The following is a 72,089-nucleotide window of genomic DNA, read 5'->3' as shown; positions in this document are numbered from 1 at the left end:
CAGTATGTAAGCGGCCAAAGCCTCCTGAAAGGCTGTTACGAGGGCGTCATTGTTCCAAACCACTTCAGCTGCTAGAGTGCGGAATTCGATAGTGTAATCCGCTACAGATCTATTACCCTGTCGTACCCTAAGCAGAGCTTTGCCAGCAGAAGCAACCCTACCGGGTTGATCAAATGTGCGTTTGAAAGCGGTCAAAAAGTCTGCAAAGGACATTGGGGAAGCATTCTCCCACATGGGATTAGCCCATGCTAAAGCTCTCCCTGACAAGTGGTTTATCAAAAAGGCTATTTTAGATCTGTCAGTGGGATAGGAACGTGGATTCATCACCAAATGGATGTCAGTTTGGTTGAGGAAACCACGACACAATGCCGGGTCACCGCTGTAGCGCTGTGGCGGCGTCATATGCACTACATGGGCAGGAACGGGTACCGGAGTGGGAATGGGCTCGGGCACAGCAGCAGCAGCCTCCTGAACGGCAGGCTGCAAGTGTGCGGTACGAGCCAGTATGGTTTGCAAAGCTTGAGCAAACTGATCCATACGGTGGTCCAAGCCATCCATTCTAGCCTCCTGATTAACTAGGAGCTGTGGTATGTCAGCAGGTTCCATTAAGGCCCTGTTGTAATGTCACGATTCGGGGAACCCAACACGCTAACACACACACAGACACACACACAGAAAGTGTGCAGTACCGGTCCTTAGAGTGGCCGGGCTAAGCACACACAGAATAGTCAGGAGACAAGCCGAGTAAGGGGAACCAGAAAACAGAATAACGAGAAACAAGCCGAGGTCAAAGGGTAGGAGAAAGTCACAAAGTCAGTATAACAAGCCAGAGAGTACGTAACCAGAAATCACACGTTCAGAATCAATACTATACAGCAAAGACCACAACAGGGCAGGGAGGAACAGGAAAGGTAAGTATTTAAACCAGAAGGTTAATTCTGATTGGCTAATTTCCAATCAGAATTAACAATCACACGTGGGAGATATCTAAACCTCCCACTGTGATTGAGGCACTGTGCCTTTAACGCCGGGTCAGGTGACTGACCCCGGCGTGTAACAAATTGGCCGGTCTCCCAGCGTGCAGCGTCATGCATGCTGCCGCCGGGGGACCCGGAAGAAGACGCGGGCGGCACCCGTGGCTGGGAGGATGCCGCCCGCCGAACACATGGCAGGAAGGGGACCGCGGACGGCTGGAGGGTGAGTGCCGTGAGCGGACTGCAGCCTCCCCTCGCAGCCGCCCGCGGGTTCCTGACAGTTACCTTATGTAGGAGTGGAGGCAGTGCAGCTCCTGGAGACTGGTTGTTGGGGAAGCAGGGACTCCTTCCTACTTCCACTGCAGCAGTTACCCAGCACTTTTAGGTCCACCCCCGCCGCACGGTAAGCTCTGCCCCCACCGCAAATGTATTTGTATTTTTTATCCCGGCCGGCCATGTGTGAGCTGTGTCGGCCGCACGGCGCCCCCCTGCTGCCATGGCACCCTGTGTGGCCGCACAGCTCTCACACCCCTAAGGCCGGCCCTGGGTCCAGGTGACCAGTAAACTTAACTGAGGGAGCAGAAAAGAAAGAGGAAGTGGTGACAGAGTTTTATACCTTGTGGTGTAACCTGATTAGTGGCCCTTGTATATTATTTATTTATTTATAAAATATTTTACCAGGAAAGATACATTGAGATTTCTCTCGTTTTCAAGTATGTCCTGGGTCCACAAATCATTGCATTGTTACAGTTAGTGTACAATAAAATACAAAATTAATATACAATATATACAACATTTAACATAGAACAGGTAGGAAAAATATAATCAACCATGACAGGTACATTCTGTTTTGAGGTATGTAGAGATGGATCTCTTAAAGGACTTTAAACTTAGGGAAGATTTTAATTTGTGCGGGAGGTCGTTCCACAAATGCGGTGCTCTGTAGGAGAAGGAGGATCGGGCTGCTTTCTTTTTATATTGAGGTAGACTAAGTAAAGTGTTGGTACTGGATCGGAGGTTGTAGGAAGTGGGAACAGCCGGGGAAAGCATTGCGTTCAGGTAGGGTGGGAGTTTCCCAGAAAAGGTCTTAAACACAAGGCTAGAAAGATGAAGGGTGCGTCTGGATTCCAGCGACAGCCAGTTTAGTTCTTTTAGCATGTCACAATGGTGGGTCCTGTAATTACATTGTAGCACAAATCGGCAGAACGAGTTATACAATGTGTTGAGTTTATTAATGTGGGATTGCGATGCAGATGCATATACTACATCCCCATAATCAATGATTGGCATCAGCATTTGCTGTACAATCTTTTCCTTTACTGAAGGGCTTAGGCAGGATTTGTTTCTGTACAGGGCACCTAGTTTTGGATAAAGTTTAGATGCAAGCTTTTCTATGTGCAGGCCAAAAGATAGATTGGGGTCTAACATCATACCCAAGTATTTGAAAGAGTGGACTGCGGTCAGTGTGCCATTTGAAATTGTTTTGATGGATAGGTGAGAATTGTGTAATTTGTGTAATTTAGGTACTGTTCCAAAGATCATTGTGACAGTTTTGTCAGTGTTCAGGAACAGTTTGTTTTTTGCGATCCACTTTTCAACCTCTGTAAACTGGTCTTGGAGCACAGCCTCAAGCTGCGGTAGATCGGAATTGCTCGCATAGATATAGGTCACATTATATCTTTACCGTTTTGTTCATTATATTGTGCTTTCTCCTAATATGTTTTCTCTGCTAATGAGGGAATTAAATAAAGAGTGCAGCTTTAATACTCGACTCCGTGTCATTAATAAAATCAGATTTTATCAGTCCATTTTCAGAACCCTTTAATAATTATCCAACATTGTATCTATTTATTCTCCTTATTTGCAATAATTGCCTGGCTTTGCCTGGACTGAATGTTTCTGTAATGTCATTTTGTTCATTCTGTCTCGTAAATGTAAAGGAAAATGCAGCATCTCGTGATAAAGGTAGTTTGTGATGTTTAATTTAATGCTGTATTTTCCAGAATAAAGTGACAGTTTCCCCCCAATGTTTACTCCAACAAAAAATCAAATAAAACTGAAACTTACCTTTTTAGGGCAATTTCTACTCTCAGCATGATCCTCATCTGTAACTCAATGAGATGAAGTGGTCTGGGTGCCTGTAGTGTCTCTTTAATCAATATTAATTAATTCATTCATTCGCATTGTATTATACCCATGTTTCTCGCAGTTGGCACTTTGCCATTATTTCATTAAGGATTTTTGGCAGCTTCCCAAATATTCGCTCCATATGGGGAACTGACAAGATTTACATAATTCCTTCTCTCCAATAATTTATTCCCCAAACTCTAAACACGAGGAGGAGAGAGGCGCAGGACGCGCACTGTGAATAATTAGTGAGGGCGAGTCTGGCAGAGGTAAAATGTTCCTTACTAATAATTAATATCCGAGTTATAAAAATCAGGACATAACAGATAGTAAGAGTACAATCATCTGAAATATCCCAAATATCTGGAAGGTGACAGATTGGAAGCCCTTCAAAGCTGATATGCATTTAAAAATAATTATGTTACAAACTGTACAACGTGATAAATATTTGGATTTATTTTTTGTTTTTTGCACAGTGTGGTCCCAGGAGATTTGATGTCATGATTAGATACTGTACATGCATAAGAGAAAATTAGGTTGAGGGTATTACCAGCTACATGGGTGGGAGAATTAGCCCACTGCAATAGCCCGAGGGAGCAGTGGCGGATCCGGGGGGGGGGGGGGGAGGGCAACGGTCTCCCTCTCCCCTGCCAGCACATGCAGGCACTAGCCCTGTAATGTGCCTGTGGACCAGGGAGGGAAATCAGAGATCTCCCTCCCCGGTCCGCAGGCACTATGCTGACAGCCGGCAGGGGAGGGAGAGGGAGGAGAGAGGACCCGGGAGCTCTGTCGGTTACCACGGCAACACTCCAAATCTCGCGAGAGTGAACTCTAACCCAGGAGCTACGGTACACACACACTGGCCCCCATACACACACACTGCCCCCGTACACACACACTACCCCCATTCACACATACTGCCCCCTTACACACATAATGCCCCCATACACACACTGCCCCCCATACACACACATTGCCCCCATACACACACACTGCCCCCATACCGCACCCCATACACACACACTGTCCACCATATACACATACTGCCCCCCATACACATACACTGCCCCCCATACACACACTGCCCCCATACACACACACTGCCCCCCATACACATACTGCCCCCATACACACATACTGCCCCCATTCACACATACTGCCCCCATACACACATAATGCCCCCATACACACACTGCCCCCCATACACACACATTACCCCCCATACTGCCCACGATACACACACACTGGCCCCCATACACACACTGCCCCCATACACACACACTACCCCATTCACACATACTGCCCCCATACACACATAATGCCCCCATACATACACTGCCCCCCATACACACACATTGCCCCCCATACACACACACTGCCCCCATACCGCACCCCATACACACACACTGTCCACCATATACACATACTGCCCCCCATACACATACACTGCCCCCATACACACACTGCCCCCATACACACACACTGCCCCCCATACACATACTGCCCCCATACACACGTACTGCCCCCATACACACGTACTGCCCCCCATACACACGTACTGCCCCCATACACACATACTGCTCCCCCATACACACATACTGCTCCCCCATACACACATTCTGACCCCATACACACACATACTCTACACACATACACTACCCCCATACACACACACTGCTCCCCATACACACACACTGCCACCATACACACACACTACCCCCATTCACACATACTGCCCCCATACACACATACTGCCCCCATACACACATACTGCCCCAATACACACATACTGCCCCCTATACACACACATTGCCCTCCATACACACACACACTGCCCCCCATACACACACACTGCCCCCCATACACACACACTGCCCCCCATACACACACACTACCCCCATTCACACATACTGTGCCCATACACACATACTGCCCCCCATACACACACATTGCCCCCACACACACACACTGTCCCCATACCGTCCCCCATACATACACACTGCCCCCCATACACACATACTGTCCCCCATACACATACACTGCCCCCCATACACACACTGCTCCCATACACACACACTGCCCCCATACACATACTGCCCCATACACTGCCCCCCATACACACACTGCTCCCATACACACACACTGCCCCCCATACACATACTGCCCCCATACACACACTGCTCCCATACACACACACTGCCCCCATACACATACTGCCCCCATACACACATACTGCCCCCATACATACATACTGCCCCCCATACACACATACTGTCCCCCATACACATACACTGCCCCCCATACACACACTGCTCCCATACACACACACACTGCCCCCATACACATACTGCCCCCATACACACACTGCTCCCATACACACACACTGCCCCCCATACACATACTGCCCCATACACACATACTGCCCCCATACATACATACTGCTCCCCCATACACACATACTGCTCCCCCATACACACATTCTGCCCCCATACACACACATACTCTACACACATACACTACCACCATACACACACACACACTGCTCCCCATACACACACACTGCCACCATACACTGCCGCCCCATACACACACATTGACCACACTCACACATACACTGCAATACTCACACACACACACTGCAACTGTTACACACACATACTGTCCCACACATACACTGCATCCCTGACATACACTGCCGCCCTCACACACACTACAACCTTCACACACACACACTGCTCACACACTGTCCCCCTCACACACACACACACACACACACTGCACCCCTTACACATTGCACTACTCACACACCCCACTGCTCCTATGCCCTACTACAGCCCCATTTCCCAGCAGACCTCAGGTAAATTGTCAAACTGTTCTTAAACGGTTTGACTACTTACTCTGGGAGGGGGTCCCGGCACTATTGACACCATAACCACTACACTGAGCTGTAGTGGTTATTGTGTCTGGATTATTTCTTTAAATAATCTACAAGTGCCCCTCCCGAGATCAGGCTCTGGATCCGCCACTGCGAGGGAGGAAGTGATTGAAAGTAGTTTTGAGGCTGCTGAGGTCAAAGGTGGCTTAATGGGAATATTGAAGTCTCCAAGAATTAGGGATGGAATGTTGGAAGAGAGGAAGTAGGGTAGCCAGGCAGCAAAGTGGTCAAGGAAGAGGAAATGGGGACCAGGGGGACGATAGATAACGGCAATGTTAGCAGAGAAGGATTTCAAAAGGCAAATTGAATGAATTTCAAATGATGGAAAAGAGAGGGAAGGGGCAGTGGGGGGAAAGGAGGAACCCTACACCGCCACCTTTATTCTCAGCTTGTCTTGGGTTGTGGGTAAAGTGAAGACCACCAAAGGTTAGTGAGGCAGGGGTAGCAGTATCAGAAGGAGACAGCAATGTTTCCATAAGTGCAAGTAGGTTTAGGGAGTGTGAGATAAATCAACCATCCATGACCTATTTAACAGTGCTGCACACAGAGCGCGCATTCCAGCGGGCAGCTTTAAAGGAGGAATTATAGTGAGAGTTACAGGGAATGGGTATCAGATTGTTGTGGTTTTTTGTGTTAGCACCAGGTGGCTTAGTAGAGGATGGACCAGGGTTTGGAGAGACATCACCAGCTGCCAGGAGCAGTAGGATGGAAAGGAAGAGTAGGTGGGAGTAATATTTTGGGATGTGTATTTAGGGGATTTAGGGAGGGTTTGTGGAGAAAGGCTGGATAAATATGACTAAAGTGCATGTGATGAATACAGAGATGAGAGAAGTAGAGGGAGCAATGAAGATGGTGTCAGCAGGAACAGGTAAGTAAAAGGATAGAGATATTTTAATATTGAGGGAAGTGAGAGAGAGAGTGAAAAATAGAAGGGAGAACATGAGTGGGAGAATAGGTGCTGTGTTTTTAAGATCTGGAGAATTGAGCTGTAAAGATTGTAGGTGAGATTGTGAGGGTTAAGGGTTAAGGGTTAAAAAGGGTATTCACTGTGTGAATTAAGCTATTTTAGGTGTGGAGGGCTTGGTGGACATGATTGGTTTGTCAGCAAATCCAGTTAATTTTCTCTGTCTTTTGTAACAGGCTAATACAGAGAGAGCATATATAGAGAGAGGAGGAGAAACGGACACAGTGAGGTTATGTAGAAAGAGTAATTCTGGAATAAAATGTTAAAGTTTAGCAATCATAATGGAAACCAATGGAATAGCCCCGTTGATTACTTTTTTAGAAACCTGCCCCTAAATTACTCTTAGATAACTCCATAGTTGCTGTCTCCTCCTTATTTGCATTGTGTGCCATGGATATGCCAGCACTAAGCTGGATTAAGATACAAAAACGTACAGACTTTTTTTTTTCAAAAAGTTTAGCTTATATTAACAAATGTCAAACTAAGTGCACTGTGTCAACTGTTAAGACTTTAACAAACATTAAAAACATGAGAACAAATATTAACCAAAATGATTAAGACAAGTTATGTGTGATTTTAATGGTTTGCAGACTGGTGTATGTGACAATTTCCCTTTAGTTGTTTAGAATCACAGTCAATAATCACCTCCTCGTTCCCTTCACATGTTACTGTGATGATTAAACTAATAATTCTCTCTGCCATCACTTCCAAATTTCTCATCTCCCTATTTTAACCTTTAGATTGTAAGCTCACAGGCAGGGCCCTCTACATTTTATATCGGTGTGTTTATATTGTGTTGTCATTTTCCCAGTTGTAAAGCGCTGCGGAATATGTTGGCGCTTTACAAATACCAGCAATATATAAAAAATAATTAGGTTATTTGTATTCACATTATCCCATTGCCTAATGCAGCCATGCCAATACTTTCTTTACATATGTATGCTGTATTCCTATCGGCTGTTCCTGTAATGTAACTGCTTATTCTGTCTCACCAGATGTATGCAAATGGCACAGACTTATGCCAGACTGCCTGGGGAGCATCGTTTGAGGTCAGCTCTTCTGCCTGCCACTGCCTTGACATGACCGAGACAGACAGGAATGTGATAAAGTACATTCTGGGTCAGGAGAACTCGGAGGAGAGCGATGAACAGGAGGCTTGTAAACCCAGGCTGCAGAAACTGCAAGAACAAGACGAGAAAGAGGAGGCTGAGAATGACTGAGTCTCAGTGAGTATGAGTGAAGATAACCCATCAATGAGACAGAATATGGCTGAGTCTCAGATAGTGTTAAAGGGACACTATACGCACCAAGACTACTTTAGCTTGGTGAAGCAGTTTTGGTGTATAGATCATGCCCCTGCAGTCTCACTGCTCAATTCTCTGCCATTCAGGTGTTAAATCACTTTGTTTATGCACACTAGCCACACCTCCCGTGGCTAAGACTCACACAGATTCCCCGTGCATTTCCTGTAAAGAGAGATCTAATTTTTACACTTCACAGTCTGTTTAATTTATTTTCTTATCTCCTGCTCTGTTAATTGCTAGAGCTTGCAACATCCGTCTGTGTGTGATTAATAAGGAAAATTAAATTACATACTTACCTATTAATTTTCTTTTCCTGGTTATTTTTCATGGCAGCATCACTTATGGTTAGTTCCGCCCCTAACCAGATCATGACAGGATCAATCAATCAATAAAAAAGAGAGAGAGAGAGACTGAATGCATAAAAGGTCCCTCCTCCTTTCATACCTCAGTCTAGTTAAAAAGAAAAGACGGGTGGGAGACTGATGCTACCATGATAAATAGCCAGGATAATAAAATTACTAGGTAAGTATGTAATTTAATTTTCCTTATTCCTGGCTAATCATGGCAGCATCACTTATGGGTAATACCAAAAATGATCATTGAAAGGGAGGGAGGCGTCATGACGTGCTGACGACGGACGTGACGGAAGAGGAGGGGCGGTCTCTGCGGAGTACTATGGCGATCTCACCATGCTGATTTGAACACCACAGCTCCCCCGGGAAACACTCTGACCGTAGTAGAAGCATACTCCTATCCGAATAAAGGACGTGTCTGCAGATCTGCTCTCCGGTCCGTGTATTTGACGAGGGTGCATCGTCTTGCTGCCTCATTCTTTGCGAGGGTCGATAATACGCGCACCATCTCTCTCGGACTGGGAAAAAAATTCAAGCTAAATACCCTGTCGGGGCCTAAGTATTCCATCGCTAGTATCTGCTAAAATACTTTTCTCCAGGAACAGGAGGCGGATACTTAAGATAAGTCTTCTCTCTTTTAAATTTGTTTGTTACAATACGTATTTTTTTTTTCTTGACATATAATAGCCTAAATAATATACTGGAGTTCAAAACTGCGACACAGCCATATATAATTAGTGGGAGAGCGCACTTAACATTTTGAAATTGAATGAATGGGGCCAATTAACTAAGTACCGTATATACTCGAGTATAAGCCGAGTTTTTCAGCCCGTTTTTTGGGCTGAAAAACCCCAACTCGGCTTATACTCGAGTCAAGGTCTTTATTATGGCAATTTGCATTGCCATAATACAGACAGGGGGAGAGGGGGGCTGGCAGAGCTGTAACTTACCTGTTCTGCAGCTCCTGTCAGCTCTCTCCTCCTCTGCGCCGTCCGGTCAGCACCTCGGTCAGCTCCCAGTGTAAATCTCGCGAGAGCCGCGGCTCTCGCGAGACTTACAGTGTAAGCTGACAGAAGAGCAGAACGGACGGCGCAGAGGAGGAGAGAGCTGACAGGAGCTGCAGAACAGGTAAGTTACAGCTCTGCCAGCCCCCCTCTCCCCCCCACTGAACTGCCACTGGACCACCAGGGAAGGAGAGCCCCCCTCCCTGCCATATATCAAGCAGGGAGGGGGGACGAAAAAAAAATATATAAATAAAAAGAAATAATAATAAAAAAATAATAATAATAAAAAAAAATTAATAATAACAAAAAAAAAAGGGGTATAAGGACCACTATGGGAGGGGGGGGGGGTATAAGGACCACTATGGGAGGGAGGGGGTGGGTTAAGGACCACTATGGGAGGGAGGGGGGTATAAGGACCGCTATGGGAGGGAGGGGGGGGTATAAGGACCACTATGGGAGGGAGGGGGGGGATAAGGACCACTATGGGAGGGAGGGGGGGATAAGGACCACTATGGGAGGGAGGGGGGTATAAGGACCACTATGGGAGGGAGGGGGGGATAAGGACCACTATGGGAGGGAGGGGGGGATAAGGACCACTATGGGAGGGAGGGGGGATAAGGACCACTATGGGAGGGAGGGGGGGGGATAAGGACCACTATTGGAGGGAGGGGGGGGGGATAAGGACCACTATGGGAGGGAGGGGGGTATAAGGACCACTATGGGAGGGAGGGGGTGGGATAAGGACCACTATGGGAGGGAGGGGGGGTATAAGGACCACTATGGGAGGGAGGGGGGGTATATGGACCACTATGGGAGGGATGGGGGGGGATAAGGAACACTATGGGAGGGAGAAGGGGGATAAGGACCACTATGAGAGGGAGGGGGTGGGATAAGGACCACTATGGGAGGGGAGGGGGAAGTAAGGACCACTAGGGGAGGGGAGGGTAAGGACCACTAGGGGAGGGGTGAGTCAGGACCACTGGGGGGGGGATGAAGGAACACGGGGGTGGGGAGGTAAGGACCACTAAGGGAGGAGGAGGGGAAGTCAGGACATATGGGGGGGGGAGGGGGCGGCAAAAATTTTTTTGCCTACGGCGGCAAATATCCTTGCACCGGCCCTGCACACACTGCATTCACACACTGCATTCATACACACACACACTGCATTCATGCACACACACACTGCATTCATGCACACACACACTGCACTCATACACACACTGCACTCACACACACTGCACTCATACACACACGCTGCACTCATACACACACACATACGCACACACTGCATTCATTATACACACACTGTAAATAAATATTCAATTAATATATTTTTTTTAGGATCTAATTTTATTTAGAAATTTACCAGTAGCTGCTGCATTTCCCACCCTAGTCTTATACTCGAGTCAATAAGTTTTCCCAGTTTTTTGGGATAAAATTAGGGGCCTCGGCTTATATTCGGGTCGGCTTATACTCGAGTATATACGGTAAGTAACTTCAACATGGCTACAAGAAAGAACCAGGATACTAAATCCTCCGGAAAGAAGGATAAAAAGGACTTAGCCCAAGACAAATCAATGTCTATATATTTCTCTCCACAACAACAGAAAGACAAGATTAAAAATAACAAACAAAATATGGAAGAGTCACTGGTCACTTTGGGAAGTACTCTTAATGAAGAAAGTAATAAAGACCTGATTACTGTCTGCCAATTACAGGACAGTTTGAGTGAAAACCTGTCCGAAATTAAGAATATTCTGAGGATAAATACTGTTGAAATTAAATCCGAAATTAAACAAGAAATACATCAACCCTGCTGTGATAATGTCTATGTACATGTATTCGGGTAGACTTTGACATGTTTCCAGGATTTACTAATCTCTCACTCTGAAAGTGTGAATGTCAGTATGTTTGCTATGTATATGGAGTGTAAGGCAGGATATTGGTTGATATATTTTGATATAATGTAGCTATACTTACCTCGTATATCATGTGAAAACAATCATTGATTATACATATTGTTAACCAGAAGTAAGTTTTACTAATTTTCTAATGTCCTACATGATGTTTGTTTGTTTGTAAATATGAAAAACGTTTTGAATAAAGATTATTATTATAAAAAAAAAAGAAAGGGAGGGAAATTTCAAAAATTAATTGATACAAAACTCCAATGGCTGCAAATGATATCTAATTTTTATGATGCATAGTAAATGCTGACAAGACTCTTTTTCCAGAGGAAATAGTCGAAGAATAAAGATCCAGTTTGTAGTGCTTAATGAAGGTAGTTGGAGTAGACCAAGTAGCTGCCCTATAGATGTCATCTGGAGAAACCTCTGCCCAGTTAGCCCAGGATGTAGCCAGGGATCTGGTGGAGTGAGCTCTAATCTTGGCTGGAGGAGTTAGTTTGTTCCGTAGGTAGGAGTCTGTTATAACGGAAGCTACCCATTTCCTTAAGGTAGAGGATGAGGCTGCTTCTCTCTATGAAGTCCGGAAGGGAGTACATACAATTTCTTGTTTTTTCTGAAGTCAAAGGTTAAAGATAGGTACTTAATTATATGTTCTCTCACATCGAGTTTCCGGTATTTCTCATCTTCTGGAGTAGATGAGGAAAAACAGAAGGAAGGGAGAACCACTTCTTGAAACAGATGAGACCTAGAAACTACTTTTGGAAGGAAGTCTTCTCTAGGTTTTAGGATCACTCTATCATGAAAAATAAGAGCATGAGAGCCTGGAGGCACCGGGAATACTGTTTTATAAGTGAGGCGTTGTATGGAGATATCCCGTAGTGGTGCAAAGGGATTAGTGGTGCAAAGGGATATTCTGTTAAGGCATTCAGTACCATTGGTAAATCCCATGGAGGAGCAGTGTTTCTGGCTGGAGGGCGTAGACTCATTGCAGCCTTAAAGAATCTCGAGATGAGAGGGTGAGATGCCCATGAAGTATTACAAAGGGCAGATAGAGCTGAGGACTGTACCTTCAAAGTACTTAGGCTTAGACCTTTGTCTAGGCCTGCCTGTAGGAATTCCAAAATATGGAGGTGAGAAGGGTGTTGAAATTCTAAGGATTTCGTTTTTGCCCATTGTTTAAAGGTTTCCAAAATTCTGTAGTAGCAAGAAGAAGTAGACTGTTTCCTTGCTTTCAGAAGTGTATCAATTACTGCTTCAGGTAGGCCTTGGTTAAGGAGGGAGCTCCTTTCAACAGCTAGGCCCCCAGGTTCCAACTGGATGGGTTGGGGTGAGTTGCTGGTCCCTGGATTAGAAGGTCCGAGGAGATCGGAAGTACCCACGGATGGGTTATGGATATTCTCAAAAGAAGGGGATAACAAGGTTTCCTGGGCAAGAACGAGATAATGGCTATCAGGTTCTTCCCTTCCTTCCAAATTTTCTTTAGTTCCCTGGGAATCAGAGGCAGGGGAACACATACCCCAGATCGAAATTCCAAGGTTAAGAAAGGGTGTCTTGACCCATGGAATGAGGGTCTTTGAAGAGGGAAAAGTAGTTTGCCACTTGAGCATTCTTTTTGTTGGCCATTAGGTCTATATAGGGTATGCCCCACCTCTTTGTGAGAGCTTGAAACACCTTGGGATTCAGGTTTCCTGATGAAGCCACCATTCTAAATGATCTTTTACTTGGTGAGGAATTGTAATTATGTGTTTCCAGTTGTTGAGTTTGTGGTTGAACTGTTTCAGGAAATTCAATTGGATTATTCTCGAGTTCCATTGAACCCAGCAGACTAATCCTATAGTCGAGGTTAGTGAGCCCAGAATACTCATTTATTCTTTAGCTGTGGTGGAAGGCTTGGGAAGGACTGAATGAATCTTGTTTTCCAGTCTCTTTATTCTTTTTTTTGATAGGTAGATCTTTGCTTCTATGGTGTTGATATATGCACTCAGGAATATTGCTTGTTGTGATGGCATTAGAGCACTTTTCTCCTTGTTGACAATCCATCCGTATTCTTGTAGACAGTTCAGAGCCCATGTGGTGTGGTGAGAGGCTTCTTGAAGAGATGGAGTAACTATTAAAATGCCATCTAGGTAATGGAAGATGTTTAGACCTTGTTTCCTCAGATGTGCTATAAGGACTACCAAGATTTTTGAGAAGGTCCTTGGTGTAAGGCTTAAGCCGAAAGGAAGGCCTTTGAACTGAAAGTGTCTTCCTGTAATATGAAATCGGAGAAACTTAAGATGAAGTGGGTAGATTGGACTGTGGTAATATGCCTCCCTCAGGTCTATTGATGTTAGCCAATCCCCTCTATTGATGTTAGGAATACTAGTGGATTTGGATTCCATCTTGAATGATAGGTGTTTTAGGGACTTGTTGGTTTTCTTCAAATCTATTATTAGTCTCCATTTCCCATTGGGTTTTGGGGCCAAAAATACTGTTGAATAGATACCTTTGTATCTCTCAGAATGAGGAACATCTTCTATGACTGCTTGGTGAAGTAGCTTTGAGATGCAGGATATCATAGCTTCCCCTTTTTCCCCTAAATGTTTGCCTGACTTTTTGAAGGAGTTGCTTGGAGGAAAGGAATCAAATTCTATTCTGTAGCCCTGATCGAGGATAGACATGACCCAGGAGTCTGTTATATTTTCGGCCCAGACAGAGAAGAAATGATGTAGACTTCCTACTAAGCAGTCTGCATGGCCCTGTAAACCTTCAGAAGGTTTTCATAGGAACACAAGATCCCCTTCATCTATTGTTTTTTGCTGATGATGAAGAAGGCTGATAGCTTCTCCAAGATGCATTTCTGCTATATTCCTTCCTTGGTCGGTAAGATCTGTTCTCTCGAAAAGACCTGTCTCACAACCTCTTGTCTCTCCATGAGGCTGTGTATGGGGTTCTCTTCCCTTGAGGCAGAAATGCTGTTTTGCTGTCTGTTGCTTTTTGGATAGCTTGATCGAGGATCTTTCCAAAGAGGAGATCGCCCTGACAAGGAAGAGAGCAAAGGGACGATTTTGAAGAGTAGTCAGCTCCCCAAGAGTGTAACCACAGAGCCCTTCTGGCTGAGACAGATAATGCCATGCTTTTTGCAATCATCTTGGAGATATCCAGGGATGCTTCTGAGCTGAAGTCTGCTGCAAGTCTGAAGTCCCTGAGGTTGTCAAGAAGGTGTTCTCTTCTAACTCCCCTTTGGATATCTTCTTCCTGGTTGTCTATCCAAACTTTAATAGCTCTGGATAAGGTGGTAAGGGCTATGGCTGGGTGTCAAGCTGAGCCAAGAGCCAAATAAGCTTTTATTAGGTTAGCATCCAGTCTTTTCTCCATTGGTTGTCTCAAATAGGCCAAGGAGTCAATGGGAAGTGTGGTACGTTGGCTATTTTAATTACTGCAGCATCAATTTTTGGAATTGCAGTCCAAGTCTCGCAATCTTTGGAGGCAAATGGATAGATTCTGGGATTCTTGTTTTTGAGTGTTACTTTTTTCCTCTGGTTTTACCCATTCATTAAGGATCATTTCCTTTATAGCTGGATGTACCACAAATGAGGGTTTTGATGATCTTAGATCTTCAAAGAATGTGTCAGATTCTAAGCATTCTGACTTTTCCTCTTGGAATTTTAGAGTATTAGAAAGATAAGTTTCTCTACTGATTCTGAGTCCAAGGATTTAGGGCCATACTGCGTATCTTCCTCCTCTTCGTCAGTGATATACTCCAAGCATTCCAGCTCAGACTCAGATGAGGGAGAAGAGGTTTCAGTTCTTTTACATTTTGTGGAGGAGATATTTTTGGTAGTAGCCGTGAAGCCTTCAGCTATGGCTTGAGATATCCAGTTTTTTAGTTCTTCTTGAGGAGAACTTTTGCTGGGCTGGCTATCTGCCACTTCTGTCATACAGGCTAGACATAGATTTTTACCCTCTGAAACTGTATTATTGTAGGCCAAGCAGCAATTCGATTTATCCTTGTATTTTCGTGGGGATATATCCCGGCTCACGCTGGGGCTGCAAATTGAAAAAGGCCATGTAAGCAACTATGGAGCCCATTTGGCACTCTTTTATTCCCCTTACATATATACCAACTACGGTTCACCTAGGTTTCTTTGAACCCGAATGGCGGGAGGCATAGGGAGAAGACATCTATAAAATGAATAGAATAAAGTGTAACATTGGAAAAAAAAAACTCAAATCATTTTTTTTTCCTTTTTAAAATCTAAGAGGATATAAATACATTTGTACCTTGAAGCGATAAGAGACAGATTACGGGCAGTACCGAAAAGAATACCAAATCTTTTAAGTTGCAACTTGCCTCTTCAAGAACTGAAAGGAACAATTGTATCTTTAAGTAAGGAATGTTCGCGCATGCGCAGACTGTTCGGTAGAACACTGAAACATTTTCTCTGATTTGTTCGCGCCAAATTATGAGAACAAGGCTATAAGCGAACTGATGCTAAGCCGGGAATCCCTTCGAAAGAACCGAACGCTGCTGAAAGAAACAAATGAACAAGGGAATACTTACCAATAAGTGAGGCTTACCTATATGCAAGCATGTTCAAATTCCGAATGAAAGATTTTCACCGAACCAGTAAGTAAAAGAAAGATATGAAAAAGGAGGATAGAAAAACTCATGAATAAAATAGAGTAAATAGTCTTTCTCCCAGGTTACCTCTAGGTTCTGTTCGGGGAAATATAAGGCTTCTAATGTTTCTATGGAGCCGAAGTCCTCAGATCTTAATATTATGACACAGAAGATTCAAACTAAGTTTGAATCTGACCCAGTTAGTCCTGCTCATGCAGGCTGTTTACTGGGTCCTTCAGGCACAGAGAGGCTGAACTGGGCCTGGGAGACCCATGGTACACATGAGAAGGTGGCCAATGAAATTAAAGAGGTTGTAAATTATACCTGTCTGGACAGGAAAAAAGACTGAGGTATGAAAGGAGGAGGGACCTTTTATGTATTCAGTCTCTCTCTTTTTCTCTTTTTTTTTTTGGTTGATCCTCTCCTGATCTGGTTAGGGACGGAGCTACCCATAAGTGATGCTGCCATAATTAGCCAGGAACGTTTATTTACCATACAAGATAAACTAACTTCAAGGGAAGTGTGGCTAGGGCTGCATAAACAGAAACAAAAGTGGTTTAACTCCTAAATGGCAGAGAATTGAGACGTGAGACTGCAGGGACATGATATATACACCCAAACTGCTCCGTTAAGCTAAAGTTGTTTTGGTGCAGAGAGTGTCCCTTCAATGAAAATAAACCCGATGAGGCTGAGCAGTCAATGCAGTGGAGACCCGTCTGATGGTGGGAAAAGACTAATAAAGGGTTTATCCAGAGTTTATTTGCAGAATATTACAATGAAAGAACGGGTCACTGAACTAATTTTACAGCTGTGGAGCCCCCGGTGGAACATTTTCTGTGGACATTCCAATGAAAAATGGTTGTGGAGGCCCTAACCAAAGGGTCTCCCATCCTTGACACCCATTATAAAGGAATAGATCTAAAGACTCCTTAACGACTTAGAGGCTCTGTCACTTTACAGGTTTTTTAATTAATCCTTTTTGTCACTCGATTTCTTCTCGTTTTATTTTTAATTTAGCGTAGTTTTTTTTAGTTCAAAATAGGATAATGTAGGGACTACTTTTTCTCACGTGATCTTTGGCACATTTTGGCAATGGGCGGGGCTTAAACAAAGTTCCATTTCAGTTGCTGAGCTAATTTACCCACAATCCATCAGTCAAAAGAATCCCACCGAGGGCAAACTGCAAACATCATGGAAAGTGTAAAACAAAATGGAGGCGCCCGGTTATTAAAGGGATCCTACAGTGTCAGAAAAACAAACCCGTTTTTCTGGCACTATAGGCTGCTGGAGTGCCCCCCTCCCGCAGGGCTGAAGGGGTTAAAATCCCTTTAGCCACTTACCTGAATAAGACCTAATACGCATGTGCGCCAATGGCTACATGCGCATTCTACCTCCCCATAGGAAAGCATTATTCAATGGTTTCCTATGGGGAACATCTGACGCTGGAGGTCTGTTAGGACGTCCAGCTTCAGATAACGGACAAATTGTCCATTTGGATTCCGGAAGCCCTCTAGTGGCTGTCTCTTAGACAGCCACAGAGGGCAGACTTAGAGCTGGAACTCTGGAACTGCAATGTTTTACATTGCAGCACTAAGTGCAAAAGGGTCACAGCACCCAGACCTTTTCAACGAGCTGAAGTGGTCTGGGTGCCTACAGTGTCCCTTTAAGATTAGATGGAAAGAAAGTTATAATGTAACGTTACCTCTCCGCGGCGATGTGCAATTCCAGAGGTGATGTCACTTACGCGTTCGGCTCCACAACATTCCCCGCACACCACAACGTTGCGGTGCGTCTCTCTGACATCAATGTTAAAGCTACATGGCGCCTGTTTATGAAGTCTGCACACATTGATGACATCACATTGTCCTGTATCCAATGAATACCCAGTATAGCATATAAAATACTTTCTAGCTATCACTATGATTTCTGTATACCGGTTTGTTCCTCGAGTCTGTCTGCCTTTGTTATCCTTGACCTCAGCCTGCTCACGTTTACTCGGTGTCCGCTTGCAGACGTTCGTTTTTATTTACTCTGTGCTAGTCCGGCCGCTCTGCGGTCCGATACGCACTACTGTCCTGTCTCTACCAAGGTTTACGAGTTAGCGTCAGGTCAGACAGGTTGGCAAATAAATATAAATAAATACAAGTAGTGAAGAGGGGAGTATAATCATTAAATTCCAGCGTCGTTAGGAAAGGAAAACTGAAAGATATAAAAAAATAGGACAGAGCCACTTTAATAGCACACCATTATTATGTGGAGCCTGTAATGAGTTTAATAGCAGGGCAGTGACAGACTAAACCATACAGCTCCCAGCTCTGTCTCCGCGATGAGTTTTCGTTATTCTTTGTTAACTGACTCGTATTTTACTGGCTCTGACTCTGTTAAACTCTCTATATTGCTCTGATAATAAGTCGCAGCCTAGGGCCACGGAGTTACTGTGTGACGGGCGGGCAGGCTAAACCAGATTGTACGCTTTTATATGATTATTGCCGGAAGTGCTAAACCACAGTTTATTTTCTTTAGAGAGGAGTGACTAGCCCAGATTACTCACTAAGGACTGAACTTTATTTAACATTTCGTGGAGATAAAGAAACAATCGGCTAATCTGGACGCGGTGCGCGCAGGGTGATTGCTTGAGGCCATCTATGTATCAGCTGACAAAACAGAACTGTCAGCAGAAACTCTCATCACGCGATATCGTACAAACACGTTAAAAAAGCATTTCAAACCCTCCGACACTGCGTGGGTTAAAGGATTGGTTTAGTTAGAGTTCAATGCAGTAGGAAGCAAAGCCCAACATGTAAAATATGTTACTTAGAATAGCTATATTAACCCCTTAAGGACCAAACTTCTGGAATAAAAGGGAATCATGACATGTCAGACATGTCATGTGTCCTTAAGGGGTTAAAGAAATTACTGAAAATGAGAATATTGCTGACAACAGACGAACAATGGCGGCACGCTGCTGCCCATGTCCTCTGCCTCAGCCCGCACTCCCTGACATACCTCCCCCTCTAGCAAGGGGGAATGACATCAGTGGAGAAGGACCAGTCTAACAGTAGAACGTGGCCTGGGTGCTGGACTGTAGCTTTATTTAATTTTTAATTATTTAATTGGGAAGGGGAGCAGACAGGCATAGCGAGGATTATTTTATATTCTTTATTTTTGTAGTGCAGGTCAAGAGTAACATACCAGCCTGAGGTACCCCAAAGGCAATCCTCAAGCAAATTCGTGTCATGTATAACAACGGGGTAAACCAATATGCATGCACAATTTTTTAAATGTTAATGTTACAAGCTATCACTTGAGGGTCTTATACCATAACTAGGCGCCTGGTCTCGCAAATGTCAAGAGAAATATCAAGATAAATATACCTGTTCCGGTAGGATTTATCGGTGATAAAAATAAAAATAAAAGAGAAAACCCTGAGTAGCAAGCAAAGCTGGAGATAGGGACCGATATTTTCGATGGGATAGGGTTATCATGCACATTATGTTCAAGGCAGGCTTGTTATGCCCCGGCAGTGGCTCAAACCCAGACTATAAACTATATGTTAAAGCAGTGTCATGGTTTAGCTTCCTTGCATTGTTTTTCAGTAAATACATTGGAATACATACTGGTCGGTTATGGCTCTGGCTATTGGGCATAAAGCGGTGCTTAGTCTTGCGAGGCTGGCAATGCTAAAAGATTAGTTGTTGACCTACGCTTTACCATCCATATAATAAATTAGTTTAGGTTTATTACTGCCATTTTATATAGCAATGATGGGGAGCATGCTGTTAACAATAACTTGTGTCATGGCTGATGGAACAAAGGAAACTAGGGTAAATAGATTAAACAAATAAGAAAGGAAAAAAACATATAGTCCGTGTGTTCCCGGTGTGTGCTGGGGTCATCTCGATCACAGGTCTGTCGTGTGCGTCCATATGCAAAGTGGGGCGACAAACCCCTGGTGGCAGCATTCCGCAGAGTGTCTATTAAACATTTAGAACCAAGAGCTCAAGAGCAAAAATGTAGGTAAAAGTTCAGGCAAAAGTACCTTTGGATTTGGGCAAGAACCCTGAGCTATGGGGTCTCCGGTCGTAGTTGGAGTTCAGGTAGTGTTAGCGTCGGTCGGTACCTTTGCGGGTCGCCTGGGGACAAACTCTGCATTGGCAGTGGCCCAGTTTGAGGGGTGTGTGGGGCTCGCTGGAGGCTTAGACAAGTTAGGCATGTCCAGGGGGAGGCCTAGCTGCCTCAGGGCCATCGTTGCCTCCTGTAGGGACCGAATGGTGTGCATGGTGTCGCCTTTGGTGTGTTCGCAGATGGGCGGTAAATGGCTGCAAAGCTCTCCTCCACACCAGGGTGGCTCCAGAGGGATCCGAATAGAACTCAAGGGGCATTTCTTCGAAAAGGTAGGTTGGGTGTTCTCTGGCAGCTGTCTGGACTGCAGTCCTGTCCCTCTGGGTCTGAAACTGTAATATCACGTCCCTTGTAGCCGTGGCTGGGGCTGTTGTCGGCTTTGGAACGCGGAATATGCCCTCCAGCGCCACTGTCTTGGCAGACTTCGGGGTCAACAGTGCTGTGAGGAGCCTACGTGCAAAGTAAGGCAATTCTGCATCAGGTATATCTTCCTTAATGCCCCTGATCTTTAGGTGTGTCCGGCGGCGTTTGTCTTCCATCGTGGCGAGCTTCAGCTCAGTCATTTCGTTCAGTTGTTTGAGCTCTTTGATTGCATGCTGCAGCTCCTTTATTTGGCTGCCGTGGGTTTCTATGGTGGTCTCCACGACTCCGAGCCTGCCACCTAGGCCCTGTAAGGCCCTGTGAGGCCACGTCGGCCGAGATTTTTTTGTGGTGCTCACCGGCGTGGATTTTACCGCGGCTGGCTGGGGCGGTTTCCGATTCGGTGGCTGCTGTGGCTGGGCCGGAGGGGTCATTTCCTCCGCCTCATCTGACGTATCCTCATAAAAGTCTGAGCATCCTCCATGTATGGACGCAATTTTGGAGCTAGTTGCGCCCTGGGCCTGTCGCCAGAGTTCATCGATGTGTAAGTCCATTCTGGGCTTATCAGGTTTGAGCTTCTTAGTTTTTAGCCCTAAGTTGGTGCTAGTGTGCTTTGGGGTCCCCACGGGGAGGTTTTAACCTGTTTGTATGGGCTGAGAATGTTGTTTTTGGGTAGTAGTGACCCGGAGCTCCTCAGCCATGCGATCATTCGCTTCAGTAGTCAAGCGCTGCAGCGACGATTATTTGAACCAAAAACAGTGTTTTATGAAAACATAATTTTTTTTGGTTCGAGTAACTCTTTGATATATGGAAGGCAGAGTTAAAATAAAAGAGTAAAACAAATATTGCAAAATGATTTAATATGTAATTTTGCTTATTTGACACAAATGTCCTTCAGTTTTAGAAAATGTCTTGTCTGTCTGTTTTATATTATTTGATGCATTTAGTTTTTTTGTATATCGTCTGCCCTTAACCTGTTCCATTGTCAATGTTTTTGGGAAATTAATAATTCCCAAATACCGGGGTCATTTTTAACAGGCTGATGATGGTATTTGGGATGTAAAAGCTCCTCTGTGTACAACTCGGACCCGTACAAATCAAAGCATGGAGCCTGCGCATATAAGGAGGTTGGGAGGAAGAAGGGATTATTAATTAATGTGAAAATTGCAGAGCATGCCAAATATCCGAGTTTTAACCACACTATTTGGGCCCAATATGAGTATGAGTTATGGGCTTTATATGCGACAACAAGCTGGGGGAAGATTACATTTCTTTTTTAACGTTTATGCTCACTTTGTGACGTTTTATCATCATTCTAAGGATTGCTCAGTATTCCATGACAATTCTGACCTTCGCCTTGTAAGATCATTGCTCTTGCAGCATGTCAGAGAAATGTATGAAATACAAGGGATAAAGGCACAGTGTAAGGTAGTGTATATATATATATATATATTCTCTAAGACCCAAAATTCTGCTTCAGTAGTGTAAATGCTGCCTTTTCTAGTAACGTTTACACTACTGCCTAAGGCCACCTCGGACAAGCACTAGTGGATCTTCTTGGGTTTAGTCCTGCAAAGACCTGCATTGATTGGAAGACCAATGTTCACTATCTCCACGCTCTTCATGGAGACGCTGAACGCTCCCCATAGACATGCATTGAGTCAATGAATCTCTATAAGGAGATGCTGATTGGTCCACTGCATATGAGCTAGCGTTTCAATGCATCCCTATGGGGAAGCATTGGATTGGCTGAGATCATCAGAATGGATGATCTTAGCCGGGGAGGCAGGGCAGCCGCCAGGGGAAATAGGGTAAGTAAAAGATTTTTTTTTTTTTCATACTACGTTTGTGGACGTGGATATCTAAGTAGGTAGTATAACACAACACTAGTAAGAATATATATCTGTTAGCCTAAAGCTTAAGTGTTCCTTTAAGAAGAGAAGCACTTCTGTGAAAGTTGAGTAAAGTACAAATATCTCAATCCACAAGTAAGGAGAAAAAAGGGGAACCTTTATTACAGGGAACCTTTATTGTAGCAATCTCATGGTTAAGATTTACGAGGGGAAGGAATTAATCAACCTGACGCATTTTGTGCCCACTTTGACACTTCCTCAGAGTCTGCCTTTTCTTTCTGCTTGCTTCTTGTGGATTGAGACATTATTTTATCTCTTGAGACCGAACTTGTCGCGCAAATATATATTCCATCCATTCTAAGAATATTAGTGGTCATGGTGATTGGACTGACGTTGGAACTTTATATATAGGTACAGATAGCAATTGTTTTACATTAGTGATATTTGTTCTCTTTTGACACAGCTAACATAGCAGGAAAATGTTTGGCACAATGCTACATGCTTACCTCTTACGTTTCTCTCCCCAGGATCCACCTGACTGAAGCATTCGATGAAGGAACATGGAGACGCCTGTAGACAATTTAGTAAATTCTTTATGTGAACAATATGAGGAGTTAACATATAAATACAGAATCACTCACAGAGTGTCGTATTTTACTTCTTCGCTATAAATCCAATAAAAAAAAACCCAAAGATTATTCACGAGAGCGAGTTGGTTTGTGAAGAACAGACAACCAACATTCAGGATTAAATAGCACATCGTGGAAAATAAAACCAACCCAATTTGACTTTTATTATTTATCATAATCACAACCTAAATGGGAGGTTAAGGCTGATCATTCTGTCCCTTTAGTGAATCAATGTATCAGGCTTGTAACAGGACAGCCTTATTTCTAGAGTTCCCAGATATTAAACAATGTAAAGTAAAAGCAGTTTAATTGTCTGAAAGTATTGAGACTTCACTACGAAGCGATCTGGACCAGGAATGGGATTTTAATTGTGTTTTGGAAAGTGATAGTACAAACAAGATGTTATTCTCCTTGAATGAGCAAGTCTGAAAAAGGCATTAAAGGGACACTATAGGCTGCTTAATGTAGTTGTTCTGGTGAGTATAGTCAGTCCCTGCAGGCATTTTCAGAGAAAAGGCAGTGTTTACATTGCTTGCCTGGGACACCTCCAGTGGAAACCAATCAGCTGTCCACTAGAGGTGCTTCCTAGTCCAGTGCTGCACAATGTGCAGCACTGACTTTCACATTGGAGACACTCAACGCTCCTCATAAAGTTGCATTGACTCAATGCATCTCTATGAGGAGATGCTGATTGGCCATACTGGCTGAGATTGTCAATTCTGATGATGTCAGCCAAGGAGATGGATCGGGGGCAGGGCAAGTGCTGGAATAAAGGTTAGTTTTTATCTTATTTAAGGAGGCAAGAGTGGTTGGCTACCTACATAGTTAGTTTAACACTATAGGGTCAGGAATACACGTTCGTGTTCCTGACCCTATAGTGTTCCTTTAAAGTCAATATTTTCGTGGCTTTCCTATTTGGGTGTTTATACTCCTGCCAGCCAGTGTTCGTACTTCTGACGCTCGGCAAACCGTAGCTGCTCTGCTCCTGTCTCTTGACAGTTATTGATTTATGTTCAGAATCCTCTTGATGGCTGGCGAGAGTATAATTAACACGTACTTCTCTTTGTATTAATCCCCAAATAATCCCTGATTTCCATGAAAGCTATTGACGATTTGCTTAAAGGGCGAGTAAATTACACCATTAACTTTTATATGGAAATAGTACGCCCATATCTTTCATCATCCGGGCCTAAAAATGTGGCTGTTGTGACAACATCTCCGATGAAATTCTGGAATAAAATGCGAAAGCTGGGTCATGTCCTTCATCAGCAAGCAACATGCGTGAGGACAATGCAGGGGGCCACATATTTTACACTGCCATACCACCAGGGTGGTCTTTTCTCCATTTTTATGTAAGATACAGTCTGGGAACAAGAGAGAACAATATATTTAACTTGGAAAATAAATCGCTTAATGCTTACAATAAAGGGTGGCAGGTCAGGTGAATGTGGTCCTGGAGATTAAAATGATGAGTATCATTACTGCGCCAGATACTGTAATGATGTGAGGTACTCTCTGATGGAGCTTCAGTGTTAGGTGGGCTGAACGTTAGGGGGCTTTCTGGAGGGATGCTGTGGATTGTAACTCGGTTACAATCCACTTGGTTTGACTGAGAATCATAGGTTGTACATTCTAAATATGGCTGTGGCGATGTATTTATAAATATAGCAATATTAGGGATGGTTACATTTAACACTCATTGATTCAGCTGCAGTATTTTAGATTTATTTCTCTGTCTGTGGGAAGGAGTTGGGAGTAGATTAACGCAGCACAGGGTTAGGACTGCAGCGATGAGAGACAGTTGACAGAAGATATTAGCTGCGATTGTTCTCAGCCTGTTTCCAATGAAAGAATAAAATGTTTCGCTGACAATGTAAGAAATTATGGCGCAGCTCGATGTTTACAGAATGACACAAGTGAGAATAATCAGACACTGAAATTCCCTTCACGCCGTCAGAGAACTTGTCACGCAAATATATATTCCATCCATGTGTGTTCTGAAAACAGCGAGATGTAATTACAACCAGCTAGCAGCGAATCGGCGTACACAGACAGCGCCTAAACCAACGCTTTCACTCACTAAATGCTGAACTGTGGGGAAATGAGAACATAATAGGAACATTTAGGCTAATAGTGCAACTCAGTTACTGTCACCAAATGTAAATATCTGGGGTGCCAATGTTGAAGAGGAGCTGTCCCTCCCCAGGATTTGTTTTAATAAACATGTATTTGCAAGATGTTAGAAATAAAATTAATGAAATGCAGAAACCCACCCCTCTTTATCCTGTAACTGGGCGCCTCCATCTTGGCTCCCTCGTAATCATTGTTATAAACTCCGCCATTAACACCTGGCAGTCAGCATTGAGAGAGCATACGGAGAAGACGAGAAATTAAACAACGAGGGTCACGTGTTATTATTATTATCATTTATATAGTGCCAACACATACCGCAGCGCTTTACAATTATACATTGGGGATATAAAAAAACATGTAGATAAACTGACTCATTGGCTTCCATGTTTGTGATCATTTTGTGTGCATGCACCAATTTCTCACGTATAAACACATTACTCAGTACTTACCTCCCAACTGCGGTGTCCTGTGAAGTGGGAAGCCGGTGGGAAGGGTTAAAGAGGGCAGGCCAATGAAATGATTGTGTCACTGACTCCACCCATAGCGGCAGACCCCCCCCCCCGGAAGGGACCATGCAGGGAACACTGTTTCAATGCTATCTGCAGGCTCCTAATACGATGAGCATAGCGCAAGTGGGTCTAGAGCAGGCATAGACAACCTTCGGCACTCCAGATGTTTTGAACTACACTTCCCATGATGCTTTGCCAGCCTTCTGGGTGTAAGCAGTGGCGGATCAGGGGGGGGGCAACGGGGCAATTGCCCCCCCCCCGAGATTCCCCCCCGGCCGGATAGTGCAGGGCTGGCATTGCCCAAGTGCCAGCCCTGCAATGTGCCTGCGGACCGGGGAGGGAGATCTCTGATCTCACTCCCCGGTCCGCAGGCACTGTGCTGACAGCCGGCAGGGGAGGGAGTGAGAGAGGACCCGGGAGCTGTTACCTGCAGCTCCTCCGGGTCCTACTCTCGCGAGCATGGAGCGTTGCCGCGGTAACCACGGCAAAGCTCCAAATCTCGCGAGAGTGAACTCTAGCCCTGGAGCGCGGGCTAGAGTTCACCTCACCTCCACCGGACCACCAGGGAATCCCACTGGACCACCAGGGAACGAAATATGTCCCCCCTCCTCATCAATAAAGGTAAGAAGGGAGGGGGGACATAAATATATCAATTTTAATTAAATGTTTTAAAAAAAAAGCGTCCCTAGCCTCCTTACCCCCCATACACACACTATACACACTGCCACCCATACACACACTACACACACTGTCCCCATACACACACTACACACACTGCCCCCATACACATACTGCAAACACTGCCCCCATACACACACTATACACACTGCCCCCCATACACACACTACACACACTGCCCCCATACATACACTGCAAACACTGCCCCCATACACACACTATACACATTGCCCCCATACACACACTGCAAACACTGCCCCCATACACACACTATACACACTGCCCCCATACACACACTACAAACACTGCCCCCATACACACACTACAAACACTGCCCCCATACACGCACTACACACACTGCCCCACAAACACTGCCCCCCATACACACACTACAAACACTGCCCCCATACACACACTACACACAATGCCCCACAAACACTGCCCCCATACACACACTACAAACACTGCCCCCATACACACACTACACACACTGCCCCACAAACATTGCCCCCATACACACACTGCAAACACTGCCCCCCATACACACACTGCCCCAGAAACACTTCCCCCCATACACACTACACACACTGCTCCATACACACACTTCCCCATGCACACTACACACACTGCCCCCATACACACACTACACACACTGCCCCACAAACACTGCCCCTATACACACACTACACACACTGCCCCCATGCACACACTACACACACTGCCCCCATGCACACACTACACACAAACACACACTGCCCCACAAACACTGCCCTCATACACACACTGCCCCACAAACACTGCCCCCATACTGACCTACAAACACTGCCCCATACACACACTGTCCCACATACACTGCCCCCATACACACACTACACACACTGCCCCACAAACACTGCCCCCATACACACACTGCCCCCCATACACACACTGCCACCCTCACACACACACACACACTGCAGCTCTCTCACAAACACACTGCCCCACACATACACTGCCCCCTAACACACACACTGCAACCCTGACATACACTGCCGCCCTCACGCACTCGCACTTCACCACTCACACACACACACTGCACCTTTCACACACACTTCACCCCTAACACATACCACTGCTCCTATGCCCAATATCCCAGCAGACCCCAGGTAAGTTGGCAAACTGTTCTTAAACGGTTTGAATACTTACTCTGAGATGGGATCCTGGCACTACTGGCGCCATAACTACTACACTGAGCTGTAGTGGTTATTGTGCCTGGATTATTTCTTTAAATAATCTACAAGTGCCCCTCCCGAGATCAGGTTCTGGATCCGCCACTGGGTGTAAGAGCATTATGGGGGAGGTAGTCCACAACATCTGGAGTGCCGAAGGTTGCCTACCCCTGGTCTGGAGTTACCAGCTTGTTTTGCACAACTAAGTCTGCACGGTGGGACAGGGCCTAAAAGCCGGGACTGTCCCACCGAAATCAGGCTGCTTAGGAGTTCATAGGAAGTGGCCCACTTCTATATAAAGGACTATAGAGTCATTGCGCCAACAGGCGTAGAGTGATCTGCAAAAAAAAACTGCTAAGCCTTGAAGAAAGACTAAAGCATAATTGATTTCTAATTATTAGTTAGCTATTGGTTTATAGAGATAGATTGTAATAACCGCTCAGTTAAACTAGCATGGCTACAGAAATGATCCAGTAAACACGAGGGTTGGAGTTCTCAGAACCTGTCCCTGGCACACATCTCATTCCATTTATTGTTATGATTGCACATAGCTGACGAGAAGGTTCGAATCTTGGTTTGTTTATATTCCTTAGAATCATTGTGATTCTTTTACTTGGGTTTCTAATGATTCACTTGGGTTTCTCCTGTATTGGTTTGATGCAGTTCTAGCTCCCTCTGCTGGAGGTAAAAGCCATCAACATACAGTATATGCTTTATTTAGATAGAAAGTAACTGGCAACACTGCACAAGGTGATCATTTAGAATGACTTTAACTTTATCAGGGTCATAGGCAGAGAGATTTCAGAAGGACCTCTCTGTAATACAAATAATAGATTTACTAAGATGAAAGATTAAGAATAGAAAATATATGCCCTTTTTTAGTTTGTTAAATACCCTTTGAAGTGATGATGTGTCTCCCTTTCCCCTTCATCCTGTGTTAGGGCTGAGACAGCTGAGCACGTTCACAAATGAATTTACTGTAAATATTTCCAATATCTGTAGTATGATTACAGGGCACAGCATGCACAGTTAGTCCTGTAGTACCTTAGTCGTCTACTTTTGTAGGACTGGACAGATCTAAGGGAGAGAGCAGGACAGAGTGTTTTGGAGTCTGGGACATTCAATTATACAATTAAATACAATTATAAACGAGCATTTGTTCCTCTGTAAGGCGTCCGATAGATAAATGTCTGCTCCTATGGCAGCTTCACCTCCCATTAAACTGCTAAAATGAAACCAGCTTGGCCACAAAACATCACGTACAAACTGGTGATTACACTGCATAAAATAAAGGAATTTAATTTTCCTATTTACATCTCAGTTAAAGAGAACTCTTAGCACCGTGACCATTCTAAGGCAATGAAGTGCTTATAGTACTAACAGTACTGGCTGGTGCTGTCTCCCTGGTTCTATGTCAAACCTGCAATATGACACAAACTGGGGATTCCTGACACACCCCTCCCATACCATATTACCAATTACTGTACACCTCTGCATTTCTTTTTTTTTTTAATTCTTTATTTAAGGCGTGCATGAGTATAACAGACATATGTACGCAACCACAACAGTTGTCATATACAGAGCATAGTACAAAGGCGTACAAACATGTGGTATTAGAGGCTAGGCACATTTTGTGTTTTATATTAAGCAGACTAATAAGTATATTCTAGTCTAGACACGCATTTTCACATACATTTGTCAGAGGAGTGACCTGCTAGAGTGCTCATAGGGAACGTTTAAGGCTATAGTCTGTACAATAGTGCGCTAAGATACAGGTGTTTATATATGTAAATTTTACGAACGCTGGTATTGTTCCCTGGTAAATTAAGAAAAACATAGAGGAACATGGCGGTGTTTAGTAAAACGATGAGGTTTCAAGGCCCTACTGGGGGTAAATACACAGTCTAATTCTCCATCTGGTTAGTGTAGTTATTTCTATGGGTGTTACTGGCGTTTATTCGCCGTTGGGATGCTACCAGTAGATTCTTGTACGGGCCATTATATCTTTCTCTTGTGGGAGTTACGTCTGTCTGTGGTAGATGCGTGGTCTGTGGGAATGCTAGGTTATTGACGGGCGGGGGGGGGGGGGAAACAAAGTGGTCGTTGGATCTTCTTATGAGAAGGAGTGTGGCTAACATGCCATTATCTGTAGCAGTCTATTAACTTAACTGCGGCTGTAAACTATGAACATATACGTAATAATAAAACAGTTTAGTCCCGCATATCTCTGTTCAGGTAGTCACAGTCCCGATCAGGCCAGTCGTGGGGTCCCGAGGGACGAAGAGTGTCACATTGTCAGGGTTCCACCTGTGTGCCGGTTTGGAGGCAGCTTGAGCCATAGCATCAGTCAGAGCGTCCCGATGGAGTCCCAGTGTTGGGAGTAGCGCTGCGGCTGCGCATTGTGTGTGGTATCTTCGTGCAGTATTATCAATTTGCGGGTCTGGTGCCATTTATATTTTAATCCACGGTTCTGCAGAAGTGTCGTGAGTGGTCTGAGCAGTCTTCTTCATGCCAAGGTGCCCCCTGTAAGGTCTGCATAAAAAGATAGTTCCATAGTTTCAAATTTGTAGGGGGAGTGATTTCTAGCCGCTGCCAGGATTGCAGTTTTGGCTGAGCCTTGCTGGAACCGGACAATCAGGTCCCGTGGTGCTGCCGCCGGAGCCGAAGCCGGCTTTGGTGCTCGAAAGAAGCCGTCCACGGTGAGTGCTTTCGCTTGCCGTTGTGACAGTAGGGCTACCAGCAGGCGCCTCAGGAGGTGCGGCAGTTCAGCCTGTGGGGTATTCTCCGGGATGCCCCGTATCTTAATATTATTAGCCCGGCGTGCATCCTCTAACGACGAGAATCGTTGTTCATGTTCGGCGTTCTTTCTCTGCAGACCGAGAACCTCCTGTTGTAGTGAGGCGAGTTGGTCCGAGCAGACCTTGGAGGCAGTCTCTACTGTTCCCATGCGGCCTGTCAGGCCGAGTATGTCGGTGCGGAGTGAGGCAACGTCCGCATGGATGTGCTCTTGGAGGTCCGCGAGAAGCGCCTTCATTACTTCTGTTGTTATTGGTGAGGAATCTGCCTTTTGGACGGCTGGGGTAGGTTTCGGCATGGTTTTAATGTTTGCCGCATCGTCTCCTGAGGAGAAGTCATCGGATAAGTCGGAATAGTTTTCCGGGTAGGCGGCCATCTTGGGCCTAGAGGCCTTGCGCGACTGTTGCAGGAGATCCGCGATGTTAGGTCCCTGCCTCGGGTTTTCGGGTTTTAATTTCTTACCCTTGCGCCCCATCTTGTTGTGTTGTCACCCCTGGACCTCGAGAGGAACCCAGAACGGGTGCAATTGTCTGGAAATAATGATTTTCGGCCCGAAAATGCGGGAGCTCTCTAATCATGCGACTGTTTAGCTCGGCTGCTTGGCTCCGCCCCCCACACCTCTGCATTTCAATGTCACTATGACCCATGATTAAATAGAAACATGGAACATAGAAACATATAATGTGACGGCAGATATAATGTGACGTGGGATTCGGCCCATTTTTCTAAATACTTTCATTAGTCCCTGGCCTTATCTTATAGTTAGGATAGCCTTATGCCTATCACACGCATGCTTAAACTCCTTTACTGTTAACCTCTACCACTTCAGCTGGAAGGATATTCCATGCATCCACTAGCATCTCAGCAAGATGGCATTAATTAGATGTGCGTGTCGGGTCTGGTTATGATACAAAGAGTACGGCAAGTAAAGCATATAGCAATGTTGCAGGAGCCAGGTACTCCAGGAACCATAACCATTTCAATCAGTTTAGGTGGTTATGGTGCCAAGACGGTTCCTTTAATGACTTTTGTTCAGCTCTAAAAAAAAATTTTTTGCTTTCAAATACTTTCTTTATCAAATAGGCGTCTGATTCTGATCTGTTCTGCAGTCTGGGACGAGTTCCTCATCTTTTCTGGACATACATCACCTATAACAAAAAAATCAAAACAATACCACACTCAAATAAATGCAACAATTATTTAATCAAGAGAAAAAAACATTATATATTGCCCTTATATAGAAGGGGGCAGAAACAGGATCTGTGTAATTTCATACAGAGCAAATGACACAATATATGTACAAAAATAAGTCATATCCTAAGTCTATAATTCATAGTATATACAAGTCAAGAATAGACATCAATTAATCAAAAAGGCACCAGTTCATCAGTTACACACAAACAGTAGTAATTAGTCAGTTATCTGGTGGATCCACCCAATGCTTAATATATATAGTGATATCACTCAAATTCCATGGAACAAAAAACAAAAAAGAATAGAAGGTGAAGGGAAAGAGAATTAAAAAAAACACAAAAGAGAAACAAAGTTGACAACTTAGGCCACCCTTCTGATTCATTGCCAGGTGGATCAGGGAGTGGCCATCTGCCCAGCAAGAGATGTCTCCTCTCACCGGGGAGATAAATCAGCCACCGATTGCCCGGCAGATGCACTTATGTGCAATGTATTGGGCTGACCTTTTATTCAGAATTGGTGCCCTTTGTATGGGGCTAGCTTTAAGGTCCACACATATTTCTGGAATCCTTACGACCATAACCTCTCATAGAGTCAGTCATTGCACTAACTGAATACCCATAGTCAACGAATTAACAGCAGTATTAGTAGAGACAGGGCCGTTTTCAATATTGATTGGACACTGGGCAAACATTTGCCTGGGCCCCCTGGACCCTGGACCCCCACCTCCCGGGCATGCAATCACAACCTCAACTCCCACTAAGCGGAAGAACTAATGTATAGAGTGCCCTGTTGCAAGAATATTTTTCAGGCCTTCGCTGTATCGCAAGAGGGAAGAAAAGAGAAATCCCCATCTTTCATATAAGTCATGTGATGCTATGACAGCTGGGGATCTACTATCCTTGCAGGGTTGTATTTGTGAGCAGTGTTTGTTTATTTGAAGGTAAGCATGTTTTTGTATAGAGTGTATGTGTGAATGTAGGGGTGTATTTTTTATTTACTGTTACCATTGGAATGCAGTGGTGTACTTGTGTGTAGTGTTTGCGTTTGAATGCAGGGGTGTGTGTTTGTCCGTAGTGTTGGCTTTTAAATGCAGGCGTGCTTTTGTCTGTAGAGTTGATGTTTGTATATAATTTTAGCGTTTTAATACAGGGGTGTGTTTGTATGTAATGTTTGCATTTGCATGCAGGGGGGGTGTTTGGATGTAGTGTTGTCTTTTAAATGCATATGTACATTTGTGTGTAGTATTGGTATTTCAGCAAAGGGGTTTGTGTATATGTAATGTTTGTATTTGCATGGGTGTGTTTCCATGTTCTGTTTGATTTCTGGGATGGTTGTACATACATATTAACACATATAAACATACACATTAACACGCAGATACACACATAAACACCTTGACACATACACACATACACAGATACACACCCTTTGGCACACAGATACATGCACTTTGATACACACACCGACATACACACACTGGCACTGCCACACAGAGACACACACACACATTGACACAGATATGTACACACTCAGATACACACATACACAGGTACACATGCAGGGGTGTATTTGTGTACAGTGCTAGTGATGGAATGTAGGAGTGTATTTGTGTGCAGTGCTAGCGATGGAATGTAGGAGTGTATTTGTGTGCAGTGTTGGCATTAAAATGCTGGGATGTATGCATTACCACACACTCAGATGGACACTTACACACCGACACATACATACACAAGTACACATACACACAGCCAGATACACACACACACTGACACAAATGCAGCCAGATACACACACACACAGCCAGATACACACACTGACATAAACACAGCCATATACACACACACACACAGCCAGATACACACACTGATATAAACACAGCCAGACACACACACACACACACAGCGAGATACACACACTGACATTAACACAGCCAGATACACACACACACAGCCAGATACACACAATGACATAAACACAGCCAGATACACACACACACACAGATACATACACTGACATAAACACAGCCAGATACACACACACACACAGCCAGATACACACACTGACATAAACACAGCCAGATACACACACACAGCCAGATACACACACTGACATAAACACAGCCAGATACACACATTGACATAAACACAGCCAGATACACACACACAGCCAGATACACACTGACATAAACACAGCCAGATACACACACTTATGAGACCCATGTACACACACATATATAAGTGTCAATTTACATATTTTAATCTCTACCCTCTAGCAGCTTCTGGATAGCAACTCCCAACAACCTTGGCCAATATAATGCCTCAACTCTGTTCTTATCTAGTTAAAATAAATATTTGTCAATGTTTTATTTATATTTAATAGGGCACTGTCAGGTTCATCTAGAAATGTAGTTATCCCCAGTGTGTTTCATTACAAACACCCACACATGGGTGTTTGTAATGTCTGATAAATAAAAGTGAAATCAGAAATTAGCAAAACAAACAGAAAAAAAAAATAGCCACCCTCCTGTCTCCTTACCTTTTGGATACAGAGGGGTGGCTTCCCTGGGGTCCAGTGGGAGCTTGCTGGCCCTGGCTGATGGGAGTCTGCATTCAGCTGCCCCAGTCCCTCTCCCCCCACGATGCTTGCATCCTCTGTGTGGTGTGTGCCTCCACCCCAGCGGCACTGAGAAGGAAGGGATCTGTTCTTACTGGGAGGAGGCAATCTGACCTCACTTCATCCCAGCATGCCTGGGAAACAAAGAGACTCACAGGGCAGTGTGTGCGATGGGGGCTAGCTGTGAGTATGTAGTCAACCACCCCCCATATTACAGGGTCCGGCCCGGAGCAGTATTAAAGGGCCGGGGCCCCTGATTATCATCTGTACAGTTCATAATTTTCAAAAAACATTTCTCTACTTTGGGCAACCAGTAAAAAGGCTTACAGGGCCAGGTAAGATCTAGAGAACTTTGGAGTTAACCATTAAAATTAGTTTAATCCTGTAAAGATGGCGCAGAAAACCTTCAGAATCCAAAACCAGTTAATAGAGTTGTAATGGGTCTTAAAGTGCTCCTTTAATAATCATCTATATTTTTAGCAGTCGAGTCCTCTGACGTGCCAGCTCCTCTCTGTGCAACTCACATAATATCTTTTCATTACGAACTCGACTCTCCACCTTTTCTCCCATTTCGTATTGTTGCGAATCCTAGTCACTTCCAAATCTTTGCTGCCCGCCCTGCCTGCCTGCAATGAGCTCTGTATTTGTCACTATGCTGGGAGATTCTTCTGCTGCCTGAAACATCTCACAACTGCGGCCAACTGATCAGAGGCCAAATCTGGCGTTTCCAAGCCGAGCATGTGACAAATTCAATAGTAAATAGTGGGCACCATTAGATAACTGGCTGTGTGTAACAGGGGCATCCAACACCTTCTGCAAAGCACTTCCAAAGAAGGCATAGTTCCACTCATCCTTTAATATTTGTGCCTAGAGGATGGATAATTGCTATAATTTATACTGTGCCATGGAATAGCTTTATAAGTAAAAAATATTAACCATAGTTTGGCACAACTCCAAATCTTTCATAATTTTCACTACATTTCTCAATAAACTCCAGATTCACAGCTTAGAACAAACTGAAGTTGTCTGACTGTTCAGTATTTCCATTTGCCCTGGGTGACCGCACTGAGGATTTTCCATTCACAAGGGTATAATATGCTAAACTAAACGGACAATGTATCACATGATATCTGAGCCACTCACGGTTCTTCCTCTCCTGATAAAAGTAGCCACGAATCTGCCAAAAATCGTGATATTGTATCTACAGAAAATGCCGGAGGCTTTGTTAATTGCTCATGGACTTATTTAAAAGTAGTTTCATTTCTAATGAAGCAAACTGCACAATTTAAAGGGTTACTCCAACCACAATGACCACTTCAATGATTTTGAGTGGTTATGGTGGTGGACATTTGGAAGTGCAGCGTCTCTGCTTGAAGTGCTGCACATTTAGAGATATTTGCACTTGTGTGCAAGGGACTATTTACCCCCTCCCCTGGCACACATGACTTTGGTAACCCAGAAATCTGTCCCAGGCTGCTGGGTGTCAATTCTGTGCATATTTTATGCCTGTCATCAGCGCTGGCAACAGATGTAATTGTCTTGCAGTCAGGCGCCTGCAAGGGGAAGCGCACTCTCTCCTCTCGCCTTTTGTGCTTTCCGTCCCACCTCCGTCCATTACTTATATTGTGTGTATGCGCTCCAAACCATTTAAACAGTCGGATCACAGGCTTCCCCCTCTGATTGGACTGCGTGAGGCCCTGGCTCATGTCAGGCAGATGAGGGAGATCGGTGAAGGGAACTTTGCTCTGCGCTGAATTACGGGTAAGTTTAAACACTTTTATTTATGTTTTAAGGGGGCACCTACTGGCAGTACCCAATAGGGTATTGCAACACCGAAAATGTAAATTCACCTAAAGGGTTGGAGTAACTGTTGAAAATCCATTAACGTCACCCAGGCCTGGGTGCAATGATCTGGGTGCAGTGTTCCTGTCCTTTTAACCCTGTAGTTTTTTTTTTTAGAAACTGCAATGTTGACAAAGAAAAAGTGATCTGGGTGCCATGACTTTGTCTTTTTAACCCTAAACTGAAAACACTGCTGTTCGGTAGACATGGCAATGTTAACATGCCTTTAGTCCCTAGGGTGTCTTTGTGACAGCCACTAGAGGCACTTCTGCCCTATTAGCAGAGTTAAAATCATCTATTCAATCAGATGAAATATACATATAAGGTGCGTTGTACCTTCAAAAACACAAACTACTAAAGTGCAAATGTTCTTATTTTATAAAATAACATTAAAACTATGTAAAGATGTTCAGACACAACTTCAAAACTAGCACTCACAATGTCTGGCTCCAAGATCCACAATGACGTACATAAAAAGGGAAAATATAACCAATATATGTTATTAAAACGTATATAAGGTGTAGAAACAGAAAAACTGATCCCACATAAACAAGGAGCGGATAAAGTATTGCCAAACATGCAGGCTCTGTGCATATACACTTGATAACAGCTTTTAAGGAAGCATGTCTTAAAAGAACACTATAGTATCAGGAACACAAACATGTATTTCTGACCCTATTGTGTTAAAACCAGTGTTGAATCAATGACTCTCTATGGGGAAAGTTGAGTGTCTGCATGCAGAGGGTGGATATACTGAATGTCAGTCACACTGTGCAGCACTGCCCCAGGAAGCACCTCTAGCAGCCATCTGATGAGAGGTCATTGGAGTTATCCTTAGGCTGTAAGGCATAAATGAAGTTGCTTCAGGGGCTATTGGTTATTTTTCTATTTTATTCTATTCACAACAGTGTACAGACATGCTGCAATAGACACTACAGGCACTTATTCAAATGATAAATAACCAGTAGCCTCTGACTGAGGCATTGGGCTTAAAGAAACACTCAAAGCACCATAACCACTACAGGCAGCTATTGCCAAGAGTGCTTACCTGGGGTCTCCCATCAACTCCATCTTATTTGCAAGGAGATTCTACTTGCGAGTAGTGGATGTAGGGAAGGGATAGGGACTGTACTAGGGTAGGTAGTGGGTGCAGTGGGGGATTGGAGCTGTAGTGGTGGCAGAAGTTGTTGAGGCTATGGTACGTGCAGAGAGCATAGGAGCTGCAGTACGTGCATGGAGGGATAGGGGCTGTTGTGGTCGCAGTGGGGGATAGGACAGCTCAGTGCCTGGGGGACAGAGGCTGCAGTGGGTGCAGGGAGGGATAGGGTCTGTAGTGGTCTCAGGGGGTGTTGAGGAAATAGTAGATGCAGGGAGGATAAGGGCTGCAGTGGGTGTCACTCGAGCAGCGCCAGCTCTACAGACTGTGAGGATACTCCATGGGGCTGGTGGCAGAGCTGGGCTGGGTGCTGTGTATCTCCAGCACCCACCAAGACCCGGCACTGGCTCTCAATAATAAGCTAAGTCCTGCCCCACCGGGCTCAGCTCAGTGCAGGGAGCTTCTGGCTAGTGAGAAAGTAGCTACAGGCTCCCAGTGGACTCAGGTATGTTTTCAAATTGTATGAGCACCTACCCTGGGAGAGCACCAAAACATCCCTGGCACCATAACTAATAGAATGGACTGCAGTGGTTAGCAGACATCCCAAGTCTCCCAGTAGTTCCGGGAGTCTCCCGGAGTAAGTTTGAATGTGGCTCCCTGACACCCGCAAATCATATAAAATATTCCAGAAATCACACAAAATCTGACATACAATGTGTCTGGGATTTCCATTATATTGTATATGATTTGCGCCCCTCTTCCCCATAATACTCACTAAACAGGGGCCAGGTCGAGTGCCGGCACTTTAAGAGCCGACTGGGCCCCTGTGATATCAGCCGGCAGGGAGGAAGTAACAGCCTGTCACTTCCTCTCAGCTTCACAGAGAGCTGCCCGGGAGGAATTGAGGGAGGAGGCAACATGTAGGCAAAGGAGAGGCATGCTCACTCCCATCAGCTTCAGCCAGGACCAGAAACCTAAACAAGCAACCCTGCTGGACACAAAGGTAAGCTAACATGAAGGTGCCTGAAAATATATAAAGTATGACATGTATGTGTGTGTTGGATTGTGTGTGTGTCTGTATCTGTGTGTATGTGCCAATATGTGTCAGATTGTGTTTTTGTGTCAGTGTGTATCTGTATGTCAATGTGTGTATCTCCGTGAATGTGCCAGTGTGTGTATCTGAGTGTATGTGTCAGTGGGTATCTAGGTGTGTATGGGCCAGTGTGTGTGTTTTAATATGTGTATCTGTGTGTCAGTGTGTATCTGCGTGTGTGTGTTGGTGTGTGTTTGTGTGTTTATGTCAGTATCTGCATCTGAATGTATGTGCCAGTGTGTGTCTTTTAATATGTGTGTCGGTGTGTGTTTGTACCTGTGTGTGTACCATGGCGTGTATATGTGTGTCAAGGTGTTCATACAGGTTTGGTAGGCATGGCCATGGGCTGCAGTTTACAATAGTCCTCCCAATACTATAGTCCTCCCGATACTATAGTCCTTTCAATGCTATAGTCCAACTGATACTATACTCCTCCCGATACAATAATCCTCCTTATGCTATAGTCCTCCCAATGCTATAGTCCTCCCAATTCTATAGTCCTCCCAATACTATAGTCCTCCCAATACTATAGTCCTTCCGATACTATAGTTCTCCTGATACTATAGGCCTTCCAATGCTATAGTCCCGATACAATAGTTCTCCCGATACTATAGTCCTCCCAATGCTATAGTCACGATGCTATAGTCCTCCCGATACTATAGTCCTTGAAAATACTATAGTCCTGATACTATAGTCCTCCCAATGTTATAGTCCGAATGCTATAGTCCTCCCGATACTATAGTGCTCCCGATACTATAGTCCTCCCGATGCTATAGTCCTCCCGATGCTATATTTTCAATACTATAGCCCTCCCAATGCTATAGTCCTCCTGATGGTATAGTCCTCCCAATGCTATAGTCCTCCCGATACCATAGTCCTCCTGATGCTATAGTCCTCCCGATGCTATAGTCCTTCCGATGCTATAGTCCTCCCGATGCTATAGTCCACCCAATACCATCGTCCCAATGCTATAGTCCTCCCGATGCTATAGTCCTCCCAATGCCATAGTCCTCCCGATGCTATATTCTTGATACTATAGTCCTCCCGATGCTATAGTCCTCCCAATGCTAAAGTCCTCCTGATGCTATAGTCCTCCCGATGCTATAGTTCTCCCGATGCTATAGTCCTCCCAATGCCATAGTCCTCCCGATGCCATAGTCCTCCCGGTGATATAGTCCTCCCGGTGATATAGTCCTCCCGATACCATAGTCCTCCCGATGCTATAGTCCTCCCGATACCACAGTCTCGATGCTATACTCCTCCTGATACTATACTCCTCCCAATGCTATAGTCCCAATGCTATAGTCCTCCTGATGCTATAGTCCTCCCACAGCTATAGTCCCAATGCTATAGTTCTCCCGATGCTATAGTACTCCCGATGCTATAGTCCTCCCGATGCTATAGTCCTCCCAATGCTATAGTCCTCTCGATGCTATAGTCCTCCCAATGCTATAGTCCTCTCGATGCTACAGTCCTCCAAATGCTATAGTCCAAATAATACTTTACTCCTCCTGATACCATAGTCTCGATGCTATACTCCTCCCGATGCTATAGTCTTCCCAATGCTATAGTCCACAAATACCATAGTCCTCCCGATGCTATAGTCCTCCCAATGCTATAGTCCTCCCGATACCATAGTCCTCCTGATGCTATAGTCCTCCCAATGCTAGTCCCAGTGCTATAGTCTTCCTGATGCTATAGTCTTCCCAAAGCTATAGTCCTCCCAATGCTATAGTACTCCTGATACTATAGTCCTCCTAATGCCATAGTCATCCCAATGCTATAGTCTTGATGCTATAGTCCAGCTGATACTATACTCCTCCCGATGCTATAGTCCTCCTGATACTATAGTCCTTCCAATGCTATAGTCTTGATGCTATAGTCCTCCTGATACTATAGTCCTCCCAATACTATAGTCCTCCCAATGCTATAGTCCTCCCAATGCTATAGTCTCGATGTTATAATCCCCCTGATACTATAGTCCACCCAATACTATAGTCCTTCCAATATTATAGTCCTCCCAATGCTATAGTCTCCATGCTATAGTCCTGATACTATAGTCCTCCTAATACTATAGTCTTCCCAATGCTATAGTCTCGATGCTATAGTCCTCCTGATACTATAGTCCTCCCAATGTTATAGTCCTCCCAATGCTATAGTCCCGATGCTATAGTCCTCTCAATGCTATAGTCTTCCCAATGCTATAGTCCCAATGCTATAGTCCTCCCGATATTATATTCCTCCCAATGCTATAGTCCTCCCAATGCAATGGTCCTCCCGATGCTATAGTCCTCCCAATGCTATAGTCTCGAAGCTATAGTCCTGATAATATAGTCCTCCCGATGCTATAGTCCTCCCAATACTATAGTCTCAATGCTATAGTCCTCCTGATACTATACAGGGAGTGCAGAATTCCTCCTGATACTATACAGGGAGTGCAGAATTATTAGGCAAGTTGTATTTTTGAGGATTAATTTTATTATTGAACAACAACCATGTTCTCAATGAACCCAAAAAACTCATTAATATCAAAGCTGAATATTTTTGGAAGTAGTTTTTAGTTTGTTTTTAGTTATAGCTATTTTAGGGGGATATCTGTGTGTGCAGGTGACTATTACTGTGCATAATTATTAGGCAACTTAACAAAAAACAAATATATACCCATTTCAATTATTTATTTTACCAGTGAAACCAATATAACATCTCAACATTCACAAATATACATTTCTGACATTCAAAAACATAACAAAAACAAATCAGTGACCAATATAGCCACCTTTCTTTGCAAGGACACTCAAAAGCCTGCCATCCATGGATTCTGTCAGTGTTTTGATCTGTTCACCATCAACATTGCGTGCAGCAGCAACCACAGCCTCCCAGACACTGTTCAGAGAGGTGTACTGTTTTCCCTCCTTGTAAATCTCACATTTGATGATGGGCCACAGGTTCTCAATGGGGTTCAGATCAGGGGAACAAGGAGGCCATGTCATTAGATTTTCTTCTTTTATACCCTTTCTTGCCAGCCACGCTGTGGAGTACTTGGACGCGTGTGATGGAGCATTGTCCTGTATGAAAATCATGTTTTACTGAAGGATGCAGACTTCTTCCTGTACCACTGCTTGAAGAAGGTGTCTTCCAGAAACTGGCAGTAGGACTGGGAGTTGAGCTTGACTCCATCCTCAACCCGAAAAGGCCCCACAAGCTCATCTTTGATGATACCAGCCCAAACCAGTACTCCACCTCCACCTTGCTGGCGTCTGAGTCGGACTGGAGCTCTCTGCCCTTTACCAATCCATCCATCTGGCCCATCAAGACTCACTCTCATTTTATCAGTCCATAAAACCTTAGAAAAATCAGTCTTGAGATATTTCTTGGCCCAGTCTTGACGTTTCAGCTTGTGTGTCTTGTTCAGTGGTGGTCGTCTTTCAGCCTTTCTTACCTTGGCCATATCTCTGAGTATTGCACACCTTGTGCTTTTGGGCACTCCAGTGATGTTGCTGAAATATGGCCAAACTGGTGGCAAGTGGCATCTTGGCAGCTGCACGCTTGACTTTTCTCAGTTCATGGGCAGTTATTTTGCGCCTTGGTTTCTCCACACGCTTCTTGCGACCCTGTTGACTATTTTGAATGAAACGCTTGATTGTTCGATGATCACGCTTCAGAAGCTTTGCAATTTTAAGAGTGCTGCATCCCTCTGCAAGATATCTCACTATTTTTGACTTTTCTGAGCCTGTCAAGTCCTTCTTTTTACCCATTTTGCCAAAGGAAAGGAAGTTGCCTAATAATTATGCACACCTGATATAGGGTGTTGATGTCATTAGACCACACCCCTTCTCATTACAGAGATGCACATCACCTAATATGCTTAATTGGTAGTAGGCTTTCGAGCCTATACAGCTTGGAGTAAGACAACATGCATAAAGAGGATGATGTGGTCAAAATACTCATTTGCCTAATAATTCTGCACTCCCTGTAGTCCTCCCAATGCTATAGTCCCAATGCTATAGTCCAACTGATAGCATCGGGAGGACTATAGCATCGGGAGGACTATAGCATTGGGACTATAGCATCGGGAGGAGTATAGCATCGGGAGGTATATAGCATCAAGACTGTGGTATCGGGAGGACTATAGCATCGGGAGGAGTATAGCATCAAGACTGTGGTATCGGGAGGACTATAGCATCGGGAGGAGTATAGCATCGAGACTATGGTATCGGGAGGAGTATACTCCTCCCGATACCATAGTCTCGATGCTATACTCCTCCCGATGCTATAGTCCTCCCAATGCTATAGTTCTCCCAATACCATAGTCCTCCCGATGCTATAGTCCTCCCGATGCTATAGTCCTCCCGATACCACAGTCTTGATGCTATATACCTCCCGATGCTATACTCCTCCCGATGCTATAGTCCCAATGCTATAGTCCTCCCGATGCTATAGTCCTCCCGATGCTATAGTCCTCCAGATGCTATAGTCCTCCTGATGCTTTAGTCCTCCCACAGCTATACTCCCAATGCTATAGTCCTCCTGATGCTATAGTACTCCCGATGCTATAGTCCTCCCAATGCTATAGTCCAACTGATACTATAGTCCTCCCAATACTATAGTCCTCCCAATTTTATAGTCCTCCCAATGCTATAGTCCTCCCAATGCTATAGTCTCGATGCTATAATCCTCCTGATACTATAGTCCTCCCAATGCTATAGTCTCGATGCTATAGTCCTGATACTATAGTCCTCCCAATACTATAGTACTCCCAATGCTATATTCTCGATGCTATAGTCCTGATACTATAGTCCTCCCAATGCTATAGTCTCGATGCTATAGTCCTCCTGATACTATAGTCCTCCCAATGCTATAGTCTTCCCAATGCTATAGTCCCAATGCTATAGTCCTCCTGATGCTATAGTCCTCCCACAGCTATAGTCCCAATGTTTTAGTTCTCCCGATGCTATAGTCCTCCCGATGCTATCGTACTTTCCATGCTATAGTCCTCTCGATGCTATAGTCCTCCCAATGCTATAGTCCAACTGATACTATACTCCTCCCGATACCACAGTCTCGATGCTATATTCCTCCAGATGCTATAGTCCTCCCAATGCTATAGTCCTCCCAATACCATAGTCCCCCGATGCTATAGTCCTCCCGATACCATAGTCTCGATGCTATATTCCTCCAGATGCTATAGTCCTCCCAATGCTATAGTCCTCCCAATACCATAGTCCCCCGATGCTATAGTCCTCCCGATACCATAGTCTCGATGCTATACACCTCCCGATGCTATACTCCTCCCGATGCTATAGTCCCAATGCTATAGTCCTCCTGATGCTATAGTCCCAATGCTATAGTCCTCCCGATGCTATAGTCCTCCTGATGCTATAGTCCTCCCGATGCTATAGTCCCAATGCTATAGTCCTCCCGATGCTATAGTCCCAATGCTATAGTCCTCCCGATGCTATAGTACATCCAATGCTATATTCCTCACGATGCTATAGTCCTCCCAATGCTATAGTCCAGCTGATACTATACTCCTCCTGATACTAAAGTCCTCCCAATACTATAGTCATCCCAATGTTATAGTCCTCCCAATGCTATAGTCCTCCCAATGCTATAGTCTCGATGCTATAATCCTCCTGATACTATAGTCCTCCCAATACTATAATCCTCCCAATATTATAGTCCACCCAATGCTATAGTCTAGATGCTATAATCCTGATACTATAGTCCTCCCAATGCTATAGTCCCCCGATGCTATAGTCCTTCCGATGCTATAGTCCTCCCGATGCTATAGTCCTACCAATGCTATAGTCCTCCCGATACCATAGTCTCGATGCTATACACCTCCCGATGCTATACTCCTCCCGATGCTATAGTCCCAATGCTATAGTCCTCCTGATGCTATAGTCCTCCTGATGCTATAGTCCTCCCGATGCTATAGTCCTCCTGATGCTATAGTCCTCCCGATGCTATAGTCCCAATGCTATAGTTCTCCCGATGCTATAGTACACCCAATGCTATATTCCTCACGATGCTATAGTCCTCCCAATGCTATAGTCAAACTGATACTATACGCCTTCCGATACAATAGTCCTCCCGATGCTATAGTTCTCCTGATACTATAGTCCTCCCAATGCTATAGTCTCGATGCTATAGTCCTCCTGATACTATAGTCCTCCCAATATTATAGTCCTCCCAATGTTATAGTCCTCCCAATACTATAGTCTCGATGCTATAGTCCTCCTGATACTATAGTCCTCCCAATACTATAGTCATCCCAATGTTATAGTCCTCCCAATGCTATAGTCCTCCCAATGCTATAGTCTCGATGCTATAATCCTCCTGATACTATAGTCCTCCCAATACTATAGTCCTCCCAATGCTATAGTCCTCCTGATACTATAGTCCTCCCAATGTTATAGTACTCCCAATGCTATAGTCACGATGTTATAGTCCTCCCAATGCTATAGTCCCGATGCTTGGATGCTATAGTCCTCCCGATATTATAGTCCTCCCAATGCTATAGTCCTCCCAATGCAACGGTCCTCCCGATGCTATATTCCTCCCGATACTATAGTCCTCCCAATGCTATAGTCTCGAAGCTATAGTCCTGATACTATAGTCCTCCTGATGCTATAGTCCTCCCGATGCTATAATCCTCCCAATGCTATAGTCCTCCAAATAGTATAGTCTCGATGCTATAGTCCTCCCAATGTTATAGTCCTCCCGATGCTATAGTCCTCCCAATGCTATAGTCCTCCCAATGGTATAGTCCTCCCAATGCTATAGTCCTCCTGATGGTATAGTCCTCCCAATGTTATAGTCCCAATGCTATAGTCCTTCAGATGGTATAGTCCTCCCAATGCTATAGTCCTCCAGATAGTATAGTCATCCCGATACTATAGTCCTCCCAATGCTATAGTCTCGAAGCTATAGTCCTGATACTATAGTCCTCCCGATGCTATAGTCCTCCCAATGCTATAGTCCTCCCAATACTATAGTCTCAACGCTATAGTCCTCCCAATGTTATAGTCCTCCCGATGCTATAGTCCTCCCGATGCTATAGTCCTCCCAATGCTATAGTCCTCCCGATGGTATAGTCCTCCCAATGTTATAGTCTTCCCAATGCTATAGTCCCGATGCTACGTTGCTATAGGCCTCCCGATATTATAGTCCTCTCAATTCTATAGTCCTCTCAATGCAATGGTCCTCCCGATGCTATAGTCCTCCAGATACTATAGTCCTCCCAATGCTATAGTCTTGAAGCTATAGTCCTGATACTATAGTCCTCCCAATGCTATAGTCCTCCCAATGCTATAGTCCTCCCAATACTATAGTCTTAATGCTATAGTCCTCCCAATGTTATAGGCCTCCCGATGCTATAGTCCTCCCAATGCTATAGTCCTCCCAATGTTATAGTCCTCCCGATGCTATAGTCTCGAAGCTATAGTCCTGATACTATAGTCCTCCCGATGCTATAGTCCTCCCAATGTTATAGTCCTCCCAATGCTATAGTCTCGAAGCTATAGTCCTGATACTATAGTCCTCCCGATGCTATAGTCCTCCTGTTGCTATAATCTGGTGACTGAGCCACTCTGCTGTGTGGGAAAGACCATTACAGACGGCCAAGCCTCCTTTATCCATTAATCAGTTGACTGTAGTGAACTGAAAACTGAATCCCAAACCGCCAAGCTCTGAGCAGACCCCCTGCATTACAAACATTGATAGAATACATTCTACCTATGCCCATAACAAACATGGCGGATACCACCTCTTTCTACCTGTGCCCATAACAAACATGGAGGATACCACCTCTTTCTACCTGTGCCCATAACAAACATGGCGGATACCACCTCTGGGAGTAGTGAACGAGTTCCAAACACACCGCACGCAGCCTCCCGTGCCCCAGAGTGTGCGGCGGGTTTTTGTCTCTATGGTTTAGCGCTCTGCGTCAGCCGAGTGACGTATCTGGGAGGAGGGTGTGAGCGGACTGCGCCAAGGGGGAGGGGTGTGCGAGCAGCGCGAGTCACGTGCCCGGCCAGTCAGGTGATTGGTGGAAGGCGGTCAGCTGACTGGGTTCCCGGTGTTGGTGTGAGCTCCCCCCGTGTGTTGGTGTCAGTTCGAAAGGTCCGAGCACAGAGCGGCCACAGCGGCTCCTTCTCCAGTCCGACACCATGAACGGCCATGTCATGCTCTACTCCGGGGTCACCCTGGCCTTCTGGGCCACACTCATCATCGTGGGTAAGGTACCGTGCGGGCTCTCACTGTGTGAGTGTGTAGGGCCCATCCCAGGGGCCACATAGCTGTCATTACATCCCAGGGGCCCATTGCATCCCAGGGGTCACACACCTATCCTGCACTGCCAGGGGCCACAGAGCTATCATTACATCCCAGGGGCCACAGAGCTATCATTACATCCCAGGGGCCACAGAGCTATCATTACATCCCAGGGGCCACAGAGCTATCATTACATCCCAGGGGCCACAGAGCTATCATTACATCCCAGGGGCCACAGAGCTATCATTACATCCCAGGGGCCACAGAGCTATCATTACATCCCAGGGGCCACAGAGCTATCATTACATCACAGGAGCCCATCCCAGGGGCCACAGAGCTATCATTACATCACAGGAGCCCATCCCAGGGGCCACACTGCTATCATTACATCCCAGGGGCCACACTGCTATCATTACATCCCAGGGGCCACATATCTATCATTACATCTCAGGGGCCCATCCCAGGGACCACACATCTACACTGCCACGGGCCCATCCCAGGGACCACACATCTATCATTACATCCCAGGGGCCCATTGCATCCCAGGGGTCACACACCTATCCTGCACTGCCAGGGGCCACAGATCGGTCATTACATCCCAGGGGCCACATATCTATCCTGCACTGCCAGGGTCCCATTACATTGCAGGGGCCACACAGCTATCGTTACATTGCAGGGGCCACACAGCTATCGTTACATTGCAGGGGCCACACAGCTATCGTTACATTGCAGGGGCCACACAGCTATCGTTACATTGCAGGGGCCACACATCTGTCTTTACATTCCAGGGATCCATTGCCCATTACATTCCAGGGGCCACACAGCTATCCTGCCCTGCTCTATGGGGACATGCTGTTCTTGGGGCCCATACACAGTCCAGTCTAGGAACGGTACAGCTGCCCCGTCTCTGGGGACACATGGACCAAGGGGGCTTACCATATTCTAGGAGGCAAGCAGGTGCCCTTGTATGGGCTCCACACTTACCATGTTGGGGTCCCAGAGCCATAAGATAAAATGTCAGACATGGCCAGAGTCTTTTCGTATCTTGGGGTCACATTTCTAGGGGCCACTGGCTCAATTACTAGATCATTGTGTGAACCTTCTGTGTGTAATTATTATTATCATTATTATTATTATTATTATTTATATAGCGCCAACAAATTCCGTAGCGCTTTACAATGGGTGGACTAACAAACATGTAATTGTAACCAAGCAAGTTTGACGCACAGGAACAGAGGGGTTGAGGGCCCTGCTCGGTGAGCTTACATGCTAGAGGGAGTGGGGTAAAATGACACAAAAACGTAAGGATAGTATTATGGAAGTAGGTTGGTAGAATAGTATTCACTGAAGACTTAGTGTGTTTTTTTTTGGAGCCATTACCAGTTTAATTGATATGCTTTTGTGAAAAAGTGAGTTTTTAATGATTTTTTGGAAGGAGTGGAGACTGGGTGAGCATCTTTATCTTGAGCAAATGGTAGTTTATGGATGTCCAGAGGAATGTTGCAGATAACTTCATTCATTTCATGTATCTTTTACAATTACTGAGAAAAGTCATTTGGTTTCTCTTTAGCAATCAGGCAAATCACAAACCTAAATACTCTTCATTTTATGCTTTTTATTTATTAATGTCGTATAACGAAGATTACGAAGTCAAAAGAATAAGCACAACCACAATAAAGTCCCCTGTAATGCCCCCAAATGACTATATATTGATCTATTTAGTGGATGAGATAAGTGTACATTCTGTTATCTTTACCAGACAATGTTCATACAAAAATAAAGCTTGAGTTTAGACGTGTGCATTTTGGGGAAGTTATTCGTTTTTAAAAAGCAGAAGTACACGTTGGTGGATACTGTGTTCTTGAACATCTACAATATACAAAGCTGTCTTTAATGTTAAACTTGCTCTCGGCAACCACTACTGAAAGACCCATTACTAGTTAAGGTCTGTTTCTTTGTCATATAGAAAGTCCAACTACTATAATCATGGGTTGGCTGTTATGTAGTAGTAATTGACTGAATACAGTTCTGAGTGTTTTAAATCCATGTAAGCTTTCTGGCAGTGACTTCAGCACCTCCTGCTTTTATTTATAACCTAACTTAGGCTATGATATATTATTTATATAGCGCCATCAGCCCTCGTAGCGCTGTACAATGGGTGGACTAACAGACATGCAATTGTAAGCAGACAACTGGACATACAGGAACAGAGGGGTGGAGGGCCCTGCTCCATGAGCTTACAATCTAGAGGGAGTGGGGTGATTTATTAAACTTTCCAAATTATTCAATACTGTTAGAACAAAAACATTCCAAACTATTTATCTACAAAAGTTCCCTTAGACTTTAACGGGGACGTTTGTCGATAAATTATTTTGAACGTTTTACTAACAATATTGTATCGTGTGACCTGTTCTGCCCTAGCGTGACCTCCGTTTTACCTTTCTATCTGTAAATTATGGGTCCGTTTATATATCAAAGTCCAGCCACCCAGGAGCAGTTTAAAATAATTGTGTTTACTGTGTATCAGATCAAGGAAGGGTTTGCACTTTTTTAATGGGCGAAGACATCTCCAAACACAATTCCCATCAGTTTTCACTCCTAAACATACACTATAATATCTTCTTTGAAGTGGAAAATATAAAAATAGTTCGGATTGTTTGTGCTGGTTTTCTGCGATCTGATTTGTCTGTGTATAAACACACACACGGTTGTCAGTGCTGTCTTGTTTTGAGTAAACAGATCCTGGTTTTTGAATTGCAGAATCTAGCAAAGTCTGGTTCGTTTGTACCTTCGTTTATCATTGACCCTCACTTTGCCTTACATTTCCGTATATTAATGGTTTGATTAAAAAGTGTTCTTTTTATGAACAACCGGTTCAGGTTGCACACATTCTTTAGAAACCCAAACTATTTGTGTGTTCTTTCATTATTCCAGTTTCCTTAATGTGCTCATTAAACGGTCATATTTTTATCATGTATTTTTTTTTCATGCATCCAGTCCAGAAAAAATATAGAAGTCGCTTTATTAAGACCTAACAGGAGCTTTATTAAAGAGTCAGTCTAAGCACCATAACAACTTTGCATGGTTTAAAGGTTGTGGTGCAAAGTATATCTTACACCCAGTCTCTGTGCTGTGAGTGACATATCATTGCAGTGTGTTTGAAATCCTGCCTTAGGTCAGGCACAGTAGATGGAGAGATCTCACTTCCTACTTTACGATGTCCATTATATCCGACTTCTGTGTGCACCGTCTAAAAGCCGTACACACAAGTGGGAAGCATATCCCTCATCTTCGGACAGCCCACGTTGGCCACGCACACTCGGTTGGTGGCTCTGCCATTCACTGTGCAGTCTGATTCACAAAACCTTTACATTTATACCTGCCTGCAGGCGAACGTGTTGGTGACTGTTCCCTTTTAATATTGAACATATCAGTAGAATTAGATGTATAATTGGGCCTTTGGAATATGTCAAGATATCAGCAGGGTGTGAATGTCCTGCCTTTCTTTGTGGTCAGAATGTGTTTCTTTTAAACGTGGATGTGTTCAGATCTCATCATTTTTAAATAATCTTTTTAAGCCCATATATGAAGTTTTATTGAAGTTAAACATTTCCATGTACATATTTTTATATTTGTAATATTTATTTATTTTGAGTTTTCAGTTGATTTAACTTGTTTTAGGGAAATGATTTGGAGACATTCACTTATTGCAAAATTGTTATTCTAAGAAACCATAACATTTCCTCTATTGTGTTATTTAAAAACCAATGTAAATGCTGTTATGGACTTGGAGCTTAGATACCATATATTTAGACTGAAATGATTGTGTGTGCCAGGATCTACCCAACCATAACATGACAGCTTGTTCCTCCTGTAGAAAGCATGCCATGCCCTGTAGGTAGAGGGTAAGAACAGAAAAGAATTGCTTTACGTGTATAGTGGAGTACATGTCATAGCCTTTCAGTAGTGGTATGAACCTTGCATGTCTTGGCAACAGGCTGCTCACAGGAAAGAATTAATTCAGTTAAGGGAACATGACAGCCAGTTGTAGTGGTTATGGTGCCAGTAGTGCCCTGACTCCAACCTAACAAGTTAACTAGTCAACTCTTCTAATTATGGTTTGACATTTGTTTGTCCTTCTTCGTTTTGAGAAACTGCAATGTTTACACTGCAGTACTAAGGCAGTCTCTAGTGGCTGTCTACCAGATGACCACTAGAGGCACTTCCGGGTGTTTACCAGACTCTGGGTCCCTTAAATGCTGCTTGGCGTCCTTGCGCCCTGCACGAGGACATCCAATGTCAGTTAAATACCTAAGGCACTGAGTCAATGCTTTCCTATGGGTTGAGCCTAATGTGCTTGCCACGCATGTGCACTATGTCTCCCCCATCGAATGATGTCAGAGTGCCGACCCATCGGCAAGGGAAATTGGCGCTCAAATCGGGCGATTTAAAAAGGTTTTAAAGGCTTGCTGAGCATCACAGGAAATAGATTTAATAAACATTTTGGAAAAACCAAGGTCGTCAATCACTGGTTGAAAGAAACCTCGTTGAATTAAAGTATGCATTTACGCAACTCCAGTCGAAATGAATAGGGTAGCCGCACCAACCATAGCCGTCCTGATCTCTGATTTAATATTGGAAAACCAATACATAATTTTTTATGTCTCTGCACTTCTACAGTTCCGAGTAGAAGAATGGAACTTACTTGTGGTTTCTTTCCCCCTATAAATCTGTGAGCCTGTCTGGCGCGTTTGTGGGCTGTTTGTTGCAGCATACAAAGTACCTCTACCTGGTGACTTGGTTGGCTTAGGTCCGGTGCCTGGCGGGAAGATTTCTACAAATGGGTGCCGTAAAGTTCCATCGGCAAACTCGTTTTATTTAATGTGATTTTTTTTTTTTTTTTTTTTCTTTTTTTTTTTTTTTTTGATGGTGCAGACCTCATCAGCTCAGCTTTTCAGCCACGTTTAATGCATTACTGCTCTCAAGCTGCACAGATAGGGATGCCAGGACTGAATTTCTGCTCGCCATTGATGAGTGGGCAGGTGGAAATTTTGAGCCCATGTGAACGAATTTCTTTGCTTTACCCCATTGTTTGAGCAAAAACTCTGTAATTCTTGTATACCCCACTGAATGTGTACAGGGTTTAATCATGTCTTTGTTTCGTTTCAGGTACATGTTATACAATATTTGACCTGGGATTTAGATTTGATGTCGCCTGGTAAGTCACAATCATTTTATATTTGGTAACTAATAATGATCTCTCATACACTGCCCTGCAGAATTTGTTGGTGCTTTATAAATAATATTATAGCCAAGCTGCACGTGAGCCATTTAGGGGCTAGGTATCATAGTATTTCAAAGCACCTTCTCAGTCGGATGGTGTGCAAGGTGTAGCAAGCAGTTAAGACGCGTGTTCTCTCTGCGTACCTGGAATTGACTAGTTAAAGCCCCGCTCCATCTAAATACACGTTTCTGATTTTACTTGGAAAGCTGGTTTTGTGTAAGGCTTCACTATGTTTCAAGGTTCGTCAGGCAGAAATCACATGATTTGTCAAAGGAAGCAAAGAAAATGTGAGATCCCCTAGGATAGACTACTAGGATAGACAAATCTTCTACGGCTGGACTGCTCTGATTCCAAACATAATTCTAGTACTGTGATTCAAAACCGTATCCTAGCTTACAGAGTAGTTTATTGTAAGATCGCAAAATACCCCAGAAAAAAATTATATATAACCATTATCAATGCAACGTGAAACACCCACATAAACCGTGTGCCCTCTGTACACCAAACAACTTGGAAACTAAACCGCAAATAAGAGAGAATATAACTCCTATATAAAGGAGGTAATACCACCTTAAATGAGAACAAAGAAAACGTATCCGTATCCGAACTGGGATGTTTTCAGCTTCCAGGAGTTGTGTACAGATCCTTGCAACATGGTGCCGTGCATTATTATGCTGCAACATGAGGTGATGGTGTGGATGAATGGCACAACAATGGGCCTCAGGATCTCATCACTGTGTCTGTGCATTCAAAATGCCATCAATAAAATGCAACTGTTTATTGTCCATACCATAACCCCACCGCCACCATGGGCCACTTGATCCCTCAGCAAACCGCTCACCCACACGACGCCATACATGCTGTCTGCCATCTGCCCTGTACAGTGAAAACGGGGATTCATCCGCGAAGAGAACACCTCTCCAAAGTGCCAAATGCCATCAAATGTGAGCATTTGCCCACTCAAGTCAGTTACGACGACGAACTGCAGTCAGGTCGAGACCTAAATGAGGACGACGAGCATGCAGATGAGTTTCCCTGAGATGGTTTCTGACAGTTTGTGTAGAAATTCTTTGGTTATGCAAACCGATTTTGCAGCAGTTGTCCGGGTGGCTGGTCTCAGATGATCTTGGAGGTGAAGATGCTGGATGTGGAGGTCCTGGGCTGGTGTGATTACACGTGGTCTGCGGTTGTGAGGCCGGTTGGATGCACTGCCAAATTCTCTGAAACGCCTTTGGAGAAGGCTTATGGTAGACAAATGGACATTCAATTCACGGGCAACAGCTCTGGTGGACATTCCTGCAGTCAGCATGCCAATTGCACGCTACCTCAAAACTTGCGACATCTGTGGCATTGTGCTGTGTGATAAAACTGCACATTTTAGAGTGGCCTTTTATTGTGGCCAGCTAATCAGCATCTTGATATGCCACACCTGTGCAATAATCATGCTGTCTAATCAGCATCTTGATATGCCACACCGGTGAGGTGGATGGATTATCTCGGCAAAGGAGAAGTGCTCACTAACGCAGATTTAGACAGATTTGTGAACAATATTTGAGAGAAATAGGCCTTTTGTGTACACAGAAAAAGTCTTAGATCTTTGGGTTCAGCTCATGAAAAATGGGGGCAAAACCAAAAGTGTTGTGTTTATAATTTTGTTCAAACAATCATATAATGTTTATATAGTGATTTTACACTGAAGTATTGCATCATAGATTTGTGTGTTTTTGTACAAACATAAAAGGAACACTATAGTGTCAGGAATACAAATATCTCAGCCAATCCATGGTTTCCCATAGGAATGTACTGGCAGGCTATTGTGCATGCTTGGCAAAACCTTGCTCTGCGCCAATTCACATCGTCTCATAGAGATGGATTGAATCAATGCATCTCTATGGGTAACGCTCAGCGTCCCCTTGCAGAGCACTGACCCAGGAAGAGCCTCTAGTGGCCGTCTGAGTGACTGCCATTATAGGTGTTCCGATACTCTGAAAATGTTGGGCTTTTAGTAAAAAGGCTATAGAATCTGGAACCACTACATTAAGCTGGTGACTATAGTGCACCTTTTTTCTATAACTGCTAACTTGATGATCTAATTCTGTATTGTTTCAATTGAAACAAAATGTCCTTGGTGCTGTTATTTTTCTGCATGTAGTTTGATTAGATTTTTCATGCTTACCAAGTCCTTCCTAAATATAGATTTATTTTTAAGCAGGAGACAAACACCTGGGAGGTGGGGCAGAGTCCGTGTGAATAAAACCTATTTCAGAAACAAACCCTCAGCTACTGCAGAGCCTCTTTACTGAAATTAGCATTGTGATATTGTACGGTGGTCTTTAAAGAACCATTCAGCCCATCTAGTCTGCCCAATTTTGCCCAAATTGTAAGCACTGCAGACAGGACCTGGATTTGTTATATTTACGTTTAGAATAATCATTAGAATGGTTAGAATTCAAGCCCAGAGATGTAGACTCCATTCTGCATGAAATTAATTTACTGTGTACAGTCCTTTTGTCTATTGTTTAAGGTAAGCAGCACACAACAGCCGTATTTACTAAACAGATCTAGATCTCCACTTTGTATTAACACGCTCCCCTCCTCCTCCATGTTTGTACCAGAAACAAAAGAGATTTCCTTGCTGTGAGTCGCTGGCTCTGCCTGGCTCTGCTCTGGCTGCGGTGGGTTACACTGGTTCTCCCTTCCTGTAGCTGCCAATGTCTGCATATCAAGCAGGTTCTCACCCATCACACGGGTTCAGCATGTTCCTCTTTTCCTGTAGTGTAGGTTGTTTAATGTATATAAGGAGTCACTTCAAGCCTGATTTTTTTTTTTTATTTTTTTTTGTCTGTATGACCTCCAGTATCGTGTGTGTGTGTGTTTTAGTGTTTTGACACTATTGGTATTGTCTAATTTCAGGTTTTGGCCCTTGGGCCCCAAGCAGGACAATGCCCAAGGTTTGATAGCTTTAGGGCGCAGCCATTGGTTTTGATAGGTTAGTAGACACAGCCTGGGTTAATGTCTTGCTGTGCTGCAAGACAATCTTTGCGTTTTCAATCAAGTTTCTGTATTTGTTTATTTTTTTTATTTCTATTTTATTAGTCCAGTTTGCTACTTTAAACGTTGAGGCTGTAAATAACATTGAAAAACTCCTTAAATTCATGTCGTTTGTGGTCTGATTACATTTTTCCTGGTGTCATTGCTTTGCAGACCCTGGCTATCCTGGAAATATTGATACCGCAGCCGGGGTGTGGAAATCTAGTTTAAAAATAAATCTTGTCCAAGAATCTAGTTTTCTGCCCTCTGTGTAGAGCTCTGAGCATTGATAGGATTATTTACAACACTCAATTTTTGCAAATTAAATTTCAATGAAAAAAACGAATGCAAAAAAAATATCTTGAAAAATTCTCCTGCTCAGCTACAGTCACTGGCAGCTTTTTGGTTTTTCCATTTGGATTGAATTCTCAAATTTTGAGATTATTGAATGATCGGGAGTGTCTCTCCCCACCTGTGGTCTAGGGGATGACATTGGTTTAATATGTGTATGGTGTATGTAATTGGCTCTTTTCCAGCCTATACCCTGACTCGTTAGAAAGTACCAGGACCACAACAGAAACCTTTTCTTTGGTCAATACCTGCTGCGTGTTTTGGCTTTTGACCTCCTGTAGCTTCTAAAGGGGACAAAAAAAACCCCAAATAACCTGTCTGTCCGCATCCCAGAACTACAAATCCGGGGAACTGGGCGACAGGAATGTCACATCAATGTGCAGAATTAGATTTATTACCTTTTTTGGCTCCCATTGTCTGTTGAATTGAGAGAATACAAGTAAGCAGACAAACCATTATAGAATGATCTGACGTCTTGCTGGGTGCTGCTCCCCACTTTCACTACTTCTGACGCAAAGCTAACGAATTGCCCGAGAGCATCAGATGGTCGCTCTTACGGGACAAGCTAAGCGTAGGCACTCCTGGCACCATAACCACTACAGCATGCTGTAATGGATAGGGTGTGTGTTTGTTATATTATATTACAGGGCACTCCCTAAATCCCAACTTCAAACCTCACAAAATATCACAGTGTGTACTTTTTAAAAGTGAAAAATGTAAGAAATGTAGGGACACTAGTCACCAGAACCACTACAGCTTAATTAGTACTGGTGTCTATAGTCTGTCCTTGCAGGCTAATCAATGTAAACGCTGCCTTTTCTGAGAAAGGGCCGTGTTTACATTGCTGCTTAGTAACATCTCTAGTGACAGCCACGAGAGGGGCTTCCTATCACAGTGTGCAGCACTAATGTTTCATGCCTCCATGTTCCGCATGGAGATGCTGAACGCTACCCATAGAGATGCATTGATTTAATGCATATCTATGAGGAGATGCTGATTGGTGCAATGCTGCATTTTGTCACGCATGCACAATAGCCTCTCAATGCTTTCCTATGGGTAAGCATTGGCTTGGCAATGGAGGTGGGGCCAGCCATGGAGAGACCAGCACGGCAATGAAGAAGATACGTTTAAAAACCTTTTTGCTCCACACTGTAGTGTATCTTTAAAGGAACACTATAGTCACCTAAATTACTTTAGCTAAATAAAGCAGTTTTAGTGTATAGATCATTCCCCTGCAATTTCACTTCTCAATTCACTGTCATTTAGTAGGAGTTAAATCACTTTGTTTCTGTTTATGCAGCCCTAGCCACACCTCCCCTGGCTATGATTGACAGAGCCTGCATGAAAAAAACAAACTGGTTTCACTTTCAAACAGATGTAATTTACCTTATATAATTGTAGCTCAATCTCTAAATTTAACTTTAATCACATACAGGAGGCTCTTGCAGGGTCTAGCAAGCTATTCACATAGCAGGGGATAAGAAAATCTTAATTAAACAGAACTTGCAATAAAGAAAGCCTAAATAGGGCTCTCTTTACAGGAAGTGTTTATGGAAGGCTGTGCAAGTCACATGCAGGGAGGTGTGACTAGGGTTCATAAACAAAGGGATTTAACTCCTAAATGGCAGAGGATTGAGCAGTGAGGCTGCAGGGGCATGTTCTCTACACCAAAACTGCTTCATTAAGCTAAAGCTGTTCAGGTGACTATAGTGTCCCTTTAAGGTAAAAGTGTGTGTGTGTGATTAGCATCCCCCTATAACCGCAAAATACAGGTATTTTTGTTAATCACAAAAAAAATCAGTTGACCATTCATTTTAGGTGAGGCTTTTGAAATCTATATGATGTAACCTTTATGTTGTATTGATTGGATGCACAATACAGGACACAAATGGCATCGGTAACTAGCTGCAAAGCCTGGGTGATATACCATGTTACCCCAATATTTATGTATGTGTGACTTTATAAAGCACCAATATTGTCTGCACTGCTGTACAATGGGTTCGCCACAACAGATAGGGTCAAGTTTGGCTTACAGGAGCAAGCGTTGAGGCCTTGCTCAAAGAGCTTGCAATCTACAGGAGATAGGGTCCTGGTAAAGGAATAGTACATTTTATGCCAGGTAGAAATGGGTTGCATGTATAATAGCTGCACAGTCTCTAGTTTGTAAGTCCAGTAAGTGCGAATATGTCAGAGGTGAGAATTTACTTTATATGCCTTGTAAATGGCTATATTTTGGTGCTTTTTAAATAAATTGTAGATTTATGGAAAGCCTGACTGAACGCAGCCACAGTGTAATCTTGAAACCAGGATTTAGCAGTGTGGGTGTAAACGGAGGAAAGCTGCGAGGATGTGACATATATTATGGAGGATATCTAAAATGGGTTGTGACGAGGGGGGTGAAGCTTGAATGAGACCACGGAGGAGCGAGTTGCAGTAGTTAAGGTGGGGAGTCAAGTCCTGTAGCAGTGCTCTGGATGTATCAGGTGTTTGGGGTGAATATCAGTTATGTTTGTTTTTTTGGATGTGTAATTCCAACCCGCTTACACTCGCTAAATCTGTATATTTGTATTTTTCAGGTTCCTTACAGAGACGTCTCCCTATATGTGGGCCAATCTCGGTATAGGATTAGCCATTTCTCTTTCAGTGGTTGGTGCAGCTTGGTAAGGACCCCTGACCATTCATTTCCATGGAACCGATTTGTATTAATCTGTATAAGAGTTCCATCAGGTGCCGGAGGGGCAGGTTTATCCACCCCTCTAACCAGCAGAATAGAAGAGCTTTTATAAATTCCGTTAATCTCTCTTGCAGGGGTATCTTCATCACAGGTTCCAGTATTTTAGGAGGAGGTGTGAAGGCCCCGCGGATTAAAACAAAGAACTTGGTCAGGTAAGCCGAGCTCTGTGTGGCGCTGGATGTGCCAGAACTTTCACTACACGTCTCTTGGAGTTTTGTCACCTGTACCTATCAGGTTATTCTGAGTGGATTTACATGGAGAGCCGTGTCTTACTCTGTTAATGGGAATTTAAACATCTTTAGTCTTGTAGCTCTGCTAGTGTGTAAAACTATTTTATATAGAGAAGCCTCAAACAAATTAAGGATAGGTAAGGCTTTTGTCTGGTACCCAATATGCTTACACATGAAATATGAATAAAATATAAAAAGTGTGGGTGTCCGGGGACAAAAGAGAGAAAATATTTTAGTGCAGCTAAAGAAAGTCCCCTCAGAATGGATTTCCTTATTAGTCCTATTTGTTAAAATACTGAATTAATGGAAATTGTCAGGTATTGCAAGAACTTCGTTATAATTTAAAGAAACCCTCAAAACACGTATAGTGGAAGTGTTTTGTTTTAGCTACACAGACGAAGATGCACTTTGCCACCCGCCCCCCCCTCCCCCCGCCTTAAAAAATAAATAAATGCATCTTTACCTGTGTCTTGTTGTAACCCCCCCACCCCTTTTGAATTTCTTACCCTTTTTGTGCTCTAGTGTATTTTATTCCCCCTTTAGTGTGTCTTACAACCCCTTTTGTATGTATCTTACTCCCCCCAGCGCTTTTGTGTGTCTCTTGCCCCCAGCCCCTTTGTGTGTCTCTTGCCTCCAGCCCTCTCTCCGCCACAGTCCCTCTGTGTGGTTCTTTTTTTTCCCCCCTCAGTCTGTTTTGTGTTTCCCTCCCCTCCAGATCTCTTTGTGTGTCTTTCCTCCTAAGGCACAGAGGCATAGTTTTCTGGCACACAATCAAAGTCATACAGGTACACTGTCATACAGAGGCATATCTTCATACAGAAACACATACAGACACACATATTCAGAAACATGCATACAGACACATGCGTACATACAGAGACACACAGGCATACCATCATACAGAGGCATGTACAAGTATGTGCGCGCATTTACGCCCGCATGCACAATACGCGTGCACGTACATACATTCAAAGACCTACAGGGACACACAGACACCTACGTATACAGAGACAAACCTGCATTCGGTTACATACAGGCATACAGAGACAGTCACAATTGCATACTTACATCTGTTCAATCTGGGGTGCATGCTGTCCGGCTCTGTGGAGTCCAGTCTTGCAGCCCAGCCTCATCACTGGGCGCCGACCGCGCTGTGTGGTCATTCATATCCCCGCCCCCTTTACACAGCCTGCGGCAGAAATCAGTGTAGGAGGCTGGGTGGGCGGTAGAAGACTGGGCTCCACGGGTGGTAAGACCTGGGCTGCGCTTGGCCATGCTACAAGAAGTAACTGGCTGGGGGGGGAGCGCAGTGCGCTTCCCTCCTGCCGGTCAGCGTGACATTGCACCCCCAGGGTCGGTGCTCCCTAAGGCGGGCGCCTGGGCCACCTTATGGTAGCGCCGGTCCCTGGTTACACTCCCTGATTTGTCTATTTTTGGTAGTTTAGCTCCCTGGTGCTGAGTGACCCATGCTTGCCCAGAAACACAGTGAGCTTCGCACACGCGTGTTCCGTGTCCGCAAGGCTTCCCAGTAAGGTTATTACCGAGTGCATACAAAACCAGAATTTAATCATTTTATCACCAACCCCTGGAAAATAGGATTTTATGTTTAATCACTTTTTTTTTTTTATGTATGTTTTGTCATTTTTGTGGGTAATTTCACAGGCCGTGCCTCCCAATAATTCAACATTTCAGATTTGTTCTTCTTCCCCGGTACAGGAATACCCCCATTTAGACCCTGAATGTACCAATCTCAGAGTTCTGTCTTTCACTGCTTGATTTACCGGGCCCTGATTTATACTCTGCGGTGTATCCAAATATGGCTGTACTATACGTTTTTATCTTTGACACAGTATTGCGAACTTAATGGTTCAAATTTGTTATTCTCTAATCTTGAGATGGCTGTTTGCTTGTTTCCCAGAGACGCTATTTGGTGGAGTAACACTGTCCCCATACTGCTAACCATCCAACTTTAACCCTCTCTCATCCTGACCGTAGCTTGTTTTTTGCACATCTCATTTTACGCTACGCATATTGAAATTGGCATGCATCTGCTTATATTGACTGTTTGATCTGGCTATTTAATGTCTAGAATAATTATTTTTTTTTAGTTATTTGAACTACTCAAAATATCCCAAAAAGGGATTACTAATGCATACTACTTGTTTTCTTTTTCCAGTATCATTTTCTGTGAAGCTGTGGCAATTTACGGCATTATCATGGCTATTGTAATCAGCAACATGCAGGAGGTATGGATTCCTAATACTTGCTATTTCTCAATGTTATTTAGCATGTTTCAGTGTGTGGGATCAGCACAGGCGGGGCACACTCTCTCCCCTAATATGGGATTGGCTGTCAGCAATTTCCTTGGTTGGCATTCTATCTGCGGTGTTTGTTATAACCTTTTGGATTTAGCAGATTACTTCTCTTTAACACTTTAAACAAATCTAACAGCCAAGGTGTGCGCTATAATGAGAGCAGGTAATCCACCTTCTTCCTCGAATAAATCTGATGCAGCAAATAATTAGAAAACGGTTGCTTCGTGTGGTTTGTTATTTCCATTAATGGTTTAACACCTTTTTAGCACTAATTTTGTGTTTCTGCTGAGTTTAACATGCTTTTCCTGTGTGAATGCTGACTTATCCAATATATAAAGCCTGACGTTAAATCTCCACCGTGTATGTTGGAGCAATGTGTGAACTCTGTCCTCTACCTCTGTAATGTTTGACAGTAGATTTACAGTGAGATTCTAATCATGTCTCCTCTTCCTCCAGAGTTTTAAAGGAACTACCCCGGAGACTATTGGAAATCGAAATTATTTTGCAGGTCAGTAATGTATTGCAGGATGACAGGTGGTGGGGAACAACCCAAACAAAACCTTTTTTACTTTAACAGATTCAGACACCGACCGTTCCTGCTCACCCTCTGTATTTTGAATGGATCATTGGGAAGTAAAACTTGTCGTCATGTTTGTGTCAGAAACGAAGCGTTTTTTTTTATCCTGGTACAAACTGCTTAAAAATAGTTTGATGCATTTTTTTAATGGTACTCGCAGCCATACAATCAGCAAAGATAATCTAAAAAAAAATCAGAGGTTATGGTGCTCAGTGTGTGTTTAATCTTTACATTATTGACATGATAACACCGTATCCAGTATGAATCCTAAACTGTAAAGTTCTTTATATACAGCAACTTAATGGGACACTATAGTCACCAGAACAACTACAGCTTACAGTTACGCCCACACAGAATTCCACAGCACTATATACTGACCTTATATTATGTTGTGCTATTATTGCAGTAAAGCAAGTAGAAATTGCTGCAGGTAGGAAGAAGGGGAAAAGGTAGGTATTACAGAAGGAAATTTAATTTCTCTTTAAAAAAAAAAATCTAAAAAAAAATCCACAACTGTCTTGAAATGGCAGAGGTTTTGGTGCCTGTACATTCTGGTGAGATTGAAAAGAGAAATGGTGCTGTGGAAAATGTTGGCTTTATAAAAATACCTCATGCGCTTTGCTGGTTACTGATGAACAAAGTACCCCTGTATCAGTTATGGTGTTTATAGCTGCTGGACTGCTATTTATATAATCCTGGAAAATAAATAAAGATCAAGAATAAGTCAATTAGAAATCTATTAAGAAATCAATAACATTGGTAGAGGATCATTCAAAACAAATAGAATTACAAAAAATGATTAGGTTAATTGAGTTATTTTACTAATTCTCTCCCAAACACCCACCCGTCTTTACTTTACTTTATTTCAGAGTGATCAGTGTATATATAAAGTTTATTGTACTGACTAACCACTTGGGGGCGGTATTGTAAAGATAAGATAAAGTTTAGAATGAAGTGAGATTTATTCTTCTAAATCTGGTTTCATAAGCATTTCACTCCATAGTAATCATTTTAAATATTACTTTCCACTGGTTTGCATTAATTGTTAATTATGCCTGATCCACAATTCACCAGCATAGGGGAGTATTGTAACAAGCCTTAAAATTGTTTTGTGGGAAAAAAAAGAGGTCAATTAATTTAAAAGGTATATGTAAATAAATGTTCACATTACCGGTGATATTAGGATTAATAGTGCAAGCTGTTTAATTTAAAAGGACACTTCAATCTGTACTTACACAGAATTTAGTTTAATACATTCTTGAGCTTATACGCTAAAAATTAATAAAGCAAATAGATATCTTGGCGATTTCTGGTAGTGGCTGCGATTTCCCAGCCGTTCCTGGTGTTCCTATTGGGGATATTAGTACTGATTTGCCCATTAGTCTCTGTTCAGTGTTGCTTTATGGAGCATGGTAGTTCAGATGCTGAAATGTAATTAGTGAAAAGATCTGAATATTCCATAATAATGCTCTGATCTGGACACGTGCTGTCTTTATTTATATGAAGTTCTGAGAAATGGTTTCAGCTGTTTATTGTACACACGCAGTTTAATGATCTCATACAAGTAGAGGCGAGCCCTTTTTTCCTGGGGTGACGACGATTGGCCGCAGCCAATTTTTCATACAAGAATAAGGTGACTGAAGACAAGGGAACTACTTACACTTTAATTCTGTGCATGAAGATTTTATCTGATCACAAAGTGAACTCTAAATACTTTTTTTTTTTTTTATTAACCTGGGATATAGTCACTGGTGTTACTTTTGGAGCGTTATATCGTTTTGTAAATGACCTTTACATTTATAGCTTTAATTATATCGATCGGTACATATTAACATGTCTTTGGACTGTCTTGTGTGTTCTGTGATCTCTCATTTTCTCTGCATATTTTTAGGGTTTTCAATGTTTGGAGCCGGGCTCACCGTAGGATTCTCTAATCTCTTTTGCGGTATCTGTGTTGGCATTGTTGGTAGCGGGGCTGCACTTGCCGATGCTCAGAATGGCAGTCTGTTTGTGAAGATCCTGATTGTGGAAATTTTTGGTAGTGCCATCGGCCTGTTTGGTGTCATTGTTGCAATTTTGCAGGTATGCTTCAAAATCGATCATTTCCTCTCTTATTCATGCACTTTTTTTTTCTTTTTTTTTTATCGCTTCATTAAAATTCTGGAAAGCATTCTTCCCCCCTACAATAAAACATTTATTAACACTTTTTTTTTTCTTTTGCAGACGTCCAAAGTAAAAATGGGTGATTGAAGTCCCTTCGTAGCGTTAAGACACGAGTCTTGAGGTGTGCGTCGTCCATCCATCCTGACTGGAGACCTATTGGAGAGAGACTTATATTTATTCCATGTGTTTCATTTTGACTTTGACAGAAGATATAAAAACACCCCTCTTCTCTCCCCCCCCCCCCCCCCCCCCCCCATACTTGTATTTTTTATTTTTTTTATTTTAAGCCTTCCAACACGTGCTGTAAAGATGGTGTACATAGTTTTACTCCTGAAATATCTCCCTGTTTTCGTTTCTTGTGAGAATGAAAAATATATATGTATATTGTGAAGATCTGTTTGAAATCTGTGGCCCCTTTTAAAGAAACAAGAAAAATAAGAGCATAATTATTTCCTCCCCAGTGTCAATATTACAATAATGTTGGGAATGTGCTTGTCGGTGTAATAAATTAGTGGTGGTGTGCGCAGTCACCCCTGCCTACAAGGCTGGAATGGGTACCACAGATTTTGCGTGATTATTATTTTGTTTTGTTATGACAGTGTCTTTATAATAAAGGTATTAATATATAATATTACTGAAGGAATAAAACCAGCTATGGGCAAACTTAAATTCTATAAAGAGGCGAAATAAATCCATTTATAACTGTCCTGCCAAGCCTTCTCAGGTGCAGGTGTTAAGGGGTAAGCCGCATAATGTTTACGAGTGTGTAGTGTAGTAGCAGCCAGGTAATAAATCTGTCAGCCAGCCATGTAAAGTAACATGTATTTAAATGTTTGTAATATTTCCAGCAGGGGGCGTAAGGATTCTCCATACTAAGCCACTGAGAAGTGTGACTGCTTCATATACTGTTTACTGTCAAGAATGCCTCCACTGGCTAGCTGTAAAAGATGAGAGCTTGCTAAGGCTGCACACAGCACATCTGCAGCTTTCAGATTTTAGATTTACCCCTAAGGAAAACATGCAGGGGAAAAAAATACATGAAAATACAGGTGTATATCTACTGAATCATTAAAGGAACACACTATTATTATTTTAACATGTATCTCTATTTATAAGGACTTGTTCACTTTGTTTTGTTAACAATGTCTAGATAGCTGGCTACTTCCTCCCTGTCTAGCTCTCATGTCCTCTTCAAATTCTTGGCTGTGGGAGTGTGTGCAGCTCGGGCAGATCACTACATTAAAGTAATAGCGTTGTGTAGAGAATGTGTACCTGCCATCACTCTTCCCTATAATCTCCTGCTGCCCACGTGTGAGCGCTGGGGTGAGAGGCTGATGCTTTGTGCCAGTTTCTAAACAGATTTTAAAGCAGGCTTTTATAGCATTTGGATTCTGCCACTTTATCTTCTAACCCTTCGTAAATGAATGCCCAAAGTTTTGCTCACTTTTTGCAGATTCTCTTGTGGCCAGTGATACCACGTACAGGCTTCTAGTGTGATTGTTTAGCTTCAGGGCAGGCTATGAAATGAAACGTCTACTCTTTAAAATCTGGTGTATAATCACTGGTAAAAAAATATATATAGTTTTCAATCAAAAATAGCCTTTTCCAATTTGTTCAAGCCAAGCCTCTCATTGCTGAATTTTAACACATTGTATTTAAATCACACTGGATTCACTTATTATCTTTATTGCTGTATAAATAAATGGTTGCTAAAAAAAAAAAGTCTGAGGAACCAGCGCTATAAGCAGTTTGTGTTTTTTGGTCCTTAAAGGGAAAAGGAGTAATATATTTGCATTGACCAATGTTGTATTGTGATTTATAAACCTACAGGGAAAATAAATATAAACTGGAGTTTACTGGTTTAAATAGTCCAATAATTACTGTAATTTCTTATTACCTGAAGTGTAGGCCACTATATCGTAAGGAATACTCCCACCCTCTTTCTGACATTTAGAATTCCCTTGTTGATTATCCACAATTCATGGTGTAGCTAACCACCATATATGTTTAGCAGTAAGCTATGATTTGATGTGTCTACGCTGCTTATGTGTTCTTACGTTTTAGCCAACCATGCTCTGTGATTTCTGGAAAGAATCCTACCAACGGGCGGGGAAGTATGGCCTGACTGCAGCCCGAGCAGGTTCCATGGTGGAGAAGCTCCTAATTTTTATGTGAATCAAGCCCAAATAACAAGTGTGTTTAACATTTCTATTTTAATCTGCTCAACACCCTGACACTCTGATATAGTGATTCTCCGCATCGAGTTGGGGGTTTTGCACAAAAGACTTGTCCGTGGCCTGTTGGAGGACACTAAGTGATAGAAGGGATTTACAGTCTGCGTTGTAGTGCTTCTTAATTTCTGGGCTCACTTTCCCTCCCCCCCCCCCACCTTTGAGCCAGTGGTGGTTATTCCAGTCAACACTGGCTACTCAAAGGTTACTCTCTCAGACCCACATCATACTGACCTGGCATAGCCATGTTAATGCATTGCCGATGCAAAAAGTACACCTTGGGTGCCATTTAAGATCACAGCAAGACCTCGAGGCATTTGCCTGGCATTCTGGCAGAGACTGTTGGCAAGTTCAGCTTTCTGTGCTTCTTCACATGATATACCACCACTAGCCTCATTTGCACACTCCAATTCACCTCACAGGAGACTTGGTGATATAGAAGCTGTAGGTGCTCAAGAGCGTCCGACCCCTGCAAACCCTCACTTTCAAAGCTGCCTTTATTTAATTTTTTTACAAAAATAACGAAAGCAGCATTGTGAAGCAATATCAGGCTGAAGATGTCTTGCACTGGATCCTGGATAGATTGCATGGCATGGAGGGCCCTGTCCACAACGCATGGGGCCTTTTCCAACAAACAGACCTGGAGGCGGGATAGCGCATACTTGAATTTTATGGAGGTTTTAAGCCAGTTGACGGAGCGACGAGGGGCTCTGGTCACCTCTTATATGCCTTTTGTACAAATGTATTTTCCAACAAGGGGTCAGTTAACTGGGACAGTCCCTTCACTAACCACTTCGTGTGATGCAATAGTTTCCTTTTATTTTTTTTTAAGTTTCCGTTTGAACTTTAAGGTTTTCTACCATGCCAGAGAAGTCTCTCACACCAATGACTATTAGTCCGTGTTCTATTATCCCAGAGTTTAGCTTAGCCCTAATTTCTGTTAGTTGATTATTCTATTTGCTATCTGCTCAAAATCTGTTAATGTTGTCTGTGTACCTGCTGATTCCCTCCTGAAGTTCTACATTAACATTTAAATTGTGATTTATTTTCGTAGTATTGTAATTGTCCTGTAAATCCTATATGCTACAATAAGTCATGCTTTACTATTCAAAATATGGTTTGTTTATCTTTGAAGTACAGAAATTGTCATGTATTATTTTCATGCCACAATAAAAACAAATTGACAAAAAAAATAATTCATTCTGACGGGTTTCTCAACGTAAATGTGTGAATTTTTATGGGGGAGCGGCATCAAAAACAGCTGTTGGATGTGTGTATATATATATATATATATATATATATATATATATATATATATATATATATATATATATATATAATATGTAAAGTGTTAAATAAGATTTCATTTAAAATGGGGAAGAAAATAAGGTGTGTGTGTTTTTGTCATTGTGAGCCATCTACTTTTTAAATGTATTCTTGCAATGCATCCGTTCTGCCCTCTGCCACTGAGGCCAAGGGTGGGCTTCGATCGATCAAGCTTATTCGTGAAGAGCTCTGGTGGGAAATGCTAAATGAGGATATTCCACAGGCAAATTCAGGTTGCTTCACCTCGGCATTTCTCACGATGTAGATATTTGGTCAGGTGATTGGTAATCGTGACAGACAGAGCTCAGTTCCTATAGCAGCACTCATTCAGAATCCACTGCAGACCATACATTAAATGACATTACAGGCACCCAGACCACTTCATCTCATTGAGAGAAACTGCAATGTTCAGACTGAACGTAATGGAACGATAATTCCAATGTGGTTGCGGACATTAAAATTGACGGTTAGAGTTAGAAATAAAACAAAACACCCTCCACACACAGATTTAGTCATTTGCTCTGAAAACCAAGCAAATAAAAGAAAAAAAAGGCACAAAACTGTATGCAAGACTTTCATGACTCTTCCCCCATCATCCCTTACATGAAATGTCATTTCTAACACGGTTATTACTAAAGTAGCTGAACTAACTATTTTGACCTTAAATTTAAAAAACAAAAAATTCACCTTAAATTCTCACTTGAATAAGCTTTGGATCTGCAGCTGTTTATTGAGCACAAAACAAGTGATTGACACCCAGACGGAATTCTGTGCTCTATATTCTGGAACTTGTAACTATCTGCTTACAAAATATAAATACTTTAAATAAATATATATATATATATAATCGTAGGTTACAGAAGCTGAGCTGGAAAAATAAAACCAAAAATCCTTAACTCGACCACTTTAACAACAATTCAGCTTTTACCACAACTGTGCAACTTGTTCCATAACATATCAGACTCGCACTCGCGATAACAACTAGCTTCCTTATTCACCAGTTTCCTTTATCATGTAATTAACAACTTTCTGTTTTGTAGTTGTTTTTTGTATGTATACAATAAATAAATCTTAAAAAGTAAAATAAAAAAAAAATCCAGCACTACCAGCAATAGTCACTAGATGGTGCCACTGATCCAGTATCTCGTATAGCTCTACAGATTGTAATACTTTGCATAGTAAAATTATTAAAGGACCACTCTTGGCACCCAGACCACTTCAGCTTAATGAAGTGGTCTGGGTGCCAGGTCCAGCTAGCTTTTACCCTTTTTTTTTATAAACATAGCAGTTTCAGAGAAACTGCTATGTTTATTCTGAGGGTTAAGCCAGCCTCCAGAGCCTCTAGTGGCTGTCTCACTGACAGCCGCTAGAGGCGCTTGCGTGCTTCTCACTGTGAAAATCACAGTGAGAGCACGCAAGCGTCCATAGGAAAGCATTATGAATGCTTTCCTATGCGACCGGCTGAATGCGAGCGCGGCTCCTGCCGCGCATGCGCATTCAGCCGATGACGTCGCGAGAAAGAAGAGGAGGAGGAGTAGAGCTCCCCGCCCGGCGCTGGAGAAAGAGGTAAGTTTAACCCCTTCCTCCCCCCAGAGCCCGGCGGGAGTGGGTCCCTGAGGGTGGGGGCACCCTCAGGGCACTCTAGTGCCAGGAAAACGAGTATGTTTTCCTGGCACTAGAGTGGTCCTTTAACTGCAGTGTATTTTTTCTGTGATGGTTAAATAATGTATTAAAATAGCATAGGTATCTGTTTTCCTGGATTCTGATGCTTACTTGCTAAAGCATTACCCAGCTTTTACTATAATAAATGCTTTATAGGCCTATCGATGGTGTATGTGAATTATTATTATTATTCTCGCCATTTATATAGCGCCAACAGCTCCGTAGCGCTTTACAAATTTTATGAGAGAGGGGATGTAACTATAAATAGGACAATTCCAAGAAAACGTACAGGAACGAGAGGTTGAAGAGGACCCTGCTCAAACAAGCGCACAGTCTATAGGAATTGTTCACAACATCCAAGTCCTTCTCCGAATGCCCAGCGACAGAAGTCCTTGGTGGGAGATTTCTGCTGGCTGCAGATGGTTCCCTGTCCATGCGGACGATGCAGTGGGGTTTTACCCCTGTTGGCCCTCGGGGAACGTGCACTTTAATAGGATGAAAGCCCGAGGGAGGCCCACTCACCACCCGACTCTCACTCCTACAGACTCCTTTCTGTAACTGAGGTGACCCTACTGCTTGGCGAGCTTCTAATAAAGCCCAGAAACAGTCGAATATCTCATCTAAGCCCCTTAGAGACTGTCGAGTGTGGTCATTGTAATCCTACATGGGTTGAATAAACTCGGTGCTCTGATGAAGAAATGACGTTGCCATCTTGAAAGGATGAGTTGCATTCCAAGCTGGAGCAGGTAAGTACCCTTGATTCACAATCCAGCGGGAACCAAGATAACCCCCACCAGCCCAAAGGGGGGGGGGGGGGAGTGAATCTGCGGGATTTTACATGTGACTTCAGCAATATAACAAGCAGGAGAGCGGCCGCCTGCCCGGTGATTCCACCAGGACCTTTAGATGAGAGAAGCAAGGTGAATTGTTAGTGTAGGACAAGAGGTTTTGCCTTGATGTGGCAGGTGAGCTTACACTTAAATGGCCATTGGAGTGACACTAACACCCTCCAGTTGTTTAAAAGTGCCTAGGGATTTGGGACAGTGCCCAGGTAACTTTATTTTTATTGTATGTATTGGGCATGATGCGTACTATAGTCATAGCTCCCGCCCAGGAGTAGTGGGAGTTTGAGCGCAGCATTTAATTTTGTATGTTTGTATTTACTCCAGAATACACTTGTTTTTACCCCTCTGAAACGGCTAGGAATTATTTTATACTGCATGTCGGTTCCACCAGCCAGTTGACAGCCCTGTAATAATGTCTAAAGTAAATAAATAAAATAGAAAATCAAGGGCATGTATTTTTCCTTTTATTTGGGTTTATTTATTAAACTAGACATTCTTCATAATTGATGAGAGAATGGCAAGTTCCCGTCCAAAATAGCTAAACTGTTAAAAGAGATAAAAGGTCAGTCTCTTTTTCCCATTCCCTGCTTTGCTTGGATTAAGGAATAGGTTTGGCTTTCAGGTGTCCCGTAGAACGCTTGGGAAATGTATGTGTGATTGTTAAAATATGTGATGTCATTATTGATTTTTTTTGACAAACCTTAGAAGACTGGAAAATTCTGTGTGTGTGTTTGAGACGGCTGCAGACCTGTCTGTCACCTGCAGTATGCCTCTGATTTCTTTTGATCTCTGCGCGTTTCAAAGCAGATAGAAATGCTTTTGAACACAAGACCCAGTTCTGTCGTGTCTGCTTGTCTCCTCTGGTGGTGTTCCTGTAAAGCGGGAGTGCAGCCCCCTCCCCCTGAGTGCATTCAAAGTACCACAGTGTGGTAGCAGAGTAGGAGCTGAGAGATTTTGTGGCCAGAGAGTTGGACCTGGAGATTTGCTTCCAGACCCTCCTCTCTGATTCTTCACGTTAAAGCCCAACTCTGCAACTTAAAGCAATAAAACATGTCGCTAAAGTGCTTTATGTATCAGGAGCGTCTCATCTTATATGCAATTTATAAAATTGTGGATTTCTATTTGAAAATCGACACGTTTAGAAATTATTGCAAAAACATCAATCAGACAGCTGGGGAGGCTAGCTTCCCTCTTCCGTTAAAAATCTGTTTAGTATTGTTAATTTTCAAATTTCAAGTCGCCTTAAAATTCTGAAAATATAAAATCGGATTAACCAAATTTGATCCCAAAATGTTAGTCTCTGAAATTTGAAAATCAGAAAAGGCTTTTGTTCGTTTTGCTCTTTCAGTTGTTTCGTAGATTAGTGGACGGTTCTCTAATTTGGTAACCATCCATCGAGCCGGGGATATCACAGAGAGACTGGGGACGTAGTGATTTTAAAAATGTCGCCCCCCCCCCCTCCCCCCCCAATGGAATGTTCCTTTAAGGATTATATGTAAAAGTGTAAATTTATAACGTGTCTGTGCTCTTGAGTAAAATTATTCCTGTAAAAAATTTGAATCGGTGCGGCAGTTGTGCAAATAAAATAAAATCCAATTACTCATTTCAAATATTTTATAAGGCACAGAGTGTGTAATTTCTTAGATGAACCAAAGGAATAGAAATTGGCGACGTGAGTATTAGGAGTCGTAGCTGTGTTTTGGTTGTTTTTTTGTATCCACATTAATTGTCAACTTAAGACATTTTTCTAAACAGAAGCAAAGGTGAACAGAGATTGTACCATTATTCATCCATAAATCCCATGGCGACGCATTGGCGTATGTTATGATGTCATACAGCACTTACACTGTAGCTAGGGATGCTGGGAAGGGGTACGCAACTGGGTCCACTTATTCCTTTGGTTAAGAAAATGCTTTATTGAAAATATGACACTGGATATCCACCTGTTCATCTGCCAGTAATGTGTCTGAGTGTATAACACTGCTCCACAGCAATAATGCTCCCAGTAATGTGTCTGAGTGTATAACAGAGCTCAACAGCAATAATACTCCCAGTAATGTGTCTGAGTGTATAACAGAGCTCCACAGCAATAATACTCCCAGTAATGTGTCTGGGTGTATAACAGAGCTCCACAGCAATAATACTCCCAGTAATGTGACTGAGTGTATAACAGAGCTCCACAGTAATAATACTCCCAGTAATGTGTCTGAGTGTATAACAGAGCTCCACAGCAATAATGCTCACAGTAATGTGTCTGAGTGTATAACAGAGCTCTACAGCAAAATACTCACAGTAATGTGTCTGAGTGTATAACAGAGCTCTACAGCAAAATACTCCCAGTAATGTGTCTGAGTGTATAACAGACCTCCACAGTAATAATACTCCCAGTAATGTGTCTGAGTGTATAACAGAGCTCCACAGTAATAATACTCCCAGTAATGTGTCTGAGTGTATAACAGAGCTCTACAGCAAAATACTCCCAGTAATGTGTCTGAGTGTATAACAGACCTCCACAGTAATAATACTCCCAGTAATGTGTCTGAGTGTATAACACTGCTCCACAATAATAATACTCCCAGTAATGTGTCTGAGTGTATAACAGAGCTCCACAGCAATAATACTCCCAGTAATGTGTCTGAGTGTATAACAGGGCTCCACAGCAATAATACTCCCAGTAATGTGTCTGAGTGTATAACAGAACTACACAGCAATAATACTCCCAGTAATGTGTCTGAGTGTATAACAGAGCTCCACAGCAATAATACTCCCA

General features: G+C 43.4%; 2 protein-coding genes across 3 annotated transcripts in view; both read left to right on the top strand.

Annotated features, from left to right (window-relative positions):
- Positions 1-23,148, top strand: part of LOC134568974 (riboflavin-binding protein-like) — a 62,244-nt gene extending 39,096 nt beyond the window's left edge. For both annotated transcript variants that reach the window (XM_063427737.1, XM_063427738.1), the window contains exons 6-7: positions 7,996-8,226; positions 23,034-23,148. In XM_063427737.1, the coding sequence (XP_063283807.1) occupies positions 7,996-8,220 (225 nt within the window). In that variant the 3' untranslated portion in view covers positions 8,221-8,226; positions 23,034-23,148. The remainder of the gene's footprint in view (positions 1-7,995; positions 8,227-23,033) is intronic.
- Positions 23,149-46,271: 23,123 nt separating this feature from the next.
- ATP6V0B (ATPase H+ transporting V0 subunit b) lies at positions 46,272-63,497 on the top strand. The gene is made up of 8 exons (XM_063427177.1): positions 46,272-46,535; positions 51,741-51,789; positions 57,813-57,896; positions 58,045-58,122; positions 60,377-60,446; positions 60,972-61,023; positions 62,984-63,174; positions 63,316-63,497. Exons 1-8 carry the CDS (start codon positions 46,469-46,471, stop codon positions 63,340-63,342), a joined length of 618 nt encoding a protein of 205 aa, XP_063283247.1. The 5' UTR covers positions 46,272-46,468; the 3' UTR covers positions 63,343-63,497.
- Positions 63,498-72,089: the final 8,592 nt, after the last annotated feature.

Source organism: Pelobates fuscus, chromosome 7 (genome assembly GCF_036172605.1).
Source record: "Pelobates fuscus isolate aPelFus1 chromosome 7, aPelFus1.pri, whole genome shotgun sequence".
Classification (NCBI taxonomy): domain Eukaryota; kingdom Metazoa; phylum Chordata; class Amphibia; order Anura; family Pelobatidae; genus Pelobates; species Pelobates fuscus.
Note: the sequence above shows the minus strand (reverse complement) of the source record. Positions and strands in the feature narration are given on the sequence as shown.

What these genes read in the sequence shown, in the direction of transcription:
- ATP6V0B (XM_063427177.1), top strand. Translation starts at nt 46,469, where the DNA reads ATGAACGGCCATGTCATGCTCTACTCCGGGGTCACCCTGGCCTTCTGG. An exon ending in TAATCAGCAACATGCAGGAG is followed by an intron (nt 60,447 to 60,971) that starts GTATGGATTCCT and finishes CTCTTCCTCCAG; the next exon opens with AGTTTTAAAGGAACTACCCC. An exon ending in TCATTGTTGCAATTTTGCAG is followed by an intron (nt 63,175 to 63,315) that starts GTATGCTTCAAA and finishes TTTCTTTTGCAG; the next exon opens with ACGTCCAAAGTAAAAATGGG.